Raw genomic sequence first — 72,089 nt, forward strand, 5'->3', positions numbered from 1 at the left:
TTTATTTGTTAGATGAGCACTGATCCAGATAGAGACAGAGACTATAGACGTCGTGGCCTCCATCTCATCGCTGATGGATGATCTCGGAGTGGTCTACTGTGATCTGCGATCAGAGATCTTCTTCTTGCATCAGAGATCTTCTGTGATCTTACATCAGATCTTCCGTGATCTTACATCAGAGATCTTCTATGATCTTACATCAGAAATCTTCTGTGATCTTACATCAGAGATCTTCTATGATCTTACATCAGAGATCTTCTATGATCTTACATCAGAGATCTTCTGTGATCTTCGTTCAGCGATTTTCAGAGATCTTGCTTTAGACCCATTTCTTTATGATTGTTTCCTGTGATTGACTCCTTCGGATTGATGCATCTCATTCCTGATCTCCAATCTTATCCTCATGGTTTGTTAAAGAGAATCATAATGCCTTAATTATTTTTGTATCTTTGCGATGCAATAAGTATTTTTTACTCATGATACTGAATCACTTGAGGAGCTTCTTCATACAACACGAAGACTTTATACTTTGTTTCTAGATAATCCAATTGGTTGAGGAAGTTCGCAATTCAATCTTCGAATCTTTTGATTTCTTATTAACTTCATTCATGGAAATGCAGCATACTGCAAATATTTTGTTCACTTAAACTCCATCATTCGGTATCGAGATTTATGATGTAAATCTATTTCAATTTAAAATATTTTATCAAACATTGAAATTTGCACAAATTTGTGAGGTCGCGTTCTCATCGAACATGTAGTGGACCTATCATCTCGCGACAAGTGTTGCTCACAAGATCGTTGAATTTGGATTTTAATTAAGTTTCAAATTTTCACATGTAATGAGAAGCTTTTTATGTGATCAAAGACTCACAAAATTACCCAGTAATTTGATTCGCTGTATTTTCTGAGAGCACTGTGCCAAAATCAAGATCGCTAACGTCAACTTCCATATGGAAAATCGTGAATTCTTCTATCAACTAATAGTAATTAATACCAGTATATTTATTATGTGATCATCATCACATAATTAATTATTTGAGCATCATCAAGCATTTAGGCTTATACTTTGCAGCTTGAACATTAACCGCGTAATGCTAACAATTTTAATGAAGAATGAATAGGAATGGTCGAATTTTTATAACGGTTTATTCAGTAGCATTGAACGATTGTTTAGTTATCTGAGAAGTCATTCACATATCTGGCAAATTAGAACTTATAGTAGGCAGGCAAGTGTACACGACGTATGCACTCAGATTTGTTTAGGAGAAAAGTAACATGATGAATATTTTATTCAATATTTTTCTAATTTAATTTTCATCAAAATATTATGGATTATCATCTATTTCTTAATTGAAGTAAAAATGTATTTTGTAATCAATAAAGAAGTAATTTTATCCCATCGTTAAATCGCAGTTCCGCTCTCGAAAAAAAGTCAGAGTAAATATTATTGACCACAAACCGTGAAATTAATTCAATGAATTTCATCAGCCACATTGCCTTAGATGCGAGGTAGGTAAATAATATTATTATTATTTGGATATCAATAATATTAACATAATATTGATATTTGGAATTTCACTTCCTATCTTGAGCCTAATTCTCCGAATAGAGAAAAGCAATAAGAAAATTGTCAATAAGAAATACACTCTGATTTTCAATGAAACCTGCATTAAATAATATTAGGTGGAGGTCTATGCTCGAAATTAATTCTTAAACTAAATGGCCTATCTTTCTGAAACTTCTTCGATTGGGGGTAGACCCTCCGTAAATATTTATGTAAGTACATAACCATCATTTGAAATCTGTCCGTTGATCCAAGATCTATGTATTGCAAACTCGCACGGCTAATGAGAAGCTAACATCATGTAAGGTATACCAAATACCAACAAGTAAGACAAGTTCACTTTGAATTGCTGTATCCATTTGAGTGTGTTTTCCTGCGGGTCAGAGTTATGTTTTTGACTCGCGTCCATTTCAATATGAAATTTAAAGTTTTAGAATTAAATATTAGCGATGTTCTATTTTTTTAAAAATTATCGGGAGTCTGTTGCATGTAAGTAAATGGTTGGCATTACTCATGATATAATAGATTTATATTTTAAATCAAATTCACAAAAAGGAATGCTTGCATTTATTAAAAGAAAATTCATATTTTGAGAATGGGGCTTTTCTAAATAAAATTCCAAACTTCAATTTGTTTTACATTAAATAGCCAATCAGAGAAATATCAGGACGTTTTAATTACTGAATCACCATTACTAACACGTTAATTAAGTATCGCTAATTTACATTAATATGCATAATTTGGCTTCATTTTTGCTTTTCCTACTTAATTAAGTTTCCGTGAAGTCACCGGATAATGGCATCCATATTTAATTACCTTTAAATTTTGAACTCTACCCATTCTTACACTATACTAATTTTTACCTTTCAAGCTGTTAAATTATTCGTTTTAATTTGACATATTAATCATTATTATTCAAAACATCTTAAAGCAGAACCATTCATATTGAATTCTGCGTACGTGAATACTCCTGTAATTTTTAATTTTTTCCTAAAAATTTATTACAAGTGACTTGATGCACTGTAACATCATCAATAAATTAGGTTTTTCCACTGCTCTGGTAGTGCATAATTGTTGGCATATAGGCCACGATTGCTTCGATGAGTTGTTTTTATGGGTCGTAAATTTTTTGTGAGCACCGAGTGATGGCTAGAAGAGCTGTGTAAAGTTTGTCTCTGCCAGCGCGTAGGAGGGAGGAATTACACGTGCTCGGGTTGTTTTCTAAGTCTGGTGCAAGTGGAACAAATGTCACCATAGGATGTGGGACCAGTACTGATGTGCAGAGTGGCCTGAAGATTTTACAGACTTTAATCTCCTCAAGCATGAAGGACGGCCCTGACGTAGGGTTAAGGCGGCGGGCAGAATAAATTTTACGTTATACTGTATATACATTTGAAAATTTAAGGAAGGTTCCGGGACAGTCCATTAAATTGCTCTACAGTCAATCACGTGAGATTTAAATTTGGGTCGAAACTCTGGCAAATTTAAACGAGGTACCTGCACAGTCGTTTGCAACACGTGAAATTTAAACTTGGGTCGTTCTTTCGCAAATTTAAAGGAGGTACCGGGACAGTTGTCCGAGCTGTTCTAAAGGCCCCACGTGCGGTGTAAACTTTGTTGCCGTTCCCGCAACGGAAGGAACCAACCCGCCTACCCAGCACCGTGGTCCGGACTGCTCTAACTTGTGACAAACTGCAGAACTTTGGGGACACAGTTTCATCTGCTTCATTTCTTTGCGATGTGCGCGCAATCGGGGAATAGTTGCAATAAATTGGAAAAAAGTTCCCCGACCGACCGACGTGTTTTAGGAACCGCGCGAGTATATGGGCGAGATGAGGTCTGTCAACGTCTTGTTTCATTGCTGTTTTGTTTCAAGAAGTCTTGTTTCATTGCTGGATGCACTGCAGTCGCTGGGTGATATTTGCTAAAAAGGCATTTGATAGGCGTGATTTTGATTATTTTTTACTACATTGGAAATTTCCATATGATATTTGATGCACACTGAGTGTGCACTCCGACTATCCTGACTTTGACTTGTAACCGGATGAGATCATAAATAAGGCAAGTTGCTTTTCCTTCTCTGAGGGTTCAAAGTAAAAACACCGACAGAAAAATCCCCATTTAGCTGTATTTATTTCAATATTTCATAACTGCAAAAGAGGGATGAAATGATGAAAATATCACTGCGTCGAGAGTTGTAGGCCAAAATTTGAAGACGACTCTCTCTCGGCGGTCAAATAAAGGAGTGGATGTTTGTTTCGAAGCGATAATTAAACTGGCATGAGTTTTCAATTCTCTATAGTACAAGCTTTCACTGTAAAGATCTTTAGAATTGCCGAAATTTCTAAACTTTTCATTCTAGATACTATAAGTGCATACGGGTATTGAAATTCAATTCTTAATTTCTGCATAAAAATCACCCGATTCTTCAGCGAAACGTTTGCAGGAAATATCAGTGTATTGTGTTCTACACATTACTCAAGAAACAAGATCAAAGTTACTCGTAGTGGCGTTAAAAATAATTTCACATTAGCTGTTCAAATATTATTGAATTGTATTGAAGTTAACAAAAAATTGGCAATAAAAGTTTGCACGAAAGATGATACAACATACATTATACAAGCAATAATAGCCACGGAAGTTTTGAGATAAATAATAAATATTATGAGCATCGAGGTTAAGCCCATGTGAGCTAAAATGATTGCGGCTAGTCAAGTGTGTTGCAATGTATTTTGCATGAAATTTTATGATAGGCTCAATAACGTAGTAATAGATCTCTAAAATGTCAGGAAGCAAATCTTTAAGTGAGGTAAAATTTGATTGAAAAACTTATTCATGAGCTGAGCACGAATGTAGAATACAGGAAAAAGTATTCTACTCGAGAAAGTCGAACGTAATCCTCGACAACATCTGTATACTTTTATCGTATCAAACGGTTACAGATTACTGAGTGATACTGTGTGAATGGAAACAGAGAAATGTAATTAATAAAACTTATGCCAGTTGCCTTTCGCTAATCTCCATTGAAAATGTGCAATAATAATATCGATAATTATGTGAAACAACCTAATAACATTGAGGTAATGAATGAACTGTCAAGGGGAATAAGGAATATTTGTATGATATGAAATTCATGATCTTAAGATATTCTTCAAGGGAAAAATAATTAAGTATATGAACTCGATTGCATAAAATAAAAATTTCTTATCGCGTTGCATGGAAAACTGTAGGAATTAAAATGTAATTTTTACATCACATCGCTAGCATCACCGTTAGGCCGTTTTTGAACAATTTTATGAAGGCTGCTACGAATACTCAAGATTATTTGAAATTCTCGCATATGAATAATATCATATGAATAAAGATTTTTGTACACTAATTTGCTGTACAGGATACAGTGTTCTGTAATAACCCATGCAATAGCTTATTGTATATTAGGTAAGCGCTATCCATACAGGAACTCCCAGTACAAAGAACATTGCCGATCTAAGATTTATGTTCCCATCAGCAGCAACGGGGGCGAAGCAAAGCGACAACAAATGGAGGTACTTCGGTGATATCGTGATGATGTAAGAGGTTCAGCAGGTATTTCCCGGTGCTTTTGCAAATGAGGTGATTCTCTTGACAGTCATTTTCCCGTATTGAAGGCTGTGTGATTTTGTTTCTTGCTCCTACTGAACCCTTCAGTTGTTAATAGTTTTTAATTTTTTTTCTGATTTGGAGTTTTAGCTTCTAACCGGGAGCAGCCATGACAGAGGCCCGCATGAATTCATGATGATTGAGATAATTTGACTTACATTTTTTGATGAATGGATAAAACTTTACATGTCTGGAGGCTCGCAATGAGTCCAGTGTTCCTTGATGATGGAAAACCATGATTGAAAAATTCTCGATTGACAGCCTCAACTAACAATTAATAAATTGCTGCTTTTGCCCAATTGTAATTTATTTACGGATTTGACAGATCTGCAGGAAAATTTAATTCACTTTTAACATATAACATCTGAGCACTTGTACTTACAGCCAACCAGGCTTTTTAGAGCTGAAATGTGAATTAATTCATTGATTAAGTTCGCTCATCAAAACGCTGACAGTAAGTATACTCATGAAATAGTATTGATATTGGTAATTAATCCATAATTAGGACCAATCACACTCACGACTCCTAGCTCATCAGGACTCAATCATGAGATGCTTCAGCATGACAGGACTCTGTGTTTGCTTAGCCAGGCTTCCTTCATTGTCCATACAGCGTCTTCATCTCAGCCGCCACATTCCTGACTTCTCTGTCCACACACTCGGAAAAGTGGTTGGGTCACTTTGTCCAAAATAAGACGCAAATTACTATCAGAAACACAAGCCTAGAGCAGACGTAGCACTGATTCGCCTATGAGCTAAGCTGGATGACCCACACAAGTGATACAAGTGTGTCACTATATGGACAACGTCTCACTCATTTCTGCTTATTATGAACCACAGCGGCAGACGGTGACGGGCTTACACGGTCTTGTCATTAGCAGGGCTCTGTCATTACGCCAAGGCTGTCTCAGGAAATGAACTTGCAGAATCACCTGCAAGAAACTTCTTAATTTAGCTATACCCGTAAAATTAAAAAAAGATACTGATTTAACTATAATACTGATACTGATTCAAGTGATACTGATTCAACTTTGCTTCTAAAGGTTGTGAAGAGTTATCGATAAAAGAATGTATTGATGACTTTATGAAAATTTTAAAATGTCTCTCGCTTCTTTCGAAGTTGTTAGATTTTTTCATGTTTAGATTTTTTGGGCATTTGATGTATTGATGAATCTAAATTTAATCTATATGATTATAAAATCTAGATTATGGTCAGTTTGACAGAGCCAGAAGGCATGCGGTATCCAGCAATTTTGATCACAGTTGGATATGAATAATTCGCCAAGCTTCCCCATGAAAGAAAATGCCAATTTTCTACCGCATATTATTACTGGGCTCATCTTATGGCTCCTAAGTAATAACATTTGCCCGGCGCCCAATTTCTGGTCTTGGTATGGGCTCATATTCTCCCAAGGTTCTAATAAAAGCGTTTTTTCGCCCGCTTTTTATTTTCTAAGAGATTGTGCTCTCACCGTCTCACGCATAAAGCCTGGGTGGCAAATCAAGATTTAGGGGTGTTTTTAGTTAACTTTTGCTACATTTACTCTCATGCTAATCCCTGACGGCATTACTGCACACAATTTCCAGCTACTTTTCTGGATGCTGATCCAGTTTTTGATGCTGCGGCTCTAAAAAAGATGCATGGGATTTAATTAAAACTGGAATGATGTGCAACTTCTGCCGCTCGAGGATCTTCTTACCCATACAAAAATTATTAATGGTGGTGCATGGTAGATTATAGGTGGCATAACGGTGGGTGGCCACTTCCATCGAAAAATAGACGATAAAACTCCTATAAATAGAAAGGATGTGCGAATATAGGTGGCATTCATTGATGAATCATCGATGATTTGTAGGGTGCTATTCATCGATGTCGCAAAACAGTTTTACCACGAGTGGCCATCTCCTAATCAGAGCTCAAAAGCCACAAATGAAATTTAAGTACAGTGAATTTATTTCGAGGTTGGATTATTAAACTCTTAAATACAAATTAATCTTGCAAAAATGCATCAAAATGTTTTTCTAAGAACTACTTTGTAATTTATTCGATTCCGCATCGATGCGTCATCAGTGATACACCGATATTCATCGGTGCTCCAACAATAATTTTTATGTGGATATTGTCTGCAACTGCGACAGCCTGTCATCATGCAAGAGCAATGGTGGGTAAGATCTCAGGGAAGTTGAATAATTATTTTCTTATATACATAGGTTTTTTCAATTCAGTAACCGTTTTTTTCGAAACTCACTTTTTAATGAATAGGTCATTTGAGAGTTTGACGTTTCTCTCATCGATCACTTTCTGCCTCCTCAAATCTAAGTCACGATTATTCAGCAACGCGCGCTTATCGTTGCTGAGTAACAGCACTGTATTAAACTTAAGGCAGAATACATTAACTCTCAGGCCAAACAATTGTTATTAGGTGCCGAGTCAATCCTGGTATTGGAGTATATTGGGTGATATGTTTACAATCTGCTATCTAGCCGCCTTTATGGTGAGGCGGTATACCTTACGACTAATTTACAACACACTTACAGTGTAACAGATACACTTAGATTTACTCCAGATGAAAGCTAGAGTCATAAAGTTTCATCTACGGATAATTTATGCTTTTCGTTTCTAACGGCCGGATGATATTATTTAGCCTCAATAACTCAAGGGATATACCAGTTGAACTTCACCGGATGCAGAATAAGATGGAAAAATTAATTATAAAGCTATTTTTGATAGTTGAGCTATTATCATGTAAGGTATGCTTACTCTATTGCATGACTACATTAGTTTTAATTTAGATATTTTCTGATGGATCACTATCATTGTGATTATTCTTAGGAATCTAATTTCTGGCGTGGGGCACTCAGAATTGAAAAGCTTCATCTAGCGTGCTTATAAAAAGTTCATTCTTTTTTTTCCACTCCGAGTGTTAGAACAATTGGCTACTTGAAAGTAACTGCGTTAGTGAACCTGTAGATGCAAGAGTTTAAGGTCAAGCCGAGGCGCAATGCAATACATTTTCCGAGAATTTCAATATTACCTAGTGGCCACCGCCTCAATGACTTGCCGAAATAAATCACAACTATTTATATCTAAATTTGATGTATCAAAGTTAGCATATTTGACATAGCCTTAAGCTATCAAGATATATGCGTATGAAAAGATATGAACATATAAATTCTTCGATTACATGTATATACTGCTGCTTTTAGCCTTCTAGCATTAAGGCAAGATATAACAAAATAATGATATAAATAACTAATCAATCAATCGCACTTAAAGGTTATTTGAAATTTACAATCTCATTAGTGAATCACCGTTTGAGTTTACTGCGATAAAATTTTTACATAAATTCCACAAACCCATACATTTAATTATCGAATTTTTTATCGGCAGGGATTTTTTATTTCTGTATCTCAAGATTACAAAAATTCATGTTAAATCATACTAAGTATCACTGAAATCGAACTGCAAAAATGTCTTCAGTATTCCCAGTTCCGCAAGCCGCGGCTGCAACCCACGAAATGCTACGGGTTGCACGCACGCGAGACGAGTTGCTTGCCTCCGGAGCGCAGATGGCTATTCTTATTTATGGTAACCTCAGCCATAAACATCGACTGAAGGCCTTCGTTCCCTACCCCTTGTGAAGCTTAAGTTTTGGTAATATACCTGCTGCTGTTCTTTTTTTGCATTCTAGTTTACTGTAGAAATTTTTTACCGGACTAAACTAGGTTTTGCGTCCGCCGCTGGCGCTAGAAAGAAAAATACTTCAGTTTAAAAGAAAAACATTGGCCTTGCTGCCCACTAATGCTCACGCATGGAAACGAAACCTTTCAATTTTAGACCCATAACTGTACGTCAATCATTGTTTCACACATGAAAACATTTAAATTCCATGCACCAGAAAAGACTTTTTGAAATACATTCGAGCGGCAATATAGTAAAAGTTTTTGAATTAAAAAAAGAGAGTTTCTATGTAGTTGAGCGATCACAGCTTCCCAGTGCCGACCATCAAATCGACGTACCGACCGCTAGCGCTCTTCTGATCTGCTTTTGTATGCACTTCAAATACTCCATTCAAATTCTCTACGAATAAATTCAAAATGCTGCTTCGTGCGTGAGCTCAATAATGGATATTCATGAATTGACGAACATCGAACATTTTTATTAGTATTTTTGAATTGCGAGTTACTTTCTCTCTAAACACAAATCCAGCAATTTACCCAAATCTGAATTAATCCATACGCAATTAATATCTTTCATATATTCACTGAACCGCTCATCATTTCTGGTAAACTTATTACGAGGCATTGCATTAGGGCCAACCCCAAACCCGCCAAAGCACTCAGTCGCTACAAATTGTTATGTTGGTATCAATCACACAAGAATTGTTTATATGACCAGACGTTTCAGTTATTTGAATCCCTGCTTCTTGAATTTTGATAGATTGTTCTACCTGAGGTTTGATTAAATTTATTCTCTGGGGCTGAAATATTTTGTGTGAAATAGGCGAGTGGACGTTATTATATAATTTTTTTATATCTTTAAATACTAACAAATGAACACCATGACCATGTAATAAAGGAATTCGTTAGATCCTTAGAAATGAAATTGAATGATATTTTTAATAAGACGTTTCGTATTTTACATAAAAGAGAAATCGATTTTTGTCATCATTTCCTGAAACTGAAGATCACTACAGAATAAAAATTTCTCATGACAATTTGTTTTTCAATATTTGCGTCTAATTGATCCTGATGATCATGTGAACACAAACATTTGTGCCGATAATTTGTTAGCCCGCACAACGGCGCATAGGTTTCTTTAGGGAATATGTGATATCGGGGCCATAATGATCTCATGAACGTCAACATTACTGATGATAATTTGTTAGCCCGCTCGACGGCCCTTAGGTTTTTATGGAATATGTGATATCGGGGCCATAATGATCCCGTGAACATCAACATTTTTGATGATAATTTGTTAGCCCGCTCGATGGCGCATAGGTTTTTTATGGAATATGTGATATCGGGGCCATAATGATCTGAACATCAACATTTCTGATGATAATTTGTTAGTCCGCTCGACGGCGCATAGGTTTTTTATGGAATATGTGATATCCGGGCCATAATGATCCCGTGAACATCAACATTTTTGATGATAATTTGTTAGCCCGCTCGATGGCGCATAGGTTTTTTATGGAATATGTGAAATCGAGGCCATAATGATCCCGTGAAAATAAACATTTCTGAAGATAATTTGTTAGCCCGCTCGACGGCGCATATCTCTCCGTTGATCACCCTGCCCACGAACCCTCTTCGGGGTCCCTCAGATCGATGGTCTTGCGGCGCAGCAAAATATGCCGACCTCAGCAAAATTGGCGAGGTTTTCCAATGATGGACCGAGAGCCACCAACGAGTAGCGGGCAGTTAGTGTGGTACCGCCATTACTTTCACTGCGACGTCACTCGAGACAAATCTGTCATCGCGAAATAGGGGTCGGCAAATTGACAATTTTCAGCCGCCATCTTTCAGATCGAGACAAAATCGAGACTAGGGAGTTGGTTCCAGCTCTAATTGCAATGTTTTTCGAAGTTCGGTGAAGCGTTTAAATAATTTTGGCATCCGTATTTTATATATTGAATCATGAAAGCACCTCTCGTCATTTCGTGTTAAAAAAGCATTTTTGCTGATAACATCGGACAATTTAGTGCTGAAGATTTTAATTTCTTTACTTTATTTAGTCATTGGAAGTTTTTTACTATCAATTTCCATCGATCTTTCATTTTCCTAGAAAAATTGAAAATATTCGTTCATGTAGACAACTTTTACCGCCGTAAAAGTTTATTTCAAGTAATTTCGACCGCGATATGAAATCCTACGCTAAATTAGTTTTCGTTGGAACGTCGAAACACATCCTAATATAAACGATTCGACTAAAACTCAGGGTACAAATTTTAGATAGTAACAAATTTTAGGGTACAAATTTTATTCAGATAGTGTTATTCAGATAGTGTTATTCAGATAGTGTTATTCAGATAGAGATATTCAGATTGTGTTATTCAGATAGTGTTATTCAGATAGAGCTGTTCAGATAGTGTTTTACAGATAGTGTTATTCAGATAGTGTTATTCAGATAGTGTTATTCAGATAGAGTTATTCAGATACTGTTATTCAGATAGAGTTATTCAGGTAGTGTTATTCAGGTAGTGTTATTCAGATAGTGTTATTCAGATAGTGTTATTCAGATAGAGTTATTCAGATAGTGTTATTCAGATAGATTTATTTAGATAGTGTTATTCAGATAGTGTTATTTAGATAGTGTTATTCAGATAGTGTTATTTAGATAGTGTTATTCAGACAGTGATATTCATATAGAGTTATTCATATAGTGTTATTCAGATAGAGTTATTCAGATAGTGATAGTCGTATAGAGTTATTCATATAGTGTTTATTCAAGTGTCATATTATTGACAAATTTGATGACAAATGATTAACAAGATGTTATCGCAAACTTTTTCGATGCACCAGCGTTGTCTGACATTAAATACGCTGCGATTTACCAATAGAGATCGCGGTCAAACACTTCAGCAATAAAAGTATCTTTGAAGCAAATAATTCTTTGCCGCTCGGATTACAATCACCAATCAAAGAAATCCACCGATAGCTCTATTAAACAACGCGATACGTGATAGCCAATGTCTGTTACGAACTTCGAGTCGGGGTAAAAGATGTTATCTTTTATGTAACCGAAGTCTGCTTGTCTGTCTGTAATTCTAAAAGCACTCGAGATTGTCTTAGTTTTTAGAGTGGCTCATCAAGGTCGAGAACAAGAAGCGTCTGAGGTTCATTAATATAGATTTTTTCTTCTCAACTTGACACGCTGAGATTCTTGAGAGGCCATAGGAGGAAATTCTTATCTAATTCTGGATGAACTGAGGGCGAGATGGAAACAGTTGGATGTTCCCTATTAGAAATTAAATCAGGAGGTAGAAATTAAAATATCTAAGCAGTATTTGTTATTAGGTTGATCAGGTCATCTCATGTGACAATTGTTTGCAAGTTTATTGGGCGAGAGTAGTTTACATTAGGAAAATTTTGGTAGATTTGAGCAGCAAAAATTCATATTAGCAAGAGAACACTTTCAACAGTGTTCCAACTACAGTAAGAATCACTTTTGAACTGCATGATCAATATTGATGCAAGATTAATACATAATCGTTATATATATGCAGGATTACTGCACGATCAATATGGGAGCAATATTATTCTGAAAGTTGTAAGTACCCCTGTACGGTAGAAATTCGGCCTACCTTTAGTTTTTCAATAATTTTTTCAGGAGCCTCGATATTTCGAAAATTATAAAAATAATTATTCTGCAATTAAAGACATTGACTTTATTTTTATCTCATTCATAAGGTTAAAAATTCTACTCAACCTATTTAACCAAAATACTCAGGTCAATAGAATAGAATAGAATAGAATAGAAGTGTCGGCGTTGAAGAAATAGGCCCATGGCCTGTTGCCGAGGTAGCTTGGCCACAGAAACAAGGGCTCTATTGTTCTACGCTGGCGGGGCAGTGCTGCACGTTGCCCTCGCCTGGTCTGTTTGCGTCCCTCGCTGACTCTTGATCGCGTTATTTCAGATGGAAACACTTTTACTATAGGCTTTTTTTCTATTTGCACTCTATTTTACTGACTTCTCTGAAAATTCAGTCATTCACTGACACGGATCATAAAAAAATGCAAAAAGAGTTCCGAAAACGGCACAGTTAAAGTGCACAGAGAATATTTAGAATATTTCATTTCTCAGCGGCGAAGCGTGCATTTGCACTCACAATAAACTCTACCCTTAAAGTCACTGGACCAAAAACAGTCGCACTAAAGTTTGAATGTTCCATAGCCTTGACCGGCGGCAGCGCGGGCGTTTGCAATCCTGTTAGCCGGAGCGACTGTCGCTCTGCGCAGTCGGACGAAGCTCCGGCAATGATCCGAAGATTGGCCCAACTTAGTGCCCGGCTTCAGAGAATTTTAAGAGATCAGTTCGCCGTAGCGGGATGATGAATTACATAGCAGAGAATTCTTAAAGACGATGATGCATCGAGAGAATTGTGCTTCTATTTGGGGAGGTTACCGATTTGAAAAAAATACATGGTTTACTTATTGAAATTGCGGGGCAGAATATTTTAGAAAATGACTCGGTGCAAATAAACTTTTCCCTCTTTGATACAAAGTTAAGCTTTGCGTATTAATATATGATGTAGATATACATTTACTGAATTCTGTATCTTTAAAATGGACAAGCCACATAATACATGGAGTTCGTATATGGATTAAATTCGTACTCGCATACTTTGTAACTATATAGTAGACATTTTCTTTTTATATACATAGTAATTTTGTTTTTCGCATGCAGTTACATAAACTAAAAACTAAAAATGACAATCCCCACTCTTGTGATTTAAAATCTTACTTTTGGATACGAAAAACTATAGACTCATGAATACAAATTTTTACAGGCAAAGTTTACTCACAAATTAAATTTTCACGTATAAGTCCTAGCGTTTAATGTAATTTTTTGCGTTTTAGGTCTAGATTTGGGTTCAAATTTTTTACGTTTTAGCGGCAAGCAGCGTGAGGCGAATCCACAAGAGCGTGAAAAGACTACTCGCGGAAACAAATTTTTCGGTGTAGAAAGTACTATTGGATACAAATTTTCGAGTGTAAAGCCTAGACTTGGATACAAATCAGAGGACGCTGAAAACCATTTATTGTCGCGACACGCCATAGCTCTGCTGTCGAAGCCCTTGCCAATGACTGAGAACGCCTGACAATTTGTCCGGAGACAAATATGCTCGATTTGAAAACTGTATTTCAAAGAAGCTCAGCGTGTGCTCCTGCAGCCTTTAGAGCGCAGCCATCGGTCTCTGACGGAAGTGTGTGGCTTCCTTTTTGTGAAAAGAATAAAGGGTTTCTCGCTTCCGACATCAGGTTAAAGTTATCGTTGGTGTGTGGTGGCCAGCGAATGGTTGATAATAATCGATATTTAAAATCTGTGATTAATAGAATATCGGAATGAAAGGTACAAAGATCGGATTAGCTGGATTAAATGCTTTATATTGTCCAAATTTGTCGATGCACATAAGACTTCGTTCGCTTCACCCACATGCAGGTGAATATATAGAATGTAACATTAGCCGATCGCTAAAACAACGCAGCTTATTTTTCGCTTGAAGGTAAAATTCCGATTAGCAAAATTTGTTCAACGAAGGTTGTCACTCGCCCGTCCATTGATCGGTCAAAAAAAATGTTAACTAAAACAATTTGAACAGTAAAATGGATGCTTTATATTTTACAAATCAATATTCATATATTTTTGATCTTTGAATTAGGTAAATAATCCTATAATTTACAATATTTGAACCGATTACCTTTAAATAATTTTTTGCTAGATTTTGGTCTTTAGTATTAAAGATTTCTGTGATTTTGTCCTCGCCCGCAGTACACAAATACGTATAGCATTCAATTAGGATAATAGATTTTATTCGTAGCTTGCTTGAATAGAAACTTAGCCAGTCAAGAATTGAAAAGCAGAGAAAACGCCAAATAAATTTAAAATATCTTCATAGAAAGCGTTTTGGAGACCAGTACTTTCATCAGTCCAAATGAATGCTTGTCTCCAAAAGGCTTTTGATGACAACATACTAAAAATACCTGCGGCAATCATCACTTGATATCGCAACTACTAGAAACTGAATAAATTTCTCGTCGGTCCGTATACCTAACGTACTCGGCTAGAAATTAATGTAATGATGCCAGAAATTGCCGTCACAAGTCTCAAGCCTAATTTTTTAGTTACGTTAGAAAATTCTCGCCTCCAATTATGAAGCCTGCAGGTGATCTCGACATGAGTTTCCTGCCGTGGCTCGCGAACTCTCGGTAATTCAATATATATTAATTGAGTCTATTGATGCCAAAACAAGTAATTAAACTCTTTAGATTTTAGCTAGGTAGGGGGTTAGGGGGGGCATATATGGATTTGAATGTTACTTTAAAATACGCGCTCCATATTTGTTAATTAATAGTATAGTATTTTATAGTATAGTATAGTATAGTATAGTAAAGTATAGTATAGTATAGTATAGTATAGTAAAGTATAGTAAAGTATAGTATAGTATAGTATAGTATAGTATAGTATAGTATAGTATAGTATAGTATAGTATAGTATAGTATAGTATAGTATAGTATAGTATAGTATTGTATTGTATCATATCATATGGTATAGTATAATTAATTATATGTTAATTTTAAAACTTACATCAGCCTGACAAAAATCACAAAAACTTTTTGGCAATTAATTAATCGCTGACAATTCTGTCTTTCAGAAGAATTTAAGAATTTAATTAATCTGATTAATAAAAAATGCATAGTCTAATCATTTTTCTTTTAACTCGTACTTTCATCTCAGTCCAAAATTTTTGAATGTAGGGGCTTTTGTAACAGATATCTTTGAACAAATTAACTTTTATATCGAAATTATTGGATGAGTTGTGAAATAAACGCAGCTCTGCAAATGAGGCTTCCAGCTGAAATCCTTTCTTCAAACTCATCTTTTAGCCAGGGCATGTTTGCGTTCCATTACGTGGATATTCTCCCCGATTTCGTACATAATTTCCTGCCGTTGCCTCCGCAATGGACGTTGCAGCGAGAATGGCTGTAAAACTGCAACCATGTTGCGCCACAACGTCTTGATGGCCGAACTTTTATTTGTGTTATGGACGTGGCAGCGCGCAAACTGATGTTTACTGAGCGCTTCTTGTTTGCCTTAGTGATATCTCCTACCGTCCTAGACTATAGGACACCAAACCTAGTGCCGTTCTGCCCGTGACATTAGTTAGCAATTTAAAGGTTCAGTTTTCGTTATTTTAATTATTATTAATTTCATATTTTGAGTAATGACTATATTTTATTTTATATTATAGGTTTGTATTAGATATGATTAAATTATTAAAATAAATTAATTTTTAATTATTTTATTATAATATTCTAGATTTTGTTTATAACTTTTGTATTCTCGGTATAATTGGTAATATCTTGGAGCCATTGGGAAGGCAGTTGTTTGAATGTGTCAAGCAATCTCTTGGTAACCTGGTGGACTTACCCAAGTTGAGAATAGATTTTCAATAAATCTTATTTCAAGCAGCTGATATTTTTTAGCTTAGCCAAGAATGGCCTTTTGCTCGCTCACGACTAAACAAATAATGAATAAATATTGCGCAATTAAACGATTCTTCTGGGTCGTTCTCATGTTTGATTTTGATAACAACAGCAAAAAATAGCGGAGAGGTTTTTGGTCATAGCGAGCTTTTGGCGGCCATCTTCTATCGCGCTTCTTTGGCTTAGGGAAGAGCACGACAATGAACAATTTTAACGTCTGATTCCGTTAAATACTTTTTCCGTCTTAACACAAGAGATTCTAGACTCTGTCCAGAGTCGCTGTTTAGACTAAACTGCGTATGTTAAACTGCGCAGTTTAGACTAAACTGCGTTCAGTATGAGACTACGAGTCGTTGGTTGGATTCTCAGTTCAGTATGAGGCTACGAGTCGCACGTTAAGCTCTCAGTTAGAATGAAGCTACAAGTTGCCGTTAAACTCTCAAATCAGTATGAGGCTGTGAGTCGAGGAATAGTCTTTCAGTTTAGTATGAGTCTAAGAGTCGCAGGCTTGTTGTATCATCGCTATTTTGATGTTGTGATTTTCGTAAAGGAAAACGGACGAGACTCGATTTAGTTCAGCAACAAGAACGCTCACAAAGTTTAATCCAAACAATTTATTTGCGAATCAAATCATAAAGATAAATTATGCTCCAGTCAACATTTTTCTTTTTCATCCATGTTTGTTAGTATGAACGATCGAACTTGGATGGTTTGTCTGAACTTTGGTTAATATTGTCAAGTTTAGTCAACACTTCAACATAAATAGTGTATTTAGTTCTGAAAATGATTGTATTAGCTTCGTATTTCGCCCCCTTTTATGTCACTTTCTCGAAACATCCACACAAAAAACTATTACTTCTAAATTTGTGATGGAAATTGCAGATACATTTATACTCTGTTATCAGCTATATGCAGGCATAATTATCCAGTATCGATCAATCCCTTATTTCGATAACTCCCATGTTCAACACGATGCTTGATTTATCATCATTCATCAAAGATTGCTTTCCTTCTCATGAAATTGATTTACAGTACACACGATGGCCTGGTATCTTGTATACAAGCATGACGGATGACAGAAGTTTGCTGGCAATGTTGCTAAGCAGACAACGTTTGTCTCCGAGCAAATAACAAATTAAACTCAATCAAGAAACAAATTTGTCGAGCTTTGGAAGCATCAATAGAGACATCTGCACAATAGAGCTGGCACAGCAGGGGGGATAAATGTTTGTACCGTTGAGTAAATTGTTTTGTGATAGACTTACAGAGGCGGGAGAAAGCATTATTTATGTATGAAGTGATTGTGTTACTTTCAGTGGCGAGAGAAAGCATTATTTATGTATAAAATGATAGTGTTACTTTCAGTGGCGAGAGAAAACATTATTTATGTATAAAATGATTGTGTTTAAATAGATTTAAAGCGATAAAATTCTTGAGGAAATATAGTGATGCTTTCTCTAAAGCCTGCGACTTTTTACGCATCGTTATTCCAGTATGTAGATTTATATTTTTCGACTGGACCTGTCAAGATATGAAAAGTTTTGATTTTTTATAAAAAAATGATAAAAATGCGCGGAAATTTGGTTTTTATCTTATTTATATCTACAATTCAGTTTTTACAATAGATATTGGATTATTCCTATATATATATTCCTATAAATATTTCTATAAATATCCTAGATATTGGATATTTATAATATTTATTATTGTATTATATTTTTATAATGATTTGTTGGTTTAGAGACCTAGAACTTATAAATATTGGATATTTACAATATTTATTATTGTATTATATTTTTATAATGATTTGTTGGTTTAGAGACCTAGAACTTATAAATATTGGATATTTATAATATTTATTATTGTATTATATTTTTATAATGATGTGTTGGTTTAGAGATCTAGAACTTCCGGTGTACAGGTCGACCTGCATTCGACGCGTCTATGCACCAGCTTTGAGAAGAGCTCTAACTTAGGGGAGGCGTCACGCAAATATTTAAATAGAAGAAATAGGAAGCCGTCTGCAGCGCTGCTCAGGCTGACTATGTGTAAACCTAATTCATGGAGAGGGAGTTTAAATTATTATAGTCTAATTTGAAGGTAAAAATAAAGAAATAAATTTGACGAGAATTGAAATCCGATGCATATTTAAAAGAATTTTACTCGCCGTAAGGCTCGTTGATTATTAAGCAAATTTGAATTGATTGATGATGAACTAAATTGAAAAAATTTAACTCAGTACTCACTGCAGTGAGTGACAGAGAGCGCATTTTCCCGGCGACAAAAACGTGAAGTCACGGACGGACAGACAGACAGACAGACGGACGGACAGACGGATATGGCGAGCACAATAGTGCCTTTTTTCCATAAATGAGAAAATGCGTTAAAAATGCTGCAGCTCCGTTTGTCGCGCTGTTTAGTTTGGTTTTCATATGATACATTTTTTAGTTGAGCTTACACGTTTTTTTTTGTATTTCAACTCATTCGAGTAACTTGAAAAAACGTCATAAAAGACCAGTCGTTCTAGTTTCTAATTTAATATTGAATATTTGAATCTGCTCCATAGGTTCACAATGATTGAATAAACTGACATTAAAATTCAAAACAAGAAAAGTTGATGTTCCTCTGATTAAAGTATGGAAAGAATCTTGGCTATTTTTGTATAATATTTAGTAAAATTTAAATGGAACTATCTATTTTAAAATAATATCTCGTGAGTTTGCAAGTTTTATTTGAAAATGATTACCCTCTTCAAGTGCTCACAAAATGAAATAAACATACTTATTGCAGAAACATAGTTGTTCCAAAAACATAGTTATTTATTTATTATATTATTAAACATAGTTATTGCAGAATTATATCTTAAAAATTCGGCTATTGTTTGTTTGTGTTTGCGAAGCCTCCCTTGTTATCAAGAATACCATTGCTGATGCCTTCAAAGCTCACCTTTCATAATTGTACGGATTCTAGTATCCACTTGAACTTGAGCGTCACTTTAGTAAAAAATATAACTCAGTACTCACTGCAGTGAGTGACAGAGAGCACATTTTCTCGTCGACGAAAACTTGAGGTCACGGATGGACGGACAGACGGACAGACGGACAGACGGACGGACAGACAGACAGACGGACATGGCGAGCACAATAGTGCATTTTTTCCATAAATGAGAAAATGCGCTAAAGAGCTCGTCCGAGGATCTTTGCAGTAAGATTTTAAGCAGAGGTAACCTGTTGCCTCTGGGTTACTTGGCAAGGCCAGGTTACTTCCTAAACCGGGTTAACCTGCTACGCCGGGCTCCTCGATCTGCCAATCCGGTTTTAATTGTTTCGCTGGTTTACTCAACCAGCTAGGTTAGACATCCAGGTTAACCTGCTACTTATTAAAGCATGCCGAAAAATTATTGATTAGATTAGTTTTTATCATCCCATAGTTTACATATGACTTTGAATTGTGGATATATATTTTATATATTTATATTTTTTTCGATCTGAAATTGCGGATATGTTTCATATAATATCTTATGTCATACCTCATCACATCATATCATATTATATCATATCATATCATATCATATCATATCATATCATATCATATCATATGTCATATCATATCATATCATATCATATCATATCATATCATATCATATCACATCATATCATATCATATCATATCATATCATATCATATCATATCAATATTTTATGTGGTGGGGCCCATATACAGGTGGTGGCGTGGGCCGGGTAAAGAAGGGATGTGTGGAGAAATAAATATTGTTGTATTGAAATCTTCTAATTTATATGGGTACGCATGATTTGTTTAGATATACGTTTGAATATTGTTTTTATTATGATAAAAATCATCAAAAGATGAGTGAATGTAGGGAAAAGAAGCAAGAAAAAGAGGGACGATCTGTGGGAATAATAATTTTAAAATTTTTGCATTTCATGTAGTGAAGCCTATGAAACTGTATTGGTATGTAGGAACGATCGCTTATATGTGCAATAATTTCAATGCAAAAATATTGTATTTTTTATGATGAAAATAGACATGAACATGTGAATGATACTGGAGAGATTGATGCGTATAAATGATTGTGCTGCATTATTGTGCAGATTGTATTTGCAAAGTTTAAAAAAATATGGGCTTGAGTTCGAGTAGGTTATTTATTGCACATGATTAGGTACTAAATGAAATATTTAGTGAAACCTCTATGTATATTCCGATATTTTTGAACGGACTCCACTATTAGTATGCAAAGATTTTAATGCATTTGCTTATACTCATTCGAACGAGGAATTTTTAAAAGCATCTGGTTATGCATGCATTGACCATGCTTAAATCCAAGCATATACGTTATGCATAGATCAGAGATTATACAAAGCAATGGACCTTTTAATGTCCAACATGGAATATTTAGTTTACAAGCCGCTTAGAACGGCACTGTAAGAATATAATAATAGAATTGTTCTCGATAACTTAGAAATAAATAATATATTATGTGTCGATTTATGTGATGTGATGATATTATATATTACGTTTGTTGAGGCTTCTCTTGCTCTACTGATTCCTTCCATTTATGCTGTAGTAGGAGGTGTAGTCTAGGACGAATTCATTCGGTAGATAGAACGTTTATAGACCCACGACCGAACACAAATTCGCTGTTCGTTTCGATGCTTGGTAATTAGAAATATACTCCAATTCTTCCGATGATTCGGTAAACTCATATAGTCTAATATATTTTGTATGTTATCTTCTTATATCATACCGTTTGAATAACACGTTAACCTTTTTATCTCGTATAATAATATTGTTTTGTTGTGATGTACAGATACTCACAACCAGTAAATCCGATATCAAGTCTCGAATCATCTTAATACTTTCACGCAAATTTGGGAAACCTTTTTAACCGTAATATAAGATTTGAAAACGAATGACGGGAATATGTCCTGCAATATAATGTTGAGCAAATTATTTCGCATATAATTGCAAAATGTGCCTCGTAAATCATTTCCTCTACTCTTCATTTAAAATTCGAAGCAAACTAACCTTCATTTACTATTAACAAAATTATTCATGATCATCCGACTGTAAATCCGAGATATCTAGCGGCTCTTGTCTGAAAATCTACAGATAAGCGCGGTACAGCAGTGCACAATTCTTCAAAAATACAAATGTTTTGGAGGCCTCGTTGGTGCTGGTATGGTGTATTCGCTACGATTTGTTCAGTGAGCCTCTTAGCGATCCATTAGCATTTTAATTACCCTTAATTCAACGGAAATGTTGTGTGCTTCTCCCACTCTATTGCTCAGTATTTTACGCCACTTTGGAACTTTATCACCGGTGATCGCAGTGCATCAGCACTCGAAACGCAATGTTTTCATAGCGTTTCGAATGTGAATGCAGTGAACATTGTACATCTGAGAGTGAAAACTTTAAACGTAAACGTTATGTTTCTTGTGTGAACGCTGCAAACATTCTGTTTCTGGTGTGAGTGCTGTGAACGTTAGGGTTTGGAATGTGAACGCTGTAAACATTCTGTTTTCAGTGAGAATTATGAACGTTGTGGTTATGAGTGTGAACGCTGCATATATGTTTTGTTTCTAGTGTGTGCGCTGTCTACATTTCTATTATGAATGCTGTAAAAGTTATGGTTCTGATTGTGAACGTTATGTTTTTTCAGCGTTTTAGCAGTTGAAACGCCCCTATATTTGCAATGATTTAAGTGGAGTCTAAGATGTACTATTCCACTCTCGCCCGAGTGCCACCGGGGGTTGACTCGATATTTCCTGAAACGCAATCTTCTTTATATCCAATAAATCTTCACCGATTGCTTTTTCATGACGTCACTTGTAAGGATGAGCACCTGCTGTTATTGCTTGCAGTATTTCATCGTTATTGCTCTATTTATGCACTTATGACCTCTTGCTCCGACCTGCTACCGAGACAAAATTTTTGAACAGCTTTCGAACGGCTTGCAAACTCTCGGCTATCCAGAGCAAATCTTGTACTCAAATTGAACTAAAAATAGCCGTTCTGAAGGATGGTTTTCAAATATAAGTGATGGGGCCAGAATTGGGTATTTATATGAAGTATTTGTTTTTGTATGGACAAAATTAGTGCAAAATTACATTCTTTGTTAAAGAAATAGTTATTCATCTAAATATTCGAACTGAAAAATTTTTAAACACTATAATATATAAAATTAAACACTATAATATTGCGCTGACGTATAAGTCAGCGCAAGTAACTTTAGTGGAAATCCATTTTTTTGGCTTTCAGTTGAACATTCGGGATTTTTTTGTGCTATAGACCCTAAAAGGTTGTTGTAGTTTTGTTACCAGCATGTAGTTATTCTACGTACAATTACCATTATAAGCATGCGTATCATCTGTGCCAGCAGTTTTAGGGGAACAGTTAAAAGTTTAGGCTCAAAGAAATTCTCAATATTACCGTTTAGCTTCGATGCTGAAAATTAGACCATTTGTGCTGCAATAAACATATTTTTATTATTATATATTTCGTAAAATAAATGGAACACAATTTTAGAGCTTCTCACAATAGGTCTGGGTTTGAGCTTGCATCAGACATGGGGAGCGCGTCGGTAGTTTAAACAATTTACATGTCCTGAATATGCAGCAACTGTTGCTCCTCCAGGCTCTCCTCCAGCTATTATACCTTCTCGTATGAAAACATTTTTGCTAACCAGACAAATTTGACGTAAAAAACCGAACTCGTGTATTGAACATTGAATGTCAGTTGGAATGAGTTAAAATTATTAAATTTCACGCATAGAAAATCGATTATTGAATGGGTTAAATCTGATTCATTTCAACTGAATGTTAGTCATATAAAACTGTCTGAATTAAATGACATGATGAACGACGAATGTTAATAATTTTTGATGATATCGAATTCAACACTGAGTATAAACTGACTGTTATTTATAAAAGTATGACATTGACGTTTTATCTCATTTTCCTCGCATCTCCATCAGTTTCGCATGTGTGAGCTTATGAACTGGGGAAAAAGTATTGATTTCAAAATATGATTGAGTGCAAGTAATAATTTGTATAATACAATAAATTAGGCTTGCAAAGTTTGGTGGATTTGGTTTTATTTACGATCTAATCATCTTGATTTCAAAGCTTCTGAGACGCTGAGAATCTGAACGTCCTGCATAGACGTTCAAATTCAATTACACAACACCTTACATTTGATCGAACACACAACCTCACATTTGATCGATGTCAAACGTAAAATCAACTTATTGTTCATTTTTTTATTTTAATTTTTGTTGTTGTTGTTCTTTTCCAGATAAATTACGAGATATGACTATAAAGGATATTTTCTTTAATGGAGAAGCCCTAATCCCAAAAACATTTCGCCAATGTAAGATCCTGTCAGACGACAACGGTGTTCGGGAGACTCAATGCTGGTCTATTAACTCCATCTTGATAGCGATAACAAAAATCAGTCCTCGCCAAAGATCTCTTTTAGATTCTCGCTAAAGTTATTTGTTTTTAACCACTTATTCAACAACTACACACATTAGTATTATGTGTTATAATTTGCACGATAGAAATTAATTAGAATTCACATGATTTAAATCGAGCTAATCAGTGATATAGCACAACTTTCCGGGTACATTAAAATTACTAATTTTAAATAAATGATAAGAATTTGTAACCAGAGTAGAGTTTTGCATAAAATGTATGATTAAATTGCGCAATACGTCACTTGAAAAATAATTTTTTTCTCTTATCGCCTGACTTATCGCCGAATATTTCCATTTTCACGCTTCTCTGATTTTGACACTCATGCAGCAAGTCTTATTCTGTTTGATTTTACGACACTGCACGGCGCCGCCACAACATGTGACAACAAGATTCTGGATTCCTGAAAAACCGTGTCAATGCTTAAAGAATATTGAGCAAAAATTTGATTATCTTCTGTAGATAAAATCCCTTTATTGCATCCAAACCGACGGGTTAAAAATTGATTCGCTTGATGCGAGTAAGCTTTACAATCAAAGAACGTCGTTAGAATGTTCATTTCCTTAGGAACAATAGCAATAAGAACCCATTTAACAGATAGTGGCGGTTATTTGCTACCCCATCCAGAATTTCCAAGTATTTAAAATACCCTTTGCGTATTTTTCTAGTTTTATTTACAAATTTACGGTGTATAATATTTAGATTTAAGAACATCTCTAGAGCACAAAGACAACCTATTCCCCTGAGACGCTCTATAATTCTCAGTGCACGACTGCATAATTCGCTTTAATGCAATCTCCAGGCTCTGCAGCCATAACAATTTTTCGAAAATGACTAATGCGTTCGGTCGGGAGCCTCGGTAGCGGTGCGACACAATTTAGCTGATTGCACAAATTGAAGCCTTCAGCGAAAGTCTACAAATTTGCATTCCTTGCCAAGATCTGGAATGAGCGTCGGTAAAACATTGCGCATAAGACGCCCATATTTATGAGCACTGGAGTACTAAAACCCATTGAAATGAGCTGCTCTTCAAATATGTATCAAGCTTGCTGAGGAAAGGTAAACATTATCGAGGAATTTTTCTTAGAATTCTCGTAACTTGTCAAAAATCTGAAAGTTGAATTTAAAATAATTTACACCTTCAAAAACTGCTGCTCTGACCAAACCTTAGGATTAATTTATGCACCCTTTAGGTTTTTATTTTCAATATAATCCACGCTGTTCAATAAACTTTAGATCAAACGGTAGTAATTTCACTTTCGTTGCCGGAACCACGCACTCAAAGGAAGAACAAATAAACTATAACACGAAAAATTAAATTTTTCTACAGATTGATTTAAAATAAACATTTCAGCGAATGAGTCAAATGAATCATTTATATATGAATGTACTTCGCGCAGTTTCTGAAATTATGTTGTTTATAAGAGCTATGAATAGTGCTAAGTCGCCATACATCTCTACAATATTTAACGTATCACCAGCCCTGCAGTTATGTCCAAAAATTGTAGCCGTATTAAATATTTATTTGGTACTCGCCATGTCTCCAAACAATACACCATTTCTGCAAAATTTCCATTTCACGGCTTACTTTTTCAATCAACTCGTGCGTGCATGTTTAAGCGTGTAATTATATACCGTGCGCTTTATTTGTGTAATTACCGCAATATTTATCCTGATTTTAAGATAGATTTTCAAAGCTTTGTTCTGAAATGATTTCAATCAGCTCCCATGTCGATCTAATCGGTAATTTAGCTTAGATGTCCGAAACTCATTTCCCACTTCAAAGGAATACTGTTCCAAAAATCGGGTTTCAAAACCAGATCGGTTTTGTTGTTCAATTATTCTTCAGTTTCATTCTCAGAATGCATTTTGATTTGATGATTATCGAATTTTTCACCCGGATTTTAGTGTGGATGCCGTGGCTCAGCTCTGTCTTTGATCTAACTCTGGTCTCTTTAAATTATGCCAATAGTTAATAAATTCTATACTCCCTTCGGAATAAAAACTCCTTTTGACCAGATTTTCTTGTGGATGTTCGTGGTTCTTCCATGTCTTCATCCGTGATTCATCCATGCGAGTACTGGTCAGAAGCTTAAATTTGTTGAGTTATGCATCGGTAACGTACCTAAAATAGACTTGTTAGCGCATTTTCTCATTTATGGAAAGAATGCACTATTGTGCTCGCCATGTCCGTCTGTCTCTCTGTCTGTCTGTCCGTCCGTCTGTCTGTCCGTTCGTCTGTCCGTCCGTCCGTGACCTCACGTTTTCGTCGACGAGAAAATGCGCTCTCTGTCACTCACTGCTGTTATTACTGAGTTATATTTTATTTTTAATTAACGCGTGTTTTATCCTGAATGAAGTGTGGATGCCCGAGGCTCCTCCTTACCTTCGAGCGAACATTGGTCTGACGCCGACCAACTTGGTACAAGAGCTGAGTTGCTGGCCAACGCCCCCACACAAGGACTTATGCTGAGTCATCTCGTCGAAGAGGATGGGGGACTTTACCATTGCAGGGTGGACTTCAAGTCTTCGCCTACGAGAAACCTTAGAATACGTCTGGATATAATAGGTAAGGTTTTCTTGGAGAATTTGTATAATTTTATTCTTTGATTAATCCATGTTGATAATTATGCAATTTTTATACGAATTTCGAATTGGAAAAAATTTGCATTGTACCTCATTAAACTGCAGGCGTTCACTGACACTCATCACTGGTAACACGTTCGTGGATTTTTTTTGTGACGGTATTCGTGGTACCTAATAGTCGACAGGCGCAAACGTTATGTCATTGAATATCAGCCTCTGGTGTCTGTAAAACAAAAAAATATTTACTGCATATTATACGCCGAAATTTTTGCCTTTGAAGTCTCATGTTGCACTTGTATGCTCATTTATGATACCATAAATATAGCAACATCATGAAATAAATTTGAAATTTGTTCAGTAGGAGTGCAGTCATTATGGCTGCACTTCCCTGCGTAAGTTCAGCCTCGAAGCAACATTATTTAGTCTACTCGTGATCTCTTGTTCTTAAGCTGATGAAGACTAAACCTATAAGGTCGAGCGCAAGACAGAAACATGACCAACGCGCATCTTCTTTTTAGCGCATTTTCTCATTTATGGAAAAAATGCACTATTGTGCTCGCCATGTCTGTTCGTCCGTCTGTCCGTCTCTCCGTCTGTCCGTCTGTCCGTCTGTCCGTCTGTCCGTCTGTCCGCCTGTCCGCCTGTCCGCCTGTCCGTCTGTCCGTCTGTCCGTCCGTGACTTCACGTTTTCGTCGACGAGAAAATGTGCTCTCTGTCACTCACTGCAGTGAATACTGAGTTATATTTTTTTTAATGTTTAATGACAACACGAGCGCCTGTTCATATCGTTCCTGGGAGGAGGCGGCTGACTTCCAGACTATGTAGGCCAGCGAAATATTTTCTGACCTCTGATATTCATGAGCCTATAAAAATTGTTATGATCTCATTATCACCTGAATACAGTATAAGCAATAGTTTGAGAGAATGGATAATAAAAAAATTCGAGGACAGACAGGAGGTAATATTCACAAATATAGAATATGATTCTGGTAGTACGAATGAACGAACCGACCAATAAGACGTGAAAATTTCCGTAATTGAAGAAATGAAAAGTTCCAAATAATTGATTAGAAAACTATTTTATCTATATTTTGTGATGCTAAAAGTGAAGCGAAATTTTAATGACTCTGCAGTGCAACGTTAACTTTCTCTGTTGACTCTGCAGTGCAACGTTAACTTTCTCTGTTGACTCTGCAGTGCAACGTTAACTATCTCTGTTGACTCTGCAGCGCAACGTTAGCTGTCTCTATTGACACTGCAGTGCAGCGTTAACTTTCTCTCATGACACTGCATCTAACTAGCTAACCTTCCACTCACCTGACGTTGAAATAATGTTGAATATACACGGTTTTAACGAAATCAACTCATTATCAACATTGTTTCAACGTCATTTTCTTTAGAAAAAACGTTCTCCCACGTCCTTACAGTTCCACCCCGGCACCTGCTCATCACCAGCGCAGGTGAAGGCGGTCGCGTTGTGTCGGGCGTCATCGGCCCCTACGTCGTGGGCACGCGCCTGCAGTTGCGGTGTCAGGTTACGGGGGGTGAGTGACAGGCAGGTCATCTTGCTAACGTCAGGGCTTGTAATGGTGAAAAATATCGTTATAATAAATCGTATGAGATGAGAAATATTATGATGATGGTGAAAAATATCGGGATAATAAATCGTATGAGATAAAAAATATTATGATATAAAGATGAGAAATATTATGATTAGAACAACCCGCAGTTGCGGTGTCAGGTCACCGGGGGTGAGTGGCAAGCAGGTCATCTTGCTTACGTCAGGGCTTGTGATGTTAACAAATATCGTGGAAATAAATCGTGTATCAATCTAAAGATGAGAAATACTGTATTATGATGAGAACAAACCTGCAGTTGCTCTGCCGGGTTACGCGGGTTGATTGACAAGCAGGTCATCTTGCTAACGTTAGGGTTTGTGATGGTGAAAAATATCATGAAAATAAATCGTATATTAATCTAATGTTGAGAAATATTATGATGAAAACAACCTGCAGTTGCGGTGTCAGATTACGGGGGGTGGGAGACGAGCAGTTCATCTTGATAAAGTCAGGGAAAATATTATGAAAATTTATCATATAATAATCTCGAGATGCGAAATATTTTGCTTTAATGTATTGAAAAGCAGATAATATTATTTTTAGCAGATGATCATCATATGATAAAAGCAGATAATATGATTACATCACTTATGTATAATTCTTAAGAAATTTCTATCAAATTTACAAGGGAAGTTCTATCGTCAAAATCAAACTACTTCTATAAGTCAAAGATTTGAGTGAGGTACCTATAGAATTTAATTTTTTTTACTTTAGTTTGTTAGGCGTGCTAAATGAAGATAGAATTTAGGTTTGTGAAAGGAATGTGCAATTTGTGAAAGGAAAATAATAATAACTTTGTGATATTTTTATTTATTAGGCATTCCGACCCCGACGGTAAGTTGGTGGCAGGGCGGGACGCTACTGGATGACGTGAGCGAGCTGTCCACGCCGGAGGTGACGCGCAACAGCCTGCGCATGCCACCGCTTAGCAGGTCTGATCTGCTGCTACAACTTTCTTGTGTTGCCTTCAACAGCAACCTCACCAACCCCATCTCAGCCTCCGTCACCATCGATATTGCTTGTGAGTACAAGATTTGGAATAATCATCTTAATTGTGCATGTGTGTAAGGATGAAAACATGTTGGTATAGTTGGTAGAAGTGTTTTTTTATGGAGTTGATGCAGATATAAATATATTTTCGTGGTTTGGTTTGATTTGAGTAGTTTTCTTCGAAAAATGCGTGCGAGCAAATTTCACTTTAAAAAAGAATGCTTGTAGCGAATAATTTAATAATAAAAATTAAGGAAAAAATGAAGCCCGAGGGAAAGAAGATTTATTTCACACTGAAGATATATTTCATACATTTAGTGATCAACTATATTATTTATCGAAAACGGTTTGCAATTGGAATTAGTGTGAAAAATAGCAGCAGGTACAACAAAAACAGTTAGCCATGCCATTGTTGAAACTGTATCAGACTGAACGTAGAAGATGATATAAATATGATCGCTGTGCAGCTGCTAACATGAGCAGCATTACATTCCTCCTTTTACACCACTTATGATAGTTGAGGAGAGCCATTGTTTTCCGTACATATGAACAATCCTGAAAAATAATGAAAATTCTGTTTCAAATGTCAAGTAATATCGTTGCAAGGGAAGCGCCTTTATACTTCACTCCCCTCGAGCGAAATTGCTCTAGCAACTGTTCTCTTTCAAATGTTTGTCGACAGAATGACGTTAGTTAGCGAAAAAAGCGCTCTACCTACATCACAAAAATATTGCGTTCAAACTTCCTAGAAAATCGTTACGCAATTTTTTTTGAGACTTTTTTCGAAGAGGCATCATGCCTTTTTATTAAAACAATATCAAACTTTGCTCCCTTGAGTGTGAACGAAAATTGTTCCATTTCGGCGGTCTTCCTATAGTTTTTGCGCGTTGTACGTAACTTCTGAGCCACGCGAATCTAGCGACTTTTGAGGAAAAAACCGATCAAGCAAGAGCGTGAGCTGCTGAATTCATAAAGGAACACTCAATCTTGGTTGCTACACTCATTTTATGGCCCAAAAAGTGTAAAAAAACTCGACCTGCGTGGTAAACTTTCACTCCACCATTTCAACGAACTTGTAATTAGGTTAACACTTTCGTATTATCGTAGTTGCTACGGAGTTTTCTAATGTTGAATCTGTAAAAGTTCTCATTACGTAGAATTGAAACTGATTTTAGTAGATAAAATATTGAATAAAAAACGTGTTGATCTTGGTTTTTTTAAAGACTATTGCATTGCCATTTCCCTTCATGATGTAATTCAAACTCATTTCTCTCCCTTTTTCCATTTTAAAATTGGATCACCAGATCATAAACCCAAGGGAAAAGTCGAGAAATTCAAAGTGGATTTGCCCGTTTCTATTTTATCCGACAAAATTTGATCGCAGGGCATCAGCTTGCATTTCAAATTGTTCTCAAAATCCAACGCAACTTCTTCGCTGGTGAAAATTTTTTCACTCCGCAGTAGAGTGTGGGAATCGTAAAAATTTAAGTAACTAATGAGTGAAAACCTTGACACTCGAATTCGAATAGTTTATTATCCTCATTTAGAAATTTCTTCAGAATTCTACACTTTCTGAATTCTACACGATTTATGCGTAATTGTACGCTTTGTACTATTAAAATTAAACTCACAGTGCCGGAATGCCGATCATAGATCAAAAGCGATATTTTATTACCCTTAAGCAGGTGGCTGCTACAGAAAAAATTAATTGCAAAAAATTTTTCAATTTGTACTTGATAGACGAAATATTGTAAATTTCATAATAACGTTTGTATTCTAAATTAAATTTTCACTGTATAGTTAGTCTCAATTTGAGGAGCATTTCTGTTCATGTGGGCAGCTACTTACCAAAAATTTTATTGGGCCCGTGTAGTTTATCCATGTCTATTGGTCCTGTAATAGTGAATTAATTTCGTTTACCGGAAGAATTCTCTATTTAAATGACTATATTTATATTGTCATAATGACAATATTTATATAAATGACACTGCCCAATGACAATATTTATATTTTCTAACATTGTCATAATATTCCATCATTTTCAGCTTATAATGTCTCTTATAATAACTTTCTATATCCGATAACTTTCTATATAGTCGATGCACTTCCTTTCTTTACACTTGAATAAATATTAATGCGATAGAATATCGCATTTTCTCTGTCCAGTCTGGCATCGAGGCTAGCTTTCAGATGCGAATTACGACGGTCATTTTATTACCACAAAAGCTCATGGATTGCCGTACAGTCAGCATAGCAAACGGGCTGCCACAGACTAACTATCAGTTGCGCACTTCTGTGGCGATCATGTAAATGCAAACACTTACTTTGGTGTGGAGATGCTTAGGGAGGCTGATGGAGTCTCTCCCTTTGAATCGGGTGCTGTATGATAGCTCATGTTTATATTATGTTGTGGTAATTATTCATAATTACTCAGGAAGGTTGATTTAATTATTGCTTTTTTATTGTGCAGTGTTAACTATTATTATTTATTTTATGATCACTCGGTAACTTTACTTATCTCTATGGTACTTACATGATGACATAGGAATAAATAGTTTCGTGATTGTTATAGTTGTGATTTAGGAGCAAATATGAATCATCAATATTAATTATTCGTTGAGAAAATTATTAATAATTGTTTTCTTTATTTAGTAAATAATTCTTGGACATCTACTGAGAGTTTTATGCTGATCAGTAATACCGTTAATTACATGGGGGTATACTTTAGAAACCCAGGTTTTAAGTGAACAAGTATAGGGAATACACCTAATATTAATGTGTTCTTTAACAAAAATTTTCGTTTCGGGGGTGCCAAAGATTTACATCGCGTCGTATTATTTATATAAGTCGTATGAACTTGAAATAGTTTTATTATAAAAATGATTCATAAATATTAGTGCACTCCATTAGTTCGGTGCATTATTCTCAGACCATCTTGTTGCAGATTGAAAAAATATCATATTTCATATTATGACTGCTAACAGAGCAAGGAACGTATTTCATAGTTCGGATGGTGTGGAATTCTGAGATGAATATGGCAGTTGCATGATTTCTATTCAAAATCTTAAATGCTACAATTCAAACCCTGCAGTTTCTATCGCTTCCAACATCAATATCTTTTGAAATGCACGACGAAATTGAGCTCGCGCTGTTTCTGAATTCGTCATTTTCTCGCTGCAAAAAAATTCTCTTCGTGAATGAACAATTGGACTGACTGCGCTGGGTCGGGCGCTTGATAATTTCTTGTGCCATTGTCTGTGTTCCAACAGTTGCTCCAATCTCCGTGCGACTGCAATTGTCTGACGATGAACATTACGGTCGCCTGGATGGCAGAGAAGAGGAAATATGGCCAGGTTCTTGGCGGGAAGATTTTCGTAAAAGCAGTGGAAACAGCAGCAAAGATAGCAACACATTCGAATACAAAATGAGCAGTAGCGTGAATCTTCAAAACTTGAGCTCTGGAAAAGTCGCTCCTCAACATCCCAGTCTCGTACGAAGTGACGGCACCGGCTCGAAAAACGGCGTGTCTTTGGAAAATGAAGTCTTCCGGAGTAGCGGAAGGCTTTGGAACAGTCAGAAGTTTGATGCCGACGACCGATTGGTTTATATAAACCGACAGCCGCCGACTGAAGGACACGAGTCGCAAGAAGCGAGCGGAGGACTCGTACGAAGTGAATCCTTCAGAAACCTAACTGAGGTTGACACGACCAAGCCGGAATTTCGTTCCAAGCTTCACGATGATGGAGATATCGTTACTTCGAATCCTAAACCCCCGAGGCAAGACCCTAGCCGTGAATGGTTTTTAGATACGCAGAAAGTGGAGACGATAACGCTGAGGGAAGGACACAGAGCAAACATCCATTGCGAGTCTTCAGGAAGTCGGCCTCCGGCTCAATACAAGTGGATGCGCGACGGCCAAGAACTCAACGAAAGCTCATATAAAACTTCGATAGTTGAGCCTCCAGATCTAAGTACTGGCAAATTTCTTTTCAATCCGAGCAGCTACTCTTTATCGGCGCTGTCACTGGAGCCGCGATACGAGGATCATGGCTCCATGCTGAGCTGCTGGGCCTTTAGTCCGACCCTGCCCAACGAGACGGTCAGACAAGACGCTGTCTTGAACGTCCTTTGTGAGTATTGTTTTTAAAAATGCCCACTATTGTGAATAAAGCGTATTATGAATTTCATCGCACGCAAGAAAAAATATGCAATGAGAAATAAAAACTCACAGACTTCGGGAAAAAAAGTTTTTTCTTACTTATAAGAAATACGATTAATTTAATTCATGACATGAAAGAACAAACTTCATTCTATGTGAATAAGCATTTTTATAATAAGTTTTAAATTTAAACAAATTAGTTTGGAAAAGTTACAAGCAAAATTATGGTTTAGTAATTGAAATAAAACAGTGAGGAGATAACGCTTGTCCTAACAGATGTAGTACTAAATATGAAATAGATTCCCAGATTTATACATTTTTTAGAAATAGTATTTGGAAAATGACTGATTGATCTAAAAATATGTCCTGTGATTGATTTAAATCACGAACTCCCTAGAAAAATTCATATATAAATCTACGAACGAACACTGACTGATTTACATACGAACATAGGCTGATCTACGAACACTGGCTGATCCAAAAAATATGATGCAAATGTTTGCCTGCCCTCTGACAGATGCACCCCGCGTGACGCTGGCGGTGGCGAAGGATGTGGCGTCATTGGATGAGGTGGAGGAAGGTGATGACCTCCACTTCCAGTGTCGGGTGGATGCCAACCCGCCGGTGGATAAAGTGTACTGGACTCGCGATGTGAGTGCCAAGTAGTGAGTAAACTTGGCTGGAGATGGTCGAGTATTCACTGAATTTGGGCACTGGGAGGTTGAGTGCTTGTATGTTTGCATGATCCAAATCAAAACTTCACAGGGAGAGGAGAGATGTCCATTGCAAGAACGATTTATAAATGGTGGCTAGAGCTGTCGCCAAAAGCATTAAACTATGACTGTACTTGTTTTATAATATATTTAACTTACAGTAGATTCACCACAAAATCAAGTGTACTTGGGCCACGTTAGGGTTAATGCGCGGTCTGAAAAACCGCAAGACTTTGGTTATAAAGAGACAAAAAGCAGGTAATTAAACTTATTAGTTAACAATCGTCTTGATAATTAATGAAAACCTATTTGTTAATTGCACAATTCCGTGGCTGATAGTTGATACCACAACTTGTTTGAGTTTTGTGATGCAGATCGTCACTCATTGTCAGTCACATTGCCCTGGGAACCTCAAGGGATGCAACCCAGAAGTCATGCATACAAATGTCCCCTCGATTGATGAGAGCCTGGAAGTTTTCGCTCCGTTTGGTGTTGTTTTAAGAAACTTTCTATTGGCCATGAAAAGTTCCTCAACAGATCTTGTGAATTTTTCAACTCCAGACAGGTCAAAGCGCGTTTTCTTTTGCTCTATCTGTTCTATTCCCTAGTATATTTTATTCGATGCTTGATATTTTACAACCTGTGTTTATTTATACAGCAAATAGGAGTGGAGTTATAACTTTAGAGCTACTGATGGTGGCTGACGTTAGCCTAAAAAGCAAAGATTTCCAGATAGAATTTGTCAGAACATTTCTTTTATCTCATTTTCATTGTCTGGAACCTCGAATAGCCTTTAAAGATTGAGCTTATGGATTGATAGTAGTGCATGCGTGACCTTAGATGTTATGGGTTAATTTTCACAATATTTTATTAAAATTCTGCTAGCAGAGTTTTTTTTTTTGTTGCTGAATCTCACATTAAACCCCGAGAATAAAACTTACTGGTAGACAGACTCTCAAAGTATTTGAATGTAAGGTGATCCAACCATATTAATTGGAGGCATATTTTTTAATTTTCGGAAGACCGTATATATTCACATTTTTGTTTCGTAAATAATTGATCAAAAGACAAAGTTGGCGATTTGATATTTAGATCAGAGTAAAAAATTACTTTTAATTTTAATGTTATTTATTTATTTCCACATTGAACCAAATTCCAAAAACTGCATTTAATTTTAAACAGTTTTAGATAACTCACTTGTCTCCGTAGTGTGTGTCATTAGAAATGTTTCTAGCTCTCTTTATTCCATACACACTCCCTATCAACCTGTGATTTTCTTCTCTTTGTATCATTGTCTTATCTATTCTTTATTTCTACAATTTGCATTTCTGAGTAAACAAACAGCTGGTTTACTTTAGTGTACTCTATAATCCATTTCATTCAAATTTGTGTCTCCGAAGACAGACGATATACGATTTATCGCATCCTGTATACGACTCTCCGCGCCGAGGTTATGGCAGGTCGTCGGCGGGATCAAAAGGATTTTTTCCTGTGACACGATACGGCAATATGGCGCTGTCGCCGATATTGACTTCATTAACTGCTGGTCCCAAATACAACGATGTGCTGTTTCATTATGAGGTCGCTCAGCTTAACCCTCCGCTGCTCTATTCAAGAAATCTTTTATAAAACAGCGACTATCTTGTTCAATAGGAGAGCGCTCACTGTAAACCACCACTGCACGAATCTTTGAATGCTCTTATTGAAGACAGAAGGGCTTTTTAATCAAGAGGAATCTCAGCTAACCCTACACTGCTAATGGCTGAAACGGTTGACTTTAACAGGATTAAAAACGTAACTCTAGTGCAGATTTCTTGAAGATTAAGAACACTTCGCTGACATCGAATTAATAAAATTTGTATGATAAATTAAAGGTGCCGTTCTATCACTTGTGCCTCAATTTTTAATCATTTATGGCTATGCAAACCAACTAATGCAAATGAAATGGCTTCCTTTTCCTACATAATCTGAAAATCTGAGCAAAGTCAAGCTTGTCATCTGAGCTTGTGAAAAAACTTATCCAGTGGCTGTCATACCGGGTTATTCATTCTCGGTTATATTTCACGTATTAAATAAAGTTTTCTTCCTCAATGACTCCAAGCGCACTTCGATGTTTGAATAATATTTTAAGCTCATAAATTGTGCGGTATCAAAATGTATAACGTACGCTAATACGGCTAGTCGAACTCACGGTTCATTGTTTTCTGTTTTTATTTTAAATAATACGTGTATAATCTGTAAAATACTTTCAGTTAGTATCGGTATTCGTTTGAAAACACTGAGGTGGGATATTATTCATTAATTTCGAGCAGAAATTTTGAATTTTTTTCAAAATATTGTCATTTTATGTACTTCTGGTATGTCTTCTAAATTATTTTTATTATTGCATACATTAATTTTGAAAACATAGGTAAAAGTCATTTTATGCGTGCATGGATAATATGTTCAAAGGTTGTTATTGTTATATGCCCAGCAACAGCAGGATAGGAACTTTCTAACTACTGATTATAGAAATGTATCTCATGAACATGTAATTGTATATTTACATTACATGCCCGGCAATAGAAAGACGCTTCTAATAATGACGACAGAAAGATTGGTGGAAGGTCAATTATTACTAATAATGAGCTTGCAAATCATGATTTAGTACCATTAACAGAACATTGTGCACTATACTTATTTAAAAAAAAATAAAAATTTGTAAATAAAATTATAGCCAATCAGTTCATCGAAAATTCAACATAAATTCGTGTATTTAATCTACGGAAATTAAAACCTGTATTTCCATATATATAACATAAATAAATTCATATAATTAATCTTTGGAAATAAATACTTATATTTCCAGGTACATTATATTAAAAATTTATTATTCATATTTAATTATTTATATTTCCACACATATTATATACATAACTTCATATATTTAACCTATGCAATAAGTACTTATATTTCCATGTACACTATATAAATTAATTCATATATTTATTCTAAAAATACTTATATTTTAACACATATTATATACATAACTTCATATATTTAATCAATGGAAATAAATTCTTATATCTCCATATATATTAAAAACATATATATTCAAATATTTAACCTATGGAAATAAATACTTATTTTTCCATGTATTCAAATATTTAATCAATGAAATAAATAAATATTCTGGCACCAGGAGGAGGGTATCTACCACAGTCCAGCGCAAGGCGTCGTGGTCGCTGGTCATGGTCTGGAGGTGCTCTCAGTGACGCGACATAACGCCGGCCGCTACGCCTGCTTTGCCAGGAACTCTGAAGGAGGGGCGGCGTCTGATCGCATACAAGTCCTTGTTAAATGTGAGTTTTTATCCTTTGATCTTTCCTATTGTTTTGCAGTCACTGTACGTATTTTTTATGTATCATACTATTATTAGCGCATTTTCTCATTTATGGAAAAAATTACCTATTGTGCTCGTCATGTCCATCCGTCTGTCTGTCTGTCTGACTGTCTGTCCCTCCGTGACTTTACGTTTTCGTCGACGAGAAAATGCGCTCTCTGTCACTTCACTACAGTGAGTACCGAGTTACATTTTTTACCGTATTTTCTCTTGTATTGTTTTGAAGTGACAGAACGTTAAATTTTCTTAATTCTTCATAATATGTCTGTTACCCTCCCTTCTTTATTATTGCCTTATAACAATCGAAAGTTTAAATCTATTTCAATCCTTCATAATATTTATTTTATCAGCTTTTCTCTCCCATTATTTTGTAGTCAATGCACGTTGGAATTTATTTTAGTCCACAGATAAATGTTTGTACTCTCTCTTCTGTCCACTTTTTTGTAGTGACTAAATTTTAAATTTTTTAATCCCGTTATTTATGTTTTCTTCTGTTCTTTCATACTGTTTCGCAGTCATTGAATGAATTAATACATAATAGTCCTTTATAATACATCCAGGAACAGTGTTTTCTCCAGCCCTGAACATGCACTGATAATTTCAACTTTACTAGTTTTAAATGAATTTGAAAATTTGTTCGATTGCACAACAGGATTTTAAGTTAAATTTGGTGCAAAGAATTTATACAATTGAAGTTGAATTTATATATTAAAATTATAATTTATTTATCATCATCATCATCATATGCATTTATTATTTATTATCATCATATGCATTCGAATACCTATGTCAAAAGAGAATATAGAATATCTTGACATTCAAATATGTCAAATGTCATGATACAATAAAATATTCGAAACCCCTCATAGTATCATGACATTAATATTAAATATTGATCATCAATATTGAATATTGGCCAGTAATATTGAATATTAACCATTAATAAAGTACAATAATAACCATTAACATATTGGTTATAGACGCGCCGGTGTGTAGCGCAGAACAACCAGCACAGGTTGGGGCGGGGAGGAGGGAGGCCATCAACGTAACGTGTTCGGTGGCCAGCCATCCCGCACCCATGTCCTTCAGATGGGCCTTCAACAGGTTAGATTTCGTTGAAATAACGTTTAGTCAACTTAATTTCAACGCCAAATGCCTGGTGTCTACTTATTGATATCATGTGCCTGCCTAGTAGTGGAGTTGTAATACGGATGTGAATATTTGCTACCTATAGTGCTAATTTGGCAACCTAATTTGTCCTAATATTTGTTACCTAGTGCTATGTGGGAATTAAAGGTTTATCCTCATGAATATTGGCTACCTAGCGCTATGTGGGAAAGGAGCTTGTCCTTATGTATATTGGCTACCAAGAGCTATGTTTGAAATGAATTTTTTTCCATGAATATTATCTTCCTAGTGCCATTTTGGAAAGAGTTTGTCTTATGAATATTGGCTACATAGTTGAATTTACTGTAATTGCTCAAAAATTTACTGTAATTGCCTGTAATAACTGATATTAATTTTTTGAAATCTATTTTTGACTATATGCAATTGTAGCATCAACAGCACAATTTTAATGACTTATTCTACAAGTCCCCATTAGAACAGAAAGACTATAAGGAAGAGGAACAATCACTGTTAAATCGAATAAATTAACTGAGTTCTGCTAAAGAAAAAGTTTCCTATTAGTCGCAAAAGATCTCTCCAGCACCCGGCCATAACAAATACTAGGAGCAATGGGGAGTAAACACAATTCTCAGCGGGTGTGGGAATTTATTACCCTAAATCGTTACCCATTTCCTCTTAGGTCGTCGGAAATGGTGGACATCCCGCAAAGCTCGTACTGGACGAGTTCTGGGCAGTCCAGCACGCTGGGCTACCAAGTCCTCACTGAGATGGACTATGGCTCGCTGCTGTGCTGGGCAATCAACGACGTCGGCATTATGAAGACGCCGTGTGTGATAAAGCTGGTCCCTGCAGGTGCGTATAATACGGTAGCTGGTCTCTGCAGGTGTGTATAATACGGTAGCTGGTCCCTGCAGGTGTGTATAATACGGTGGCTGGTCCCTGCAGGTGTGTATAATGCGATAGCTGGTCCCTGCAGGTGTGTATAATACGATAGCTGGTCCCAGTATAATACGGTAGCTGGTCCCTGCAGGTGTGTATAATACGATAGCTGGTCCCTGCAGGTGTGTATAATATGGTAGCTGGTCCCTGCAGGTGTGTATAATACGAATAATTAGTATCCATGAAGAAAGTTATGCGTATACTTGTTCCCGCTGCCGTGCATACTCTATCATCAATCGTGAGAAGGAAAGTTGTTCTCTATGGTGATTATGATATCATTTGTGTAGCAAAATTTTCTACCATCCGTTGTGTACATTCATTTTGTGAACAAAAACTTGTCTATAATGGAGTTTCCAATTATTTGAAAAACATAAAGTGATATGTTCGCGCTCATTCTATCTCATTTTCAGATATCAATTTCGATGGAATTAGTTCCGCCCTTCACTAACATCGCTACTTTAAAGTCTAAATTTAAACAGCTTAGCGGCATTAAAAACCTGAAATTAGTCTGTTCAACGCGGACTGGCTGCTTAGTGGCAGGGAAATATTACGAAATATTCGATATTAGGATCATTTCTGCTTGTCAGTTACGCGGCCACAGACTCGAATTATCCAACTGAATTTGCTTTGACTGGGGCCTGTAGATTCCGAACATCCAAGGAAAATTTGCGAAAGATTACAGTTAATAAAATTTTAAGGTTCCAATTCGGGTTTCTGTGGCTGAACGTATAGCAATTATTAGGCGGTTAGAAAGCATGATTATGTGGGTAAGATTGTTTATTATTTTGTAGATGAATTTGTGAATTGAAAGGCTTTTCAAAAAGGAAGCATTGTTTGATGAAGCCTGTAATTTGTAATGTGCATAATATTTAAACAACTTATTCGTAACTGAAATTATGTAAGCATATTATATTGAACTTACTTAACCAATGAACTAACTTAAACTTAACCAATATATATCTATCGTTCGAATTCAAATATATTTTGTATTTTCCACCCAGTCATGATAAAGTGATTACTAACCTCTCATCTAACCCTCAATAATTATAACATGTGTGACTTTAATGTTTCTCAAACAATTCGCGTTTTTCGAATTATTCAACGAAGAAAACAGATTGATTTATATCAAATTGCCCAAATTATTCCAGGTTTTTGCACTAATTCAAATTTAATTTTGAATTTCATTTTTCCGCTTTATTTTCCACAAAAATTACTATGCAAATCGATGTCGTAATTTTCAATGTCGGAGTTGATCTTAATTATTTGGTAGGATCATTTTAAATTCCTATGCATGTTTTATTAAATTGTAATAAATAATGTCTTATCTAAATGAGCCATTTTTACCCAAATATGAGGCGCTGAATATGTATATCGTTCTTCTCTAGCCAAACCTGAAGCAGTGAAAAACTGCGTCATCAAAAACGCATCCAAGTCTGGCCTTCAGGACATTTTTTCCTGCGAGCCTGGATGGGACGGTGGCATGAACCAAACATTCACGCTGGAGGTTCTCGTGTCAAGAAACGTGTATTCGCGATCCCTTGCTCTGGTTCGCCATTCACCAACGCCTTCATTCGACTTGATGGGGCTAGCGCCCGACAACGATTATTTGTTGGTCATAACCGCCACGAACGGCAAGGGTTCCAGCCCGCCTCTCACGCTGACCTATCGATCCCCTAAAGCCTCGAAAGTGCCATCGTCGACGCCAGACGTTTACTCGAGTACTCAGAAGCTGGCAATATCTTGGACGATCTTCCTGGCAATGCTCACAGGGCTTCTCCTCACCCTCTTATCGTGTCTTGCTGCTCTTTTATATGTCGTCAAAATTAAAAACGGCCAAGCCAGGTCAAGTCGACGCGCGTCTCAAGCGCCTACCAAGCCTGTACCGCCGCCGACCAGCCCAACAGTAATTATCCGCAATGAGGGTGAGTAAAAAGATGACAAGATTTGCCGGTCAGTTCTGAAGCTTAAAAAAATTGGATATACAGTTCAAGTCAAGTAATCGCTGTATAGATGAAAATTTTCTAGTAGTTTTTCCAAGTTTATTCACGTTATAAACATCTGGTATTGTCTTCGCTTACATGTTGGTTTTAAAAATTTGGTATTCCTCATGTTTGAGTGGCTGAGGATGAAATTTAGAATGATTGATGAGTATCAGGAGCTTATACAAAGACACCGAAAACTAAATCTGTTAAATATTTTTCGTAATAACTATAGTTACGTCTTAATAGAAGCCTTAATCAGGGAAATCCTACATAGATCATCCTAAGCGCGAAACACTTCATTATGAAACACTTCACTAAATAAGAATGAATCAAAAATCATGATAGGAAGTCATGAATCATGATTTATCATGCATTAGACATGAAAATAATAGTGAAATGCGTATTTTTCCCGATGACTTTATATTTGTGTCGTTCACAAATATATTATCTTCAATCGTTCGGGCACGTAATTTACTACCGTACAAAACGTTTTTGCCCAGGAATTAAAACGTGTATGCGAAAGAAAGTAATTGCTTGGTCAAATGTGACAATCAATGTTCCATCGAAAAAAAACGTTCTTAACCAAATTTCCCTTTACTCTATTCTGGCCAGAAGAATATGAGAATCCTTTTAATTTTTCATCATGGAAAATGAATTATTTCATAGGCTTCAATTAATCTCGCGGTATAGTAGTGATGTCATATGATGTCACGGCGCTCCAAATCCTGATCTGCACTGTGCAAAAAGTTTTGCACGTTATTTTTATACCTAGCGCGAATAAAGATTCCGGAGTTACAATATTTAATTTAGAGATTTTGAGTTTGCAAAGTTGAAAACAATACAAAGTTCTTCAAGTGCTGTCTATAATTTAGATATTGAGGACTTTGTAAAGTTGCAAACGTTAAAAAATTCTGCAAAACAGTCGTAGTTTCAGAGTTATTTAAGTTGCAAACGTTAGAAATTTTTATTAAGTCTAACTCTTTTATCTCGGCAACAGTGATAAGCAACAAGGCTATCGCGCAGCACCAGCCCCTCCAGACCCCAGCGCGTTCCGCCCCCGACACAGAACTCTGGCGCAGAGGCTGTAGGCCTCCTGAACTCAGCGGCTACGCGCCTGCTAACGGGAGCGTTGTAGCATCTAGAAACGTGAGCACTTACCCGAACAAAATTTAGGGTCGCCCAGCTTCTGGTAATCCAAATCAGAAGCTGCCGCTTCTGTAAATAAATTTTCACTGGGATATCCGAACAAAATTTAGAGTCGCCCCAGCTTCTGGTAATCCAAATCAGAAGCTGCCGCGTCTGTAAATTTTCACTGGGATATACATAATTGGAATTATATTTGCTATGTAAACGACTCCTTGCCATAGAATATTAATTGACGAAATGGTAATAACGAATGCGGTTCTCAAAGTTATGGTCCGTTTCAGTATCTGATTACCTCCAGGCACAACAAATGTCATTGATAAATGAATTTAAGTTCTATGCTAGTTTTATTCATTGCAGTATATGTTTAGAAGCTTAATTAATTATGATCAAGTCCTATAAGTGGTCAATAATTTTCCTGAAGACTTTTTACGATAATAAATATTCTCAGATCTAATGAAGTCATTGCAATTGTGTTCTCGGATACCTTAGGTTAATTTCTTCTCGATCAATTGATTTCTTTCATGAAAATTCAGACATTTTATTGACTTGGCATCTCATGGGATTTGCCTCAAGGCTCGATCACCGGAAAGCTTCACCTTAAGTCGCGATGATCTCTTCTTCTTCAGCAACAAGTCGGGCAATTTTAGGGGCATTTCGCAGGACCGGAAATAAGTCTTCCGCTAAAAACTGCGGATGGGAATGTTTTTTCGCATTCAATTGAAATTTTGTTCTAACTTTTTTGGTGCTGGGTGTTTATCGTGAAATTATTTTGCAGGGGCTGTGTATAATTATAATTCATGAGCTTCAATATAATTAACCATTAAGTTGTGCATCAATAAACTTGATCGAATGGATAAAAAAATAAAAAAAAATAAAAATGAGTATAACACACGTACAGGGCCCTAAAATGTTTTTTTTATGTCTGTATAATATCGGCGTAATTCAAGCTATCCGTATTTCGAAAATTAATATAAGTGAATTGATAAAAAATTGACCGATTTCAACGTGGAATATTAGGAAACAGCTTATTAACTGCCATCAATCTATGTATATGCCTTAACTAAGAGCTTTACTTTTATTCTCGGTCTTTCACACACCGATTTCAACTTTTCTTCTAATTAATTATATTTTCCAGTTAATTATAATATTAAATTCTAAGATTTTCTTTTAAGTAATTCATTTCATAGCCGTTACGTGAGTACAATATGTTTTCAGTCCTTCACACACAATTATCGATTCTTCATTCGTGCATATAAGTTTTCTTGTACTGTTATTCGAATGGAATTTGTTTTAAGCCATTTACACAACAGTCTCAGCTTTCCATTCATACATACCCTTCATATTCATGCATTCATGAATATTCTCTCTTCGTTACTCATTTCGCGTCACTCTCTTGACAGGTTACCGCATTTCGCAGTTCATCCTTTGCCCAAAGCCAAGCGCTGCCGAGGCGGCCTGAGGCAGCCAGTGGCGACTGCAAGGAATCTAGCGACGCTCCTCACGATGCCGGCTGTTCGTCATCATCCTCGTCTCGACCCTCATCAGCATCCTTGACCATCTTCAATTTTGGCGGACGGTCAAGTTGCTCCCCCGTACCCGCTTCTGGAGCATCATTAAATCTTAAGCGATTCCTGGTCTCGTCTCCGACCGCCTACTCCTGCTCCAGGTCGCCTACTCCAATCAGGGAGGACGGCGTTAAAAACTCCGCGGTTATTTTCTCCGGCATCAGCGCGGCAGCGTCCAAACTCAAGGGTACGGAAGATTCGGATGCTGAAACTTCACCAAGCATTATTATTGATCATAAACATTGTGCTGAAAAATTCTGCGAACGAGTACACACTAACACAGAAAAAGAAAGAGATGTCGACGATGGCCAAGTGGAAAATACACAACTCTATCAGGAAAAATCCTGGGAAAACCTGGCAAATGAAATACAACATTCTTTTACAGCAAATATTATTCATACAAAAGAAAATAATGAGAACCGAAGTTCCAAATCTAATTTCAAATCAGAAGAAACAGAAAATAAAACTACCGTACAGAATCATTCCAGTGTTGAGTTGACAATTGTTCTAACAAATGGCTCAGCCCTAGACTTAAACGTAGAGAAAAATGGCGTGACTGCTAATAGAAATAAAACTGCTAGGAAATCCTCAAGCCCTCCGGGAAATAAACTGTCGACATTGCACGCTAACCTCATTGAGACGAAGCCTGTCGCGGACACTTTATTTTCTCGCGGAGCCTCTCAAGTTTAGCTCGCGTCTCGCATGTCCGATCCTAGCTCATATCCATAGTACTGAGCTGTATGAGAATTGAAGAACCTAGTCTCATTTATTCTATTGTATTTTTAAAACAGCTTACTGTTAATCGCGTTGGCTTGTTTAATTCAATCGCGTTATTTTTGCTCGAGCAAAATACCCAAATATTATATTTAGTCACCATTGTCCCAAACGAATGTGATTGATGACCAAAATGTGATTTTTTTCTTATGCGCGGTGATGATTCGCCATGGTTTGCTCAATGAAAACTGATGGAAATTAAAAAGCCAAAAATGACACTAATATGACGTGTGTTGAATTGCCGAAAATTATCCCTGGTGTCCCGAGTTCTTGAGATCACAGGACTAAATGGACACCGAAGACGGAGCTCAAAATTACTCATCGCTCAGGAATTTATTAGCAGTGACAGTGGCACAAAAATCGGCATTTTTTGACATAAGAAAACGTTTCGAAGCCCAGCCCCATCAGAAAGCGCTCCTGCATTTTATTTTTAAGATGCGGTGAACTTTTGTACAATTTTATAATTATTTTTTCTTTTGCTTGTAAGTTCCTGGAAAATTTGCGATTAAAGCAATTAAGTGACCTTAGTACTCGGTTAAAACAAAAAATTTACAATGCATTATTTTCGATCTCTATTACCAGAAAAAATCCTTTCTAAGGTCAAGAACGCAGCGAAAGTAGCAGTGAAACGCGTTTTATGAACAATAAGCCTCAAAATTAAAAGATTAAAGCAGTAATTTGACAGTTTATCTCCTGACTATATATATATATATATATATAGTACTCCGCACTGTAAGAATATTTCTAGTCCTGGATTAGTAAAAGAGTTTCACGCGGATTATTGTTCGCTCCAAAATAGCTCATGGTAATTATTTATTTGCTATTAATCTTCTTCGTCTACTAGAGTACTAGCCATGTTGGCAAATTTATTTGCGATCAGGCCGAGAAATAAAATAAGGAAATAGCTCACTTGACGTTGGTAAAATTGTAACATTGAAACCATAGACAAGTGATTTTTGAAAGATTTTCCCATTACAAATGCTCAATTTTAGATTTGTTTCCCGAAAACTCTGAATTTAGCATCTTATTTTATAACTCACCAGAAACTCAGAAATATTTTGAATTTCTTGACTTAATCTGTATTTTTCTGTGTCAAAAATTTTTACGCCAACAAAAGATTAATAGCCGAGTACGCCATCCCCGTATTGAGTAGATACATTTCCTGTTTAGAATGCAAATAAGAAGCTGGCTTTCAGCACTTCTTCATACACTTGTCCCTTTAGCAATCGCAGTAAATGATTAGATGGTCTCAAACTTGATTTACCGGAATTATTATTGTATTCGACATATATTATACTATGATTGATTTAAAGTTTGAAATAAAATATTTCGTTAATCTACAAGATAAATTCAGTATCCTTTCGTCGTGTTTTTATTCCGTTTAAAATTTATAAACGAAGCAAATCATCATTGCATTTAAAAACATTTTTTTCTGAGAATTTAGTGCCAAGATTCGGTTGTGCTCCTCACCATTCAGCTTTTTTTAGCAATCCGCCTTATTTAAAAACGCGAAAATTTAAAGATAATATATCCAGCAGTTTGAAAAGTAAGCACTAATTCTTCCATCGATTTTAAATTTTTGGGACAAATTTGTAGTAAAATTTAATCTAGATTGATTTTGGTTAATTTTTTTATCGTATCTGATTCTGAAAAAATAAACATATTTCAATTGGCTTCTTAAACTAGCAAATGTACTAGTGCGACTTTAAACGTGGAACATTTAAAGACTTAGTAAGGTTCATTCGTAAAAACTCTGTGCAAGTAAATTCGTTTAAAATTGACGGACACATCATAGAAAATTAGTTTAGCAGTCACAGAAAATACGGACCGAACATAAATTTTTAAAGCACTCCGAAATTACCGACTTTCCAAGCTACTAAAGGCTATTCTAATTCCAATGAATTACTTTCGCCGGTATTTCCGATAACTTCAAATAAAGCAGATGATGCCTTTTGCTGCCCAGTATAACCATGTATTCAACATTTAAAACGTGAATGTCTAAAGTTTTTATTCTGGTCGAAGTCAATTAGGTCGTTCTTCCTTGACAAAGTCATACAGGCATTTTTGAAATATATAATTGAATCCATATTCATATACAATTATACATATACTCTATTTTGTATTGTTTATGGTGACGCCTGTTGACCATATATATGACATATCATTGTATTCTTTTGTAAAATGTGTTAATAATGAAATATATACTTATAATATTTATCTATATACTTTAAATATAATATACTTTGGAAAAAATTCTTATCACCGCCTTCAATGTGCAATAACGTGAATATTGTTTACGCTATTGGTTCTATCAGTTAACATTTAACCCTTTTTAAACATCGGGCGATGGTATTTAGGCAATGCTTAAATACCATCGCCAATGAGTTGCTCAGCGGGCATAAAATAACCCACTGTTCTTAAAAATATTCCTTGGTGTGTGTTTTCGTAAAAGCTTGGACAAATATCCGATTACTTCCTCACTTGCTCTACTGAGTTGCATTTCACGGTTACTGTCGCCTGAATAACTTGCAAGTTTTTAAATGATACAGAGTTCGAGTGTTTTTTGAAAGTATTTTGAACTATGAAAGTAGGTAATTCCAATTATTTTGGAAATCACATTTAATTGTCACGAATGTTATATGTTGTTATGCCCCACCGCGTCCATATCATATGAACTTTTATTTATACAAAAACCTTTTTGAATGTTTAGAACGTGTTGTATTTTGAAATCTGATTGAGGTTCGAAGCAGTTTATTTGATCAATGATCATTGATCAAATTATTTTATTCAAGTTAGCACTTTCTCATATTGTTAATTATGTGCAATAGGATTTTTTTAATTTGAAACAAAATAGAAAGTTTTAAAACCTTTCATTTGATATATGCATAATTTAAATAAAGTTCAAAGAAATGATTAATGTAATTACCCGCTCATTTTTGCTCGTGTAAAATGACACCTGCTATACCCCAGTTGATTCCAAGATGACGCACATGTTACCTCACTCGCACTAATTCCAGGAGTTTGAATGTATTGTAATTTTGTCTCTGGAAAGCCATGACATGGTTCAGAAATTCAAATTGTTTATGTGTAACGTTTAAGGATGGAAAAGAAGATATTATGAAGGGAAGCAGCTGAAAATTAAGCAATGAAGCAGTGCAGGCCGACCAGCTCACGTGACAATTAAATGACACGTTCACGGGAAATGTTTTGTAGCATTTTGGTCATCCCTGAATAAAAGGTTCGATGTGCAGAGAATTTAATAATACACTATTTTGATAGGAATCTTTAAGAATCTTCCTTCATAAGAATCAAAATCCTTTAAATTATAATGATGTTTTTGTTTGGAAGAACTGTATTAATCTAAAGATAAATTGATTACTCAAGGATTGCTCATGTGGTTATGCACCATGCATTAACATTAAAGGAATTCGTCAATTTATTTAATGCAGGTATTGTTATTTTCACCCATAGTCGTTTGCACACCTTTAATCCCGCGTATAGTTCTTCTATGTAGAAGAGAAACCGAGCGGTTATCAAGATGTTGCTCATTACTTTACTAGGCACAATATTGTATTATTTACTATCCTTATCTATAAAATATATCTGTCTGTTGAACGAACATGAAGTATAATGCAAATGAGATTTTTTTTCTTTACTTCCTGAACGGCATAACGGCTGCAAAATTCAGTAAGGTAAGGTAAGGTTCTAAATGAGTAGATAAATGTCAAAAAGAGTGACGGAGAATAATTTAATCTCCGTCAAAGTTCATTAAACAATTTTCCTCCTATTGATCATGTAATGAACGCAAGCTCTTGAGAAAATCAGCATGAAAAGCTTTGGAAATGCGAGACGGCCGCTGTAAACGTACTCGAGTTTCCATCAACCCTCTCTGTGATGGACCGTATAAAACTAGGGATAATTGCTGTTTTTTCAGGCCTGTGTTGTCCGGAATCTAGCGGTAATATTGCAGGAAAGGAGCGCATTATAAAAGCACAAGCCAAATTAATTCAATCGTTAATTAGTGCAACTTTACCTATGGAAGGCAGGCTTGCTTATTAACCAATGAAGATAACTCTGTCATGCGCTTACTAAGCAATTGTTTGGTTACACGTATTCACGCTTTGAGCATCGCAAGAAATAATAAAATTCAAAAACTATTCTAGGATGAAATTTATGTAAAGTTTATATGAAATTGCAATGGAAGCAATGAAATACTGAGACGATTAATAATAATATTTAGTCACATGACGATGTGAATGATCGGAGATGGCAGTGAATTACATGCATTCTATTCTTTTACATCTTAAATAATTTTTACTGTTTGGTTTAGTTACTTGGTATTAAGTTTAATTGCCTACAAATAGCTGTTGACATTGATTTGTCATTCAGTGGCTGCGATCGGGTAGTTTTTTTCCGAACTTAGTAGCTTATTTACGTATTTAGCCATGGAAAAAGAACAACATTACAATTTGATTTTAAGTTCTAAAAATGTTATTTATGCATCGCTAAAGCGACACTCATGTGTAATTCAACTTGCACATGTTATGCATGACTGCTTCAGAAATATACTTCTGGGGTGATGCAGCATATTCCGCAGTCAATATTTCCTAAAGGAGGGCATGTATCCTGCAACGTTCCTTCGCTCCCACGAGTGACATGAAATGTTGACCTCCAGAGTCACTGTCACGGGCGAAGGCCATGCATGTGAGGCTTTTGTATCTTGCTGTATACTGAAGCATTTTTGTTAGGTCGCATGAAACCAGATAATTTATTACAGGAAATGTTTTGTTACTGTGATGAACTGAGACACGATCTCCCAGCTTCTTCATCAACGGGACATTTATTTATAATGTTGGGTTCTGAATTTGATTTTTTGATGGATATAATATTTTCAGGTATATTTTCATCTATAAAATGTAAAGTTCATAGAGAATATCAACCGAGTTATCAACACAGTCCTTTGTAGGGACACTATTTATCTGTTTTCAGTTTTATTAATTTTCTAGAATATTTGTTTTTTTTTTTTTTTGCAAACCATCCGAGCTACTTAAAGATTGACATTTTGTTTCTTCGTAGATTCAGTTATCCATAGGATCATAACAGCCTGATCCGCCAATGTTTGGGGTAAGACATTAAATAGCTCCTGTTATATTGATCTAATTTGTAATATTTACTTATATAATGTACTTCATTTATTCATCTCGATTTGTATTATGCCATTAGTATTATAGCCGTTTGTTCATTCTACAGGTGCAACTTTCATACTTCACAAAATACACTTAAAACGCTATCCTCGGCAAATTCGTATTATAATCCCCATTCTAAGTTCTTGAATTGTAGCGGTTTCGTAACTAACCGATCCGCTATACCTTTTTAGTTTAATTTGTGTACTAAAATTCACGATAAATTTTAAGGCATACAAGACCGTTGAAGCAGGTTACGGATACGAGAAATTCAGTATTCATGGCGTTTCAATAGAGTCGTTAAGTGGAATGAGAACGAAATATAAACAATATGATAATCGAAAGTTGAAAATTTATTTCACATATATCTATCCTTATTTGCATTACCTGTGTCTCGGTTAGAACTGTTTTAATTTTGGTGATTGATGATTTTTTGGTCATTGTTGTTGTGATAATAATAGCCTTGATGAAATAAAATTAATTCTGTGACTACAATTGCTTCAGCATAAAAATCTTGTTAAATTATACACAATTTTGTACAATATTTTCATCATAGCCAAGAATATAAAAAAATAAATCCCCACTATAGGAGCCTATGCTTTAACCTTAGTACGGATTTCATTTGACGTTATCAAACAAAGTTGAACGAATGCTCAACGCTTTGAACGACGCTTGATGGGAAATAATCGAAGATTTTTGCGGGAAATCCTATGATCAGGACGATTTTATTTGCGTATAAAGGGTCATCCTAATTTCTAGCTGAGACATTACAATTCTTAAGATGCTAAGAAGTGATATATTTTGAACGGCATCATTCAAATGAAAAATAAAAGTTTCATCTCCATCTAATTAATGGTTCAAAACATGTTATTTACACCTGCTTCTTATTTTCTATCATATTAGATGACATCATTTCAGTGGATCTACGTGACTGAATATATGAATGTTGAAATGCCTAGTAATTTCTCACGAAGACTTTAATCATCCAATGGGTGAAATATGAATGGGTGAGTTCCACGCATTCAGGAGACAGTGGAAAAATGACTCAAAAAGTTGATATCAATCCACAAATATCGATAGATAAAAAATTTTGGGCGAGCAAAATCCTATGACCATGTTAATTCGAGAGCACCATGTAAATTATTTAGATTGGCCGAATGTGAAGACACTTATACTGTATCTCGTCATTATATAATTTTAGTAAATTAGTAAGTCAACATGATCGAGTTGATGAGCGCGACGCCGTGAATTGAAAAATTGTCTCCTTGCAGAAAGTGTTGAAATGTGAAAATGTTTTGACGCTAAAATTAGGTGTTTATTGAGAAATTTATTCTCTAAAATACCGCCTAGCTTATATTGGTAAAAAGATGAAAGCTTTAGCTTGTATAACACCCCCAACACTGAAGCTCTCTAGTGAACACGCTACGAACTATTACATGGATGCAGAGACTAACAGTGAATATTGTAAGGAATGAATTATATTGGATTAATAAACGTCTTATTCCTAAACTATATGGGAAAGTAATATGTGTAGCCTCTCACCTCACTGTGCATGACCACAAACAACTATACTTGAATTTTCTCGGCTAAATTCTGAATGCAAATTGACATTTGGGCCAAGCCCGTACGTGGCGCAATGCCAGGCTAAAGTAAATAATTCAGAGGCAGTTCCAAGTTACGCGGAAGGTCGTAGATGTTGTTTAGTTATTATCAAGCGTCATATAAATATTCAATAATATCTTGCTCGCTATTTCATTTCAGAAGTATGTACAGAAAGTGGAATCTGAATAAATTATTTATAGGTTCACCTTATAAATAATAAACAATAAATAATAAGCAAGAGAGAAAATTATTTCTAAGTTCAACTTATAAATAATTTTTAACAGTTGTATATAAGTTCAATTATATCAAAAGTTCAAACTTAGAAATAAAGGCTGGAGAATTTTAACTGAAGATAATCTTTCGTACCCCAGCATAGCACTGTCACTAAATATAGCACCATAACCATATGGCGTGGTGGTTTGTATCCACAATACGTCACTTCTAATACAGAGTTCATCTCGCTCCCTTAAATGTTTGCTCGACTTCCATGATGCGCCGCTGCTATAGGAATATCAGTGGGAAAAATCAACACATTTTATCTGCACGATCGTGTGGTGACGAATGGCAGGCCGAGCTCTGCATCAGTCATAACGTCGGACGATATCCGGTCTTTATGAGCGACAATCGCGCCAGTACAGCGGTCGTGTACAACGTCTTCTGCGTTGGTGCTGCTTCGTCTGCATCCCTGTGAATGTCTGCATCCAAACTCCTATGGAATTGAATGGATCTGCTTGAGTTATATTTGCATATATTCGAGGATCATTACTGTTAACACAGCATTGATATTAAATTGAATCACAACAATTAAGTCTCTCAATGCATTGACATTTAGTCGTGCTCAACTACAGCTGCGAATTCGACAACAATATTATACATTCATTTTTCAAACTCCGACAGAGTTACATCGACATATATTCGAACTTCATCACTGTGATCACTGCACTGAGAGTTAATAGAAAGATAATAGCTGTCACTGCATAGATATATTGTCGTGCTCAGCTAATGCTGTGCCTTCATTTATGTTCAAGAGAAAAATTTTCTCGCGGAAATGCAAAGCTTTATTCCTTACAATGATTTTAACTTGAGTATCATCTCATCACTGCCAGAGAGTTAAATGATAGTTATCTCATCCATTTATGTCCACAGAATTTCAGAGAGATGAAATCCTATGGCGAATGAAAATGAAACCGAATTATGACGCAATAGATGCACAATGCGTATGCCACGAACGACATTACCTCACATTAATGAAGTTTCTTTTGATATTTTTTATGACGGCTTTTCCTATTTGACGGCTGAAATTTAAGCGACGCCATTAGTGTCGGCTTTTAATCCCTGCTAAAGTGCATGGGCTGGACGGTTAGAATAAAAGTTAATTTCTAGCTGTAATTGCTGTTAATATCACGCTAATTGATGCCTAGGATAATGAGTTGGATGCGAGCTCGTTGCCCTACTGCTGCTTAAAAACTCAGCAAAATGTCACGGGATTTCATAGAGAGAATTATACTTTTCTGTTTGACTAGGATTTAAATTTATAAGTTTATTCAATCAATAATTGAATTTTGCTAAATGCTCAAGTTAGTTGTGAACATTAGTACTGTACGTGCGAACATTAGAACTGTACACATTTATTGGTCGATTTTTATCGCGAATGATCTGTCACTTGTGAGTGGTCGCAACATATCATACAACTCAGCGTCATTTTTTCACGAGTGATTAGCCCTTAAGAAGCCATAAACCCAGGGCCTATACTTTCAAAAAAAGTTAAGAGATCGTAAGTTGATCAGCCAAACATTGATGGCATTTCGAGCAAAATCCACCAATCATAGACAAGAAAACAGCGCGTAAGTACTTACGTTCACTTAGCGAGCTTTGAAAATCTGGCCCCAGGTCCCTCGACTTGTTACGTACCTACCAAAGGTGTGTGCATCTAAGTGTGTCAACGGTCATACAGAGGCGCCATCTTCGACGCTCGAGCACTACCTAAAAATTATACATAGGAAATTCGCAACCGAAATTCCCAACTTGGCTGCGTTCTTCTCGGTGCCATTTGTATCACTGCGACATAGTGGCTCAATATTACACAAGATTTGAAAAGTTTGCTACGATTTAAAATTAAATGCTCCCCACTTTTTAATCCGAAGGCCAATAGACTGTATTATGCTCTCAATAGTTAAGCATTATCATGATACTTAAGTAAAAAATTGGTTGAGTCATTAAACGCACGTAACTTCTTCATCATTTTTTATATTATTGTCAAGCCGCAATTAACATCCTCAAAATTGATTTAAGAAAAGCTTTATTTAAATGAGCAGGGGCAGTAGTCTTAGGTTGGCAAGTGATATAGGCATGCTAGAATGTAGGTGAAGCCTATATAAATGTATGTATATGAATGTAGGTGGAGCCCTTTAAATTTATATCCGAAATAACTGATGAGTGATAATTTCTCCACCAATGGATTAATATGTAATTACCTGCAATACGTTATTAGAATTCGTAAGAATTGTCACACGGGAATAAATTCAAAATAGAAGAATTTTGTCTCACATGGGATGATTTAAAAAAATATCAGATTAGAGTGAATGCAAACGAAAGTAGTTGCCTTTCGACGACATTAATTATTTATTACTTTAAATAGTGCAGACTTAATATTAAATTTAAGGGCTTTTATTCGTTCCGACATCAACCGACACAGAAAACTGTGCAATAAGCTCTAGTGATTTGAAAAACATTCATAGTCTAATTTTTTCGAAGATCTCTTAGAGATCAAAAAGTCTGGAAAATTCTAGGTTGATAGTAATAAAATGGAAATTCTGGTTAACAAATTTAAATTTACAGTAGCAAAAATTTTTCTGCTTTCGTTCCTGGTAGACATCTGACTTGGCAAATCAGTTCGGGCCGCTCTTGAGTGCGTTCAAGGAGGCTGCGCAAAACAACACCGAATGAATTTGAGTGGAGCTTCAACTCGAAGGCAGGTCGAGTTCTCTTTTCTGTTATGAACTCTTCGAGCCCCGAGTCTTGAAAATGCAAAGAACCTTTGGCTGTAGTATTGGCTTGTCTTTGGACCTTGAAATTTATAACAATAGGACTTCATTTTTGTATGAAATAATTTGAGTAACTTACTAGCGAACTGGGAATCCATTCCAAATTAGTAAGAAATAAGAACTTGCAACGAAGTAGACCATGAATAAAGTTTGAAGTTAAAATAATTTGGGGAAAGTGTATAACAGAAGGCTCTGTGCTTCAGATTTTTAGAATTAATTCTTTTGTTTAACTATGAAAAACATTGATAAAATAATGTCCAATTGGTCCACGCACAACGGTTTAAATATCCTTTATTTAAGAATGACTGTCAAATGATAGGAGTGAACATCTTGGTGAAACAGGTGTTAAAAAAAGAGACCTGTTTCAGTTTATTTGATTTTACGCAATTTAAACACTACCTGGAAATTGAGGAATATATACAGGGTGCTGATGCTATCGCTAGTCGTTCCCACGACGTCTATAGAAAGGTTGCAGTAAAATGCCGAGGATAAAGATAGTCCTAGATCAATTTCACCAACTTCGGCTTCAAAAAAGTCAACGGCACTTGAATGTCCGTATCACGAATACAGTTTTTTTTAATAAATCTTGCTTTTTGAGATTAGAAGAGGAATTGAGTACAAAAACAAAATAAACATCAAAAATGTCCTTATCAAGATCAATAGCATCGATCGGCACATCTTCCAGTATTAACTTATTTTAATACGTTTATTTATAATTGTAGCTGCTATATCCAGTTATTCATCCTATAGTTGGTTACTCAACCTTCCTATGCGATGGTCTTCCCGTTTGCTGCCTGCATAATTAATTCACATGAGGGGCTGGCCAATGAAACTTTAGTAACTGTACGCAATTTAATTAAAATAAACAGAAATAAATGTTCGTTAACATACTCACAGGCCTCAAGACTCAGTCATGGGCTCCAACTAGATTAAGCTTCAGCCACAGCCACAATCACAGTCATAGGTCAAAGACAACGGACGCAGGTTGAAATTATTTTGCATCTAGTTGTGTAAAAGTTAGAGATACTATTACGTATAGTAATAAATCCTACTACAATTTAATTCAGACTAGGTAGCATGTCTGATTTAAATATGACAATAAATATTCTCAGCGTTTCCACGCCGTACCTTACTGGTCAGCGTCGAGGTAAAAAATGACAGTTGGTGATGGAACGATACTGAAAACAACTCAGATGAACAGATGCTACAGGAGATGCGTTAAAGGTGCTGCTACAATAATGCTAAAAAATCGCGATCACTCATGCCAAAGAAACCAAAACTTTCTAAAGTCTACTATCACTAATCCGTGAGAACGAAAAATGCGCTGCATTAGTTTTCCAACTCATATCTCGGCAACATTTATTACTCTGAAGTCAAAATTTGACAAGCTCGTCACATAGATCTCGCACTGCCAAACTTGTCGTACGAAAGCGATAAAATATAAGCTCTTGAAGTTCATTGCAACTTCCAGTGCATGAACTAATGCCAACTGGTTTGAATATCTCCGTGAGTGACATCGACTGAACGATCTTGATTGGCTAGCTGAAATCATGACTTCTGTAGCATGAATGCGTTATTTGATATTCAGTTTGTAATGTTATTGATTTATTTTTTATTGACGATAATCATTAAAGACTTTAAATGCATACACTGAAATCCGGCAGTTAAAGATGTGGTGCTTGCCAAGAAGCTGAAATTTAATCTAATACAAATATCTTAAAGTGTATTTCGGTCAAGTAGTGAAACACATTGAAGTTTCAATATCAAAAGTTTAAATTCAAAGAAAATATCAAATAAACTCACCTCATATTCAACTTGTACAGCAGCAAACACCTGGCGCCTTGATATGTGCGTGGGCGTACATTGAATTTGACGAGGCATCCGCATAAATTTAAGTATATATGACGTGTAGAATCTAGTATAATCTTTATATTCTACAGTGGAGTTATTTCAGTAGGAAAATTTGTTGAGGGGCTGAATTCCAAACAAAAATTAATACTACTGTACTAAAAATTGCACGGGTTCACGGATTGACGTGGTGATGGTGTGAGAAAAAATGATAAAATTGTAAATTTTTCGACACTTGCCTTAAAAATACAGCGTTTCTCTACCGAGTTGCGGTCCTTTGATCTGGTAATGCATGCTTGCATAGGGCAACCCTAGCTTCTTTCATGTCAGTTCCAAAAGAAGTCTTGGCTCCCGCACGGGCGTCTCCAGCAGCATCATATTACCTCTGAGAAAAGCGAGATGAGTCGAGATTGGAACACCGCTTCTCTTTTTGAAGTAGAATGCCTCTAGAGCAGTCCATTGTACTGATTATTATGAGCCACAGGGAGAACCTTGCTGCATCTGCTGAATAGAAATTGCTGGGTGGTGGAGATCGGGATACATAAATGTCGGAGCAAGATTCTTGTAACTGGCCTCCAGCGACGACCAAATATGAAAAAAATATTTTTATTTATCAATGTGTTGACGAATTTAATCGTAATTTCTTTCTAAACTTCTCTATTAAATATATTTATTTTTATGCTTTACTGAACAAATAAAGGAGCTTTACACCTCTCGAATAAAATATTTTATGAACCTAAGGCACTTTTTGATATATAATATCACAACTTTTCAGAATAATGAAAAATGCTCCTGTTACTTTTCGAAAAAATTATATTATTATTATAACACAGTCAAGATGAAAATTGTATTATTATTAATATACAGTGAATTATATTCAAAATATTGAATGAAGTGCGGTTTATGTTTGGAGTAAAAATTGTGATTTCGACCGAAAATTGATAAATCTCTGCATTTGTATATTGCTCCCTGAAGTACTCGGCATACCAATAAAAATCAATGGTCTTAGAAGTCGAGCCCTGACATAGCTTCGACTTATTTTTATTACGATGATGTATAGAATTTAAAAATTCTTAGATTTTCCTCGTATATAACTTATCCATGACTGTCATCTTACCGCCATTCTCAGTCGTTCAAAGCATTTGATTTAGTTTAGCTAAATCTAGTTGTGTATTATTTGTATTCTGTTTCATCAGAATTATTTTTGTGTTTATTATAATTATGTATAGTACGACCCGTAAGTGATTTATAGGGATTTGATCAAAAAATTTACAGATTTATAGGAGGCCGAGAAACTTGTTTCATTTCATTTAATGCTCTTTCATTTGAAATTGTATGCATGCTGGACTACCGGACTCATATTAAAAGACAAGATCAACATGATTCGATGAATCACGCCTGCTTGACTTCTAAGGAACACGAATTCATATTCAAAACTGGTTTTATAATTTCGAAGACAATCATTCCTATCATCAACCTTTGAACTATTTTCTTGAGCTCAAATCGAGTAAAAATATTGAGTTACAAATTTGTTTTAAAGGCAGTAACTTTGTTTACGTCTGCAGTCATTTCGGGATTGATCTGCTGATAAATTTATCGGCCAATTTTTTCCGGTGCTGCTCCCCTAAAATATCGACTTGCATGACAGTCTTTTGCGGCAATACATACACCAAAGGAAATTTTTCAAAGTGTATGGCCAGTGAAGTGACATGAATCAATGGTGAAGGAATTGGGTTTGAGATCAGCTAGAAAAAAATCACCATTCTTGTTTGTGTCGAGTTAGAATTACTCCACTGTGATGTTTTATAAAGTCGTTTTTCTTGGTCAAGGAATTTTGCACCTCTCGACGTAGCATAAAGTTTGTAGTGTTGCAGGACACAAATGGAATAAATCACAGTTCGGCATGTGTTATTGAATGTATGTAAATTTTGGTGATTATTTAGAACGAAATTCTATAATTTTCGATTGAATTTCATTAACAACATTCAAAATATGTGAAACACAAATCTTCCGCTGACTCGATGCTGTTTTCTTAGAAAACTGAAAAAATTGACCAAACGTTTACAGCGTGTTTACCTGCAAATAACTGATGCAGTCATCGATCAGCCTTCCCTGCATTGTAGCGAGAAGTGTCTCCATAAATTACGCATGCCAATGAATGCCTGATAAATCCGTCTCATCTTTTCATGTGAGGCGAGCCTCGGGCGAGGATTTGAATCGACACAATTTTTACGTGGTCATTGGCGCGTTTTAGTGAGAGTTTTAAAGCTCTTCTGAGCCTCTGCAGTCCGATGACTGATGAAGCTGCCATGACTGCTCAGCGAGCGCGTTGCTGCGGTTCTTTTGACAGTTCATGACGGTTTCAGACCAACAAATCGGTGTCAGAATTTGGTTACAGATACGATAGGAATGGCTTTGTTCCCGCCGTTGGCCACGTTAAACGCTCCATTGGTCGCTGTCCGCGATGGGACACCGTCACAACTGTTCAATTTACGGGACAAGTTGAAAGCACAAGCAAATGTAGGAGCTGTATGTAGGTACGTGTTACTCGAGGATGTTTCCGATACAGCAGGAATATCGAGACGCCGCGGTCCTGTTATTCTCTGACGATATGAGTGATCAAACGCTGCAGGATACATGAGCTGTCGAAATTCCAGTGCAGGATTTGGCATTATTTGTTTCGCTCGCACGCAGCGCGTAGAAAGTAATCAGAATAAATTTTGTTTTCGTAAGGCCGAATGGTAAGTTTACTGTGTTTTCTGACTGGCTGAAATGACGCTAAAAGTCTTAAGAATGCTAACACTTCTAAAAAATTCTCGTGTTTCTATGAATGTGAGGATTTACAAAGCATTTACTATCATAGGACATCATCATATAATCTAAATTGATTTGAAGCTATTTCAATTTCAAATATACAGATAATCATAGTTGGCTAAAAATACGTGTATAATTTCACCATGACACTCATACAGCATATCCATAATTACATTCAATTACAATTTTTATGGTTATTCCGGTGAGAAATATTTATTCTTTTTGGTATTCCATCTTCAACCTTTTCCAAAGAAGTTTCATTCAAAATATTAGACACGAATTTCTTTCACAAAATTATTTTAATCTCATTGGAAGCAGTATGCGTTGACGAAATGGTACATGACTATATCTACACCACAACTGAACTTTTTTCATAACAAAATAAAAAAATTTTCAGCTACGCTAATGTCATAGCTGAATCATTTGCATCGGGGCTTTATAGTGCTATATTTGAGCCATTATTCGAATTGTCGCGTGTGACACGAGCGCAATTCAGCGCGCTAGCTCATGTGTCTTGCTCTGGTGTTGCTTCCGCTGCAAAAATAGCAAATTTTGAGTCTTATTCTCGTCATCTGGAAGCCGTGGCATTAGCGAGGGCTGATGGGCTTTCCTTGTCTCCGTGGGCCCTCAACGCGGAGCACTGAAGCCCAGGTGCGAAGAAGAGAGTCAAAAACTTCCTTTGTGTTATGTAGGAAAATTAGGCATGCAACAAGTAACTTCTAGTAATAAATAACTTCCTGCACTTGAGCGAACAAATGGTGATTAATTAATGTAAGAAAAGTCAAATAAATTTTCTCAATCCATACAAATTTGAGAAGTTTAAGAAAATTTAGTTGCTCCGCGTGACGAATTCGGTGAAAGTTTTGTATTAAGAGAATTAGAAGAACCTCAGTAATAAATTGATCGCTTCATTATTTTCAAAAATAATGCAAATTAATAATGGTACTTATACCAACATCATCAATGAAATGACCCTCCAATGTTTGCATTAGAGGAAGTGAACAAATATTATAAATTTCTACAAACTATAGAATTGAATTTGAATTTAGGCCTAGAAAAACAGCTATTTTAAAACGTCATTACTTCCGGATCTTTTATAATGAAAATACTGATATTATTGTATTAATGACAATCAGCGAACCGATATTGCCCCTTTTAGCTGTGACAGACTAATTTAATTCCAATAAAAAGTAGCAATCGACTTATCGCTGTAATCTACTTTGAGTACATTTTTCCTACCTTATTAAAAAACAATAACATATGTGGCAGGTTTCTAATTACAATCAATACAATTTGCTTTATGGAATACTTGAGTTTAGCGCAAAGATTTAAAAGATGACGGTTTCCCTCTATGTATCACATGCCTTGTCAAAACTTAAATTTAATTTATTAGTAAATTTAATTTATTCGCAAATCAATCGGCGCGTAAATCAATTTTTCGTGCGCAGCAAGGTTATTTATATGAAACTGTTATTAGGTGTTTCGACTGAAAGATCACAATTACTGCCAGAATATTAAAGTGTACGTTTTTAGAGTCTCATGTCCATTTGTGATGAAAAATTTAGAAATGCACAAGTTTTTAGGAAATATTACTGAGCCTCTGCCAGTTCATCTCTCTTTGCAAGAAGTTCTTGGCAGAGCAATCGATAGGCCCGGGGCCATACTTTCAAAACTCCCTAAGTGAGCGTAAGTACTTACGCTCTATTTTCATGTCTATGATTGGTGGATTTTGCTTGAAAGACCGTCAATGATTGGCTGATGAACTTACGATCTCTTCACTTTTTTTTTTGAAAGTATGGGCTCTGCGGGGCACGAGAGTTTGGCATTGCTGTCGCCATTGCCTCTTATATGAACGCCGGCAGGTCATTTTGCGGCTGAGATAGCAGCGGCTGAGTCAATTTCAGCGCAGTATCAGATTGAAAATCACTGGCACGTGTCGGTGGTCAACTTATAGGCTTCTTTAAAATTTATATTTTTATTTACACATTGCTCAATCACTAATGATAATAAATAAACTGAGCTTCATATGCTGTTAGCACTATGAGCATCCAACTATACGTAGCCCGTAAACAATACTTCTTTTAGTATTGTACGGGTATACAAATTTGGTGGTACTGAAAATAGCTTATTTAATGTCATATCGTTTCAGCTAAGTGAAATTATCTAATTACCAGAATCGTGTGGAAAACTCACAACTTAAAAACAAAACCCAACAACCACACGTCCGGCTACCTGCAGTTCAGAAGGTACTTTTCCTCGAATTTGATGTACAACCTGGAAACCATATGTATTATATAGCCATCCATATCGGATGACATGCCCACCCATTGGTCATTCAATTGTCACTGAAATGTCGTTAATAAATTTCCACAACGGAAGTTGCATTTGTGTTAGCCAGCCCCAGACCCGGCATGGGGCTAGGCTGAGTAGAGATAATTGCATTGCAGCTCACAGGGAATTACAACAGCGGGCGTCTGCACGAATTCTCGAGCAATGGAATGAAGGCCGCGCTTAGACGCGTGGCATGAAAGATGGCGCTCCAAGTACAAGATTCTGAGCTTGTGTTCTATTGTACGAGTCAAGGGAATTATGAATCAGTGACGTAGAGCCTTCTTGTTGTTACATTCAACTGTGCCAATAATGAGAAACACCTTGCGTTAGTAAGAATGAGGAATACCCAACAAATAACTTTCATTATAAAATTTATGATTAACTTCAAAACTTTGCTGTTGCTGTAATTGGTAGTAAGCTGCAAGGATTTCGTAATTTAACTGCATCTCTGACCGAATTTTTTATGGATCTTTGAGAAAGTTTGGCGTGTAGTCTAAACTCGTTTTAAAATTACAAATGTGCAATAACTCGAGGTATGTAGTTTACGCAGCGCGGCAAAACTGAGTACTTAATTACATTTACCTTTCCAGTTGCGTCGACGCGACAGAATGCGTCTGTTGAGTTTATGCCAATATGACGAGACGAAACTGTTGGGCTTCTATTGGTTTTATGGGACACACCTGTCGATTGTTGGAAGACACAGCAGAACACAGTCTTCGTCGAAACTCGGTAAAACGGCCGAGTTTCTGTCTACATCGGCTGGAAAAATATATGAATTTTTGTCGTCTTCAGTTAACAGCCTAAGCGTTAAGATCTACACGAATGGGCACAACCGAGAAGTTACGAGTTTCTTTCGACATTGATGGGGCAAATTTAGTTAATTTCTGTTCTCATAAGGGGTTCCCGGCTGATGGATTTCGGGCGACACGACGAGCTACGGCTGTCAGGTTCCATCATCGTTACGGAAGACGTGTGTCCAGTTCCTCTCTGCTGATGACGATAGACAGGCCGAGGCTCGTCAGGCGACGCCGTGTATAAACTAAACGAAGCAATCCATCTGTCCGAGAGAATTAAAAAATATAATAAGACGAAAAAAACAATCCTTTCAGGTATAAAGAGTCGGATGACGCCAAGTGACAACGAATGGCGGATAACATCTGGCCTAGCTGAGCTCCATTCAAAAGTTACTGCGTATGAAAAATTCCGTTTAATTGCCATCAATTAGCTATGAATGCAGGTTTCTTGAAAGCACTTTGCAAGATCAAACACGGTAAAAGTTGCTTGAATGAATTTTATAAAAAATTTATTTTCTTTAATACAGTTCATACGGAACACACATTATCTATCGCATTCTTTCTCATTGCTTGGTAAATGATCACAATTCTGATGTTAATTTTAATGTGACACGAAATTTATTCACTGTATATTTGATTTTATAATGAGCACCAGTAATCTGCAGTCAGCTTATCTTTGTTATATAACTATAAATTAATAGCAGTCCCATGAATTTACTGATTCGATGACCATCCTAACCTCGATACAAAATACCGATTACGGTCAAAGCTTTTGTTTGCTGCTCGCATTAAGTTCGAATTTAATTTTGTAAGGGACTTACTTGTAAGACCCGCTGATCTACATATGTACGAAATTTCGTCTTTACTGTTGTCGTATGAATGTACGTGCAGGCTTCAATTCTAAAAATAATATAGAATATTCAAATCTAGATGAAATATATGCTCACTCATAGATAACCAAATAACTACATATAAAATCTTCTTGTATAGCTTTATATACCAATTCAACAAGTCAATCAAATGTTCTCTGATGTCAGTAATTTAGGATAGGCTCTGCACGGCAATTTAGACGCGATCTTTTGATGTGTTCGATTCCAATGATTGCTGTATTTACGTGGGAAATTAGCCCGGTTGTTTACGGGTGAAGGCTTCCGCTAAACGCCGTCAATGCGGGCAGCAGCGGTGACCAAAAATTTCCGTATCGCAGGGAAAGAGACTGAGTTTTCAGGGTAATCCGTGATTTTCGGGGAGAAATCCTTGGGTTTTATTGGAGGGCAGTATGAGCGATGTGCTGAGGGATGGAAATATAAGAATGAAGGAATGTAAAGTTGCGGGCAAGGATGGAGGTGAGAAAGAATGTAATGTAGTGGTGTAGAGGGAAGATGAGAGGTACTATAATTTTACAGAAAAGCAAGAATGCGAGTGAAAATGTAATGACATGAAGATGGGAGAAATTGAGCGAGAATTTGATGATGTGGAAAAGGAAAAAGATGGGAGGGAATGTAATTTCACGGGGAATTAAGAAGATGAAATGCGATGTCGAGATGGAATAATTGCGGAATCAAATCTAAAAAAATTAAAATTAGTATGTTAATTTCATTATAGCTTTACTAACTCTTACTTATAAAATGTCACGGTTGCAATTTTTAATCGATGAAACACATTTAATCAGCATTGAACTCGTATTTTAAACTTGTAAACATCATTCACGCAAATCTGAACAATTTTTCTCTGTCGAATTTCTCAAAGAGTTCTTTGCATGCCAGCACGGTACTGCTGAGTCAAAAGCTGAAGCATTTCAATGTACTTCAGGAGCGCCGGAAACCTCGAGAAAATTGTTGCAACATTTTTTAAGACTCTCGATATGAAAAAATTCTCTACAATTTTACAATGAAAAAAAGTAAGTTTATATTTACATTCATGAAATCAATTTTTCTGACGTTTTATTAAAGTAGATACAGAATATTTACCATTTAGAACTTTTATTGGACCCGTGATACGCGTTTAAATCGCCAAATCTCGTCCAAAAATTGCCCGGTCGAAGCGCGACTTTAAGAAGCGCGCTCAATGCTGACCTACGACACACGGAAAAATTCGAAAAAATTATTATGGTGTTTGTGTGTTTTGTTAATAATCAAACCTCTAGTCCAATTATGTCTGGTCAATAAATGATTTTTTAGATTATCTGAAAGATCGGTATAGTACGTTGATCGCATGATATTTTGTGTTAATTTTTCATCCCTTTAATTATTTTATGAGATGCTCGGTAGAATCCGGCTTTCTGATTGTAATTTATTCTTTAAATTCAATTAAAGATTAAACCTCGACGCTAATTGTCCTCAAAGCTCCTCATAATATTCAGGGCCACGAAAATCAAATAAAAACTACTATTATACAATTCTACTCTACTACTAATACTCGACTACTACTCTATAATAGCCTTGTTGATCGAATAACTTCGGTAGTATTAGGCCTGATTGTAAGTATATTATATTTAAAGGTATTATTTGACGCAAGTATTTGACGAGCATAAACTGCCCATACATCATGACGTGACGGCAAACATCTACTACTTATTGTATACAAATTCGACCGAACGATAGTTTTTTACCAAGAACCATTTTTTCGGTTTGCAAGAATAGGCAGGACTATTAGTTTCGGAGAAAATAAATTTTAGCAAAATATATTTTTTTAGAAAATATTTTTTAGCATAAACAAGCAGGTGTCACTGCTTCGAAAACTGCTTCAGACAGGAGCAGTCGCCGTTGTTTATGTCGTTTCCTTGCTACGCTGAACATTTACAACGGTGTATACCCTGTCATTCTGGGACACCTGAGACCTTTGGGATACATTAAGCTTCAGTTTTATGCATTTACAGCGCAGAGAAATCTCTTGACGACTTAGCAGATTATCGCTTAAAGTTTTACTCGCAGCCACCATGTTGGACTCCTCATGTGTCGTTTTGTCTGTAAGAATTGCAGGCGTGGCTATGCCAGGATGCAGACAGTTTGGGAGGTCGGGATGCCGACCGTTTAGATTATCGGGATGCAGCCCGATTGGGTGGTCGGGATGCAGGTCGTTTGGCCGGGTAGTCGGGATGCAGACCATTTTGGTTGTCGGAAGTCAGGCTTTTTGGGTGGTCGGGATGCAGACCGTTTGGCCGGGTAGTCGGGATGCAGACCATTTTGGTTGTCGGAAGTCAGGCTTTTTGGGTGGTCGGGATGCAGACCGCCATCAATTGCGCCCGACAAGTGTTATTCTTTTCCAGTGTTACGCAGTACATAGGACGAAAGGTCGACGTTATCAGCAATGACTTCAGGTATTCAATCCAGGTATGCAGCGAGGTATCAATAGAAATTCAAGCTTGCTCATGCGCGAGGTTTGGATTCTTGAAACAATAACGAATGCTTCATCTCGTAACTCGTGATTGATAGATGAATAAAAATAACCACTAGCCACGTCCGGCGCAGCACGTAAGCCGCTACGCTTCTGAAGGATGTCATAATAACCTGCCTGGTCAAAATCCTGGGAGTTTCGCCATGGCTTTATTGCACCCCATTGGCTGTAAATGTCCTCTAGTATGAATGAATGCCGGCCCGAGCAGTTACGAGCAAACTCAATATTCTAGTCGGAATAAGTTTTTGACAGAGAAGGAGCGAACTTGTTAGCATGCAGTGGGCAGCGAAGAGTTAGGCCACAAATTTCATCTCTTGGTACATCAGCTGCGTCAGTCAGAAGTTTCTCATTGGCATGCACCGGGCGGGACATGACGCTATGAACTCAAAGCAGTGGAAAATTTGACGCACGCTTTCCCCTGCCATATTTTTTTGTAATTTTTTCACAAGCTGCGCGAAACGCGCTATTCCTAAAGTTTGCAAGGAATATGCCAAATCACACATCGAAGAGAATGTCCATCTATTTCACCACAAGTACTATTTGACATTTTTGGCGTCTCGGTGTTCCTGAATAAAAACTTTTTTCAGTGCACTATTCAGTGAGAAAGAGCGGCAATGTATTGCGGATAAAATTGTGGAATCCTTTAGTTTAGAGAGAGTTTCGTTTGAAGCTTCTTTAACTTGCATGAAATATTTTTTTGACTTCCATTTCACGGAAAAAAAAAATGACAACGAAGCATAATTTCCTGTGCAGAAACGTGCAGTTAACTACAAATTTTTCCAGACCACGTCATGTATCTTGCCTCACCTAAAATTAAAAAGAAAAAGTATATAATTAAAGAATAATTTTTAATTGCAAAATTATTACATGAAAAATAATTACATAACCGCGAATCATTTTTGTGAAGTGTAATGCGGTAGGCAGGAAAGCTCAAATAAATATTTTTCAGTTCAACAAATTTTTGGGATTTTCCAGAATTTTTACGGAATGCAGAATTTTTACGGAATGTTCGAAAGTTTTCTAATCCTGCTCTTACGTATCAATCGACTCACGATTTCCCTTTCACCTGTTTTACAATTGCAAAAAAATACCATAATCATGCACAAACGTAGCCTGTAACGTACGGCTTCCACTTCAACTCTGGTCGCTGGAAGCGAGGTTTTATCCCTTCGAGATCCGCTTAGCACGCAACTCCTGCACTCTTTACGAGAGCTAACAAACGTTGACCGCTAGCAGCTTTTTCGTTCATCGACCTTGATTTGATCATTGATGGAATTAGGGCGCTGAGTGCACGTTGTGTGTTTTGCCGCGTTATCTTATTAAGCGCGGCGGCCATCAAAGTCCGCAAAGAAGCCATTATCTGCCCTAATTCAATCCCTTGAGTTTGTATCATCTGCGCCGCGTCGTAATTCACGACAACGATATTACGCAGCGCCGCCCACCTTTTCTTACAGTCATAAAAATTCTCGATTGCTCTCTGCTATGCGGTAAATTCGAGTACCTAGTTATTTCTTGGTAGTATTTGCCACGGGAAATATGAATGAACACAAAATCTCACATCACAATAAAAGAATATATCACTTGAATAAAATTATCGTGCGGTCCATCCGTGAATCCTGGATAAAAAACTGGTCAAGTTTGTTTGTCCCTCTTCGGTACTAAGCTAACGTAGAATACTGAGAATAATCTATCCAATCGGAAAAGACAGTGAAATTTATGAAAAAAAGACTTGTGATTATTTATCAGTAAATGTAAACAAGTTCATTTGCTGGAGATATAATAAAAAATATTTACTAATTCATGTTTAATCCCCCGGGATTGGTAATAAAATAAATTTTACTTGAAAAACAAACTCGTAAAGTTGATAAGGTACTTGTAAAAACCTTGTTATAATTTTACTATTACATTTACTTTCTGGCATAATGCAACACAGGTGGCAATAATTTGCAAGTCAATAAAAATTGTGGAGGTTGTCGGTAAGAAATTTCATTCCGAAGCTTTTTGTAGCTAAACTCTGTTATCTGTAGTTTATCAGTAAAACTTCGCTAGATTTACATTCACCGGAGGAAAGCAGATATCTTTCTCAGGAAAAAAGTAGTCGTGGAATGAAAAAAGGAATACATTGAAGGGATCAGATTAATGAAAAAATATTGTAAATAACTTATCAACTCAGCACTGATATTTCTAGAGCATTGGGAAAAAAATTCTCCGGTGAAATAGAGAGAGTAAATTCCACGACTTTTTGCATTCCTTTTACTGCATTAACTTCGCGTTAACAGTTAATTGCTCCCTTACTAATCATAAAGGGGACTTAAGATGCAATGAAGAGACTTCAGCCGGGGCAACTAAAGTCCAAGTATTGTTTTAAGCTCAGACTACAAAATTTTTCTTTGATTAAAAGGAAGCCGACGGGTTAAGGAAATTACCATGTCTACGTCAAGTGAGAACCCCAGTGAGATAAAATAAGGTTTCATTAAGTTTTGTTTCATTCCAATGAAACTAAAAAACTTAGGTCTAAACTCCTGTTTCAATGTTTTATTTTCTCTTCAACGTCCCGCGATCTTCAGACGTAACAACTTTCAACTATTTTGAGTGGATCATGAACATAATCACGAAAATCAATATTAATCACGGAAAAAATATTTTCAAAATATTTGTAAAGTCGTTTGTATTTAGTGTATTTGATTGAAATTACTGCATTTAGAATACCGTTCATGTCAACAAGCATCCTGCGCTTTATCTCTGAAGAATATTTTACTCGTTAAGCCAATAACAATTGAAGGTACATGTTTTTTACCGTTAGTGTTTTCCCGTCTATTCAAATAAATTTCTTCCGTCAGTTTCACATCGATCGCTATGGACAAACAAACACCAATTGGAGGCTCTGTTTCACATGAAACTGCCTCTATGTAAATTTTCATCTCAACCAACAACAATTACGGGCATCAACAATTACGGGCTCAACCCAAAACAATCATTTTATCCCTTATTCCATATTCCTTATCCCTTATTTTATTTGGATCGGAAATTTATCTCTTAAATCGAGGCCATCTTTTTTTCTTTTTCTCCCATTTCTTGTTAATTTATCTGATATTATATGACTAAGTGTTCGAGCTAATATGCAATTCTCTCATAAACTGAGGCATATAATTGGTTATTATAAAAGAACAATGAAAATTATCATAGAGTTTGATTGCGATATTTTTCGAATTTAAAATTTGTTTCACCCATTCACTCACTTCAACAAATTTATTGAATGCTCCCAACCTTCCACCCCCCTCAACACTCACCCTTTTTTAAAATTCTAATAAAAAGTCAACCGTTATACTTATGGTGCCACGATGTTCAATTTAATTTTCTATAGTGTCTCGTATTTCCTTATAACGATTGTCTGCATTGATGATTATTTTTTACAGCGGACATAATTGATTATTCAATAAAACGATGCTGTGTTGCTGCTTATAGCTCGCTTGATCGTCTTAAGGAGTCGTAGCATTTGCAGGCAAGTCGGCATGTCTTGCTAATATAATGGAAGCAAATTAAAGAGGCAGTATATTGGATTATTATTTTAATTGGGAGACTGGAGGAAAACCAATTTTGTTGCTTTGCGAGCCACCCTGAGACAGTAAGTTTCTATTAGCTTTAATTAACTGGTAATCTGACAGGTTTATACACCCGTATTAATTATCAGGCACCCATCTTGCGAAATTAAATAACCTTTAAAATGCCTAACTCCAGATTTCTTAGCTACAAATGTTGAGGTTTGTTTTACATTTTGTTTATTAAATAGCTTGTAAATGTCGTTCATTGCTGTGTGATCCACCACTGATCGAGGTACGCGCTACTTTATCATTTGGTTTGTTTATTTTTTGATAGTTATATTCATTTCAATTCGGTGATGGTGTTTAGCGGGGTTCATGAGTATGATTATCAGCCTATTATTTATTAATCTTGTTTACGTTACATCCTGCTATTGTTGCTCATATATTGCTTGTTCTCAATTCCCGTTTATTTCTTAATTTCAGAAAGGCTGTAAATCTTGAGTCCAAAGTTAGCACTAAAGCAAAGAGAACAAACGGTTATATTCTTGTCTTTGTTTGTATTTGTCGTTTGTTTATTATAGTTTTCATTTAACTTTTTTCCTCCTTTTTTACCAACCTACCCACGACAGTATATATACCACTAAATGAATAACATCATCACATCATCCCTTCTCTTAGGCTATAAAGCAACACAGGCTAAATCGTTAAATGTCCACTCGCATGATATGATAAGATATTATTTAAATTCATAATGCAGATTGAAAGCGTGATAAATTATTAGACATTCCATACATTCATTAGGACAATTGAAAGTTGCATTTCACAGATGGATTTCGGTCTCCAGATGGATTTCTAATTGTAACCTTTTGAGGAATGTTGCCGAGTTGCGCAGAGCATTTATGTCTCTTATTCGGTCCTATAGCTTCAAAATCTTTGCCACAATGTATTCATTGTGTCATTGATGACAAAAATGACTTTGGGGTACTTTTCTTCAGATTTGGGGGAATTTGCAAAGCTGTATATAACTTTTTTTATACTAATTCTATTTCATAAACTTCTGAACTGACGCTCGCAATATTTTAGCATCATTTTTGGCATTTTACAGTAAATAAATTTCTAGAATTGTGGGAAATTTTAAATTGAATGTAAAAATATATTATTTTAGCAACATTTGAACATGTAACTGCTGTTGAATCAAGAAAGTTATTACAGTAACAGCAATTTAAAATGGCTGAACTGACTCCTATTAAAATTGAAATTGAATTTTAATGGCCACAGTGTCATTTATGCTATTAATGTAGCCACTTTGCAGCTCGGAAGTGAAATAATTACTCGAGTTAGTTGATATTCGGTGTTGAATAATTATAGTTATCACCGGACAACGCAAATTTTGAAATTGTTTAATTAACATCTATGAAATTCATGCAGCGACTGCTCAGTTGTACAGAAAATGAAATCCTCGCGTAAGGTGATACTTGGTGATTAATCATTCAAATTTTAACCGAAAAACGCATTTAGGAAACGGCTGATGTTGAAATTAAAAAATTATATATAGCAATAATACATCAGGGACGGTTGAATCGACACTTGAGACATTTGAACAGCATTTTTGTTGTTTCAAAGTAAATAAATTCTTAGGTTTGAGGGAATTCTTAAGTTGAATTGAATAAGTTATCACACTAATTCCATTACAGAAACGACTGAACTCTTGAAATTTGAAAGCGTTTTTGCCGGTTAATGTTAATAAATTTCAAGGTATGCAGGATTATTCCAGTTGAATATAAAAAGTTATTTATACCAATTCTAATTCAGAAACAGCTGAACTGACGCCGCTACTAAATAAATATAAGCGATTAAGAGCCATATTCTTCGTTAGCATTACCCCTCTGTGCCCAAATGCATTAACTGTCGTCTCCAATTCATGATTGATAATAATATAAATATGTCGACGAAGAAAGCTATTTGCAGGATCGCCCACGTGATGAAAAAGTTAAACAATTTGACAGCTCTAGCGAACTCCTTCTTTCATATGACGGTCAGTAAACTTGATATTCATGAATGCATAAGCTTTATCGACATATTGTTTTAAAGCCACTTTTCCATATGTTAATGGTCAAGCGAACTTCTAAAAGTTTTCTCGTTAGCCTTCAAAAAAAGTCGATACTTTTTTACCTATTGCGGATTAGTCCAGAGGAAACTGGACCGGATACACGAGATGGAGAATTCTAATGACCAAAATCTGTTGAATATTATGCAAGAAAGATGAATTAAGCAAGTATAAATCATTCGTGTTTTCTATTATGAGTTGAGATCTAAGTATTATGAATATCGTTGACACTATGGTAAAATTCTCATTAATGTTCTCCCTCACTAGCATCTGTCGTCACTAGATGTAATGAGCTGAATTCGTTTCACTCACGAGAGAAATTAATGGTTAGAATTTTTACCTTAAGTCCAGCCGTATATTTATTCTCAATTGAGTGCCGTAAGTAGAAAGTAGTTTCGTAACCGAGCTTTTTGGTTGAGTCAAGTCATGATTTCTCAACTACTCAGTCGGAACCGCACTCGTGTTATCTCGGTAAAATCGGAAGAAAATCGATTTAGTTATTAAAAATAACGGATTAGTAGATAGAGAAAAATTAA

General features: G+C 36.0%; 1 protein-coding gene across 1 annotated transcript; it reads left to right on the top strand.

Annotated features, from left to right (window-relative positions):
• The first annotated feature begins 25,957 nt into the window (after window positions 1-25,957).
• On the top strand, window positions 25,958-52,368 carry LOC125178551 (nephrin-like). Its single transcript, XM_047882582.1, has 13 exons — window positions 25,958-25,992; window positions 26,270-26,478; window positions 27,923-28,039; window positions 28,932-29,135; window positions 32,374-33,234; window positions 33,781-33,914; window positions 37,158-37,317; window positions 38,339-38,462; window positions 39,166-39,338; window positions 40,811-41,347; window positions 42,405-42,553; window positions 43,954-44,430; window positions 52,246-52,368. The coding sequence occupies exons 1-13, from the start codon at window positions 25,958-25,960 to the stop codon at window positions 52,366-52,368; spliced, it is 3,303 nt and encodes a 1,100-aa protein (XP_047738538.1).
• The last annotated feature ends 19,721 nt before the right edge of the window (window positions 52,369-72,089 follow it).

The sequence above is a fragment of the Hyalella azteca genome, unplaced genomic scaffold, assembly GCF_000764305.2.
Source record: "Hyalella azteca isolate HAZT.00-mixed unplaced genomic scaffold, Hazt_2.0.2 contig10770, whole genome shotgun sequence".
NCBI lineage: Eukaryota > Metazoa > Arthropoda > Malacostraca > Amphipoda > Hyalellidae > Hyalella > Hyalella azteca.

Bases quoted from the DNA above. Each gene is read 5' to 3' on its own strand.
- LOC125178551 (XM_047882582.1), top strand. From the start codon at position 25,958: ATGTCTTCATCCGTGATTCATCCATGCGAGTACTG. The intron at 38,463-39,165 runs GTTAGATTTCGT...ATTTCCTCTTAG, and splicing joins TTCAGATGGGCCTTCAACAG to GTCGTCGGAAATGGTGGACA. The intron at 39,339-40,810 runs GTGCGTATAATA...GTTCTTCTCTAG, and splicing joins GATAAAGCTGGTCCCTGCAG to CCAAACCTGAAGCAGTGAAA.